Genomic DNA, 72,089 nt, shown 5'->3' on the forward strand with positions numbered 1-72,089 from the left:
TGTTGATTATAAGCCTAACTGACTAGCAGTATTCTAGCTTATGACATTTAAATGATGGTAGTAAAATCTAACCAAGAAATGCAAAAGAAGGTGTGAGATTTATGTCGACAATAAAGACCAACAAAATAACCTTTTAAATAAAAAAATAGTTCAAAGTTAGAAAACTGCATTTCTATAGGCATATCCTTAAACGATAACATGCTGTTATTGATATAAAGAGCTAAATATCAGCTATGACTAGCAAAAAGTTGTTGTTTGTTGTGCATTTATCGTACTTGTTTGCTTTTTAATGGCTAAAAAGGGGGAGGGGAAGTGTGTTTCTGGATAAAAATTGCTCATATTCTAATTTATTTAATTTATTTTGCAATTTCAAAAGTAAAAACATATCTCTACACAAATTTGAGGACATTTATTGTAAAGATATTTTGACAAAGGACAAATACGTTCTTAAAAAGCGTAGCAGTAAGAAGAAAATGATTTTTTAAAAGTAAAGTAACTAAGTAACTGTAATGTAGCAATCTAATTTAGTTTACCAATGAATTGATTGAGTTCTCCATTTTAGGGAATCTTTACTTCTTCTCTGAGATGGTTGTTAACTGTTTTACTTTTAAATTTAGGGCTTTTTGTGACTTTAGGCTTTTTTCTGTCCCATACCCTCCTCGTACACTTATTAATACTGATAAAATCAAAACCTATCTTAGAAAAATTCTAAGCCTTCGAAGGATAAACTAGCTACTTGGATTTAGAATGACTTTATTATTTTAAAATTTATGTAATGAAGCTGCTCGTAAAAAAAAAATTGTTACAATTGGATTTAGTGCTGTTAATACATCAACAAAATATTCTATAATTTTGATGTTATTTTTAATAGATGTTATTATTCGACATAAACTATAGTAATTGAATGTCAACATAATCCTTTCAGTTTAACAGGGTAGTAGAATGATTTTTTACTAATATTAATTAGTCAAAATTAATTAAATACAAAAAAAGGATGATAACATTAACATCCATAAAAGCAAAGCTCTGAAACGGTAGAATAAACGAACATTAATGCCTTTAGATTGTCAGAACTGAATAATTAAATAGAATATGAATGTATAAAAGTGGAAACAAAATTGTAGGTAAATTTGTTGAAAAACTGCTTAATACATGATAATGTTTAAGGACATACCTAAATTTTAGTACTTGATTATAGAGATGCATCGCTTATAACATTCTACTTTGTTGTTATAGGAATCAGATCAATTGGATTATTATATCACATAAAAGAATTTGTATTCAAAAAGTTAATAATCAAGATGTTTAAAATGAACGTACGGACATTCAGGTAACGATAATAGCTAAAAGGCCTAAATTAACGAAAAAAGCTATTAGTTTCGGACGTATGAACGGACGGACGTTCGGACAGATAGACAAAATTATAGAAAAGCTTCGATTAAAAAAAATAATCTTTGATTTTAAAAATTAGAAAGATGCTAATTAATAAATTATTATTTCTTTTAATTTCAGAAAAGGTACATTTTAATTTTGGAATTAAAATCAGCTAATTAAAATTTTAAGACTTTTATGTAATATATAATTATGGATTATATTACTATTGTTTTTTTTTTAAGTAGCGCAGCTACTTCATAAGTAGTTTATGTCCGTACGTTATACGACGATGACTTTTTCTGTGAATTAATGGATTTTGATTTTTTCAAATGGCGACCTAAAACATTACATCATATAATGGAGTTCCTAAAACTGTTTTTATTCATACTGTGTAATAATTTACTGCATTTTTCCTTTTTTTTTTATCTTTGCTACTTATGAACATAATGTCTTCATTCTTTTTTAAATTTCAATTATCATTAAAAACAATTGATTTTGTTTTAATTGAACAAATTAATTGAAAATGTGAAATAGATTCACAGAACAAGGATGCCAATATTCATAAAAGCGAATTTAAATTTTTTTTCTCACTTAATTGTGCATAAAACAATTTAACTTTGTCTTAATGATGTTATCGTATCAACATAGAACTATTCATATTGGAGGTATGAAGGAGATTAAGCTATCTAGTAGTAATGTTGAACATTATGTCAACGTAAATATTTTGTTGTAGCAATTACAACATTATAACTGTTATATATGACATTTAGTCGACATAAAATATAAAACAGGGATCTTAAGTGATAAGACAATGAACGATAAATTGAAATAACAAAATTACAGATTGGTGGAATTCAATTTATATACCTTAGCCACCAATCAAGTTCCAAAGTTTTTAAGTTTATAAAACTTTGGGTACTAGTTTAATTAACAGTTTAATGTGTCCTCCCTTTTTTTGTAAGTATGTCTTTGACGGAGGTTTAACAGACAATCATTGTAGAAAATTCTTGCTGTTAAAAAATTAAAATATTGAATTTCAAAACTCGTGCTAATTAACTTCACATGTTTACATTCGAGAATTAATTTTATTATTGGAAATCTAATCCTAATTAACAATTAAGCGGTGTTTATTGATAATTAACTAATTAATTAATTTATTAATTGGCCTGGTGTGTAAGAGTTAAGGATGGGGAAGGTGTGTGTGTGTGTGTGTAGGTGTGAGACTTACAGAGTTTACATGTGTGTGTGTGTGTGTGTGCGGATAGATTGGATTGAGCGGTTCCGTACCTTCTTCTTCCTTAATTCTTGCCGTCACCCTCCCGACCCTGCATCCCCTTCCTACGGAGAGACGGGGGGAATAACCTCCTTCCCTCCCTTCCTCTTCCCAATTTGCTTAATTACTGCCTCCTTACAGAGAGAGACACCCTCGCCATCCCCCAGTGTTACCCATCCCCCTTTTGACATCCATCAGGCCGCTGTGGGGTGTGTGTGTGTGTGAGTTGAGCAAAGTAAAGTCTCTCTTCTCCTCACTTAGTTAGTTGTGTGGAAACCATCCTACAAAATTAATCTAGGTCCGTCACGGATATTTTAATTTTTAATTATCTTAAATTCCGCAAAAAGTTAGGGCATTTAAATGATGATACACATTAGAAATAAACACCTAATTAGATAATAAAAAAGTGATTAAAATCATTAATAATTAATATCTATTAAAATCATTGTTACGAAAGTTTAATGTGAAAATGATAATGTGGTCTTATGCTCAATTCTTTACTTAATTCCATTTTCTGGATTACTCAGCCACAAGTTACTGAAAACTCTGCATTAAAATAAGGTTATGCAGTAGAGAATAAATATTATAATAAACAATTTTATTGCACTTAAAACACTTTTTATATGTAAATAAACAATTTTCTAAAAATTAAAATATCCATTTTTACAGATATAATAAAATTGGGCTTTATATAAACCCATTGATTCCACAGCATCTAAGAAAATAAATTGTGAAAAAAAGTTATTGTAAAATAAACATATGAAAACAGTAAACAATTTATAAAAAATCATACTACAAAAAAATGTGAAAAAATTGATAGAATATAGTTATAAAAACATATTTGAAAAAAAGTGACTAATTTCTGGTTTAATAATTGTGCATAAATTGGTTGAAAAAAAGGTAAGTTTTATTACTTCAAATTATGGATATTATTTTTATGACTTATTAAAACATTATTGCATATACTTAATGGTTTTTATCTTAAATAGAGTTCAATTTGATTTAAATACGTTAAAAAGATTTAAAAGTCAATCCTTTAAACTCTTAAAAACTCAAATAACCTTACCTTTAATGGTTATGTATATTTTTACTTCAGGGGTTTAGTAAAAAAATATCGATAATTTTCATTAAAAATCTATAATTACTAATCCTGAAAAGTCTAGAGGTACTTCTAAATTATTGCTAAAATAACATGAAAATTATATTTTGTTTTATTAAAAATTATTATGCTTATTAATTAGTATAAAAATTAGATTCATGAAAAAGATTAATTAAGGTTTTAAGAAAAACTTTAAGACATAGAAAAAAACTACTTTTTAGCACTATTACGAAATTTTAGCAATGATTAAAAGCAATTATCTCTTTTAATTAAATTTGAAAAGGTTATATCATTGAAAATGTATTTAATTTAAAATTTAAGTCTATGATTAAGTTTTGTCTCAAAGTATTTTTTTGCAAATCCTATGAATGGTACATTTTGTGTGTGTGTGTGTGTCTGTGTGATTTGTGTGGGTGTGTGAGTTTGTGTGTAAGCTTTTATTTTAGCCATGAATGGCTTTTTTTTCATTTCAATGAATTAGGCAACAAATGTTTTTTTTTATATTCTGCGATCATGCAAAATTGTTAGCAGATTTTTTTTCATTGCAATTAAATTGAGATTATCAAACGGTTTATGCAGAAAAAAAGTTTTAAATCATTTGAGGTTTATTTTAGCATTTAAAATTAATTTAAACGTATGTTTCTTATTCTTTAATCATTTTATCATTAAAGTTATTAAATTGAATAAAATTTTAAACCTAATATAAAGATGACAACATAAATTGACGGAAAAGGACTTTTTGGGACAAATAATGTAATGTATTCTGTTAATACTTTTAATGCTTGAGATTTTAAAACTGTCAATAAACAAGATAGTAGCATACAACAGACTACTAAAGTAGAAGCTGCTCTAATAAAAAGCACGAACATATGAATGAAAAAAGTGAAAATATTTTTGAGAAATAATGTTAAACTTTCCTCTATAAATTTCCAATTATTTAAATTTTCAAATTCTTAATCAATAATTTTACATGTAAGAATTTTTAAAATTCTTTTGTTTAAATAAAAGAAGGTTAATTTGAATTACGGATTTGAATTTAATTATCAAATTAGATATTTTAATTAGAATTAGAAATTAATTTTTTTAGATTTAAGAATCTTCATTAGGGAAAATGAAAATTAGTTTTTTTATATAAAGGATAAAAGTTAATCCTTTTTCAATATTTCATTATTAATGACGATTTATTAAAGATTAATTTCTTGAAATACACTATTAGTATATGCAAAACTATTATTTTTCCTTATTGAATTCCTTTCTAGAAGTCTTTATTGAACTGAAATTAATGAAAATAAAGCGATTTATTTTAACTAAAAGCACATAAACTTATATTGATATGCCTATTTTCAGTTAGGTATACCTATCTACAGTATAGGTTCATCTGTCTTTATGATTCTTCAGTATCTTAACTTTCTAAAATTATATCTCTTTGCTGAGTAAAAGAAAAAGTTAGAATTAAAAAAACAATAATTACAATTACCTTTAATTAAATCTGAGAAAAAAAGCATTTAAAGAGAAAACAAACAGTTTTTCCGCACATTAATTCCCGTTAAAAATCCCCCCTCCCCCCTTCCTATTCAGCAAGAAATAAGAAAAAACTCCCTTTTCCCGCTCTCATCACTAATTAGTGCGGGGTGTGTGTGTGTGTAAACTAATGATGGTCAGTGTGTGTGTGTGTGTGTGTGTGTGGAGAATCACGAAACCTCTCTCCGCAAAGATGCCTCTAGCCTTATTAGTAACAAGACAAGCTTTTACACTCATTTCGCCGCCCAATTAGATTCTGGTTTCATAATCTGCCCAGGGAGGGACAGGAAAATGATGCTAAATATAATCTGCACCATTTTCTTTACCCAAATAATGATTAAAAGGCAAAGTTTGACGTATAAGAATTCATGGGGAAGATTAATTTTTTACCCATTGTCCTATCCCTGTATTATTTAGTTTTTTTCTTCTGAGTTTTGTTTTTAAATGTCTTTAATTATGCATTAAATAAGATAAAATAAAGTATTTTCAGCAATTTAAAACAAATTTAAAACATTTTGTTTGTAAATTTGGTGAAATTAGATGGACAGCCATTTAATTTAAGCTTTGCAGAGGAAATTTAAATGTTGAGCTAATGAGGAGATATACTTGTTTATTCTATTCGGTCCATTTATTCCATATTAATCCCAAGATTTTAGTGGTTCTTACAGTTATATTGTACGTTAGTATGACAGTATAATTTAAAGTATCACAGCATACTCTATAAATAGGTTATTTGTTAGATAGAAAAATGTACTATATAAAAAATTTTTCATTTACTTTTTATCTATCCAATTAATAAGTCCATTATGCTGTTAGATTGATATTGCTGCGCTACCTTATACTTATTCCTCTTTGAAACCATCCTTTTCAAGAAGCAAATAATTCTTTAATTCTCTGGGAAAGATTATTGACATATTTCTCTAGATTTTAAGTAGGAAAGATTAATAAAAAGTCAAGTCTTTAATCCTTACGACACCCCTTTAAAGTAGCTGAAAAATTTCACATTTTTGGAAAAATTAAATAATTATCTTTTTTGTTGATTTTGAATTTCAATTAGAATTTGATTTGTTATGAAAGATAGTAAAGTTTGATAAAAGCCTTATTGCAATAGCCTAATACAAAGGCATGAAACAACCCCCCTACCCCCCAAAAAACACAATCTCTTCCTACTATCCAACACACCCTTATTTTTGCTTTAAAAAATACAATGAAAGATTAGGTAGCCCCCTTGTACAAAACATGCCTTTCCCCATTTTTTTTTTTTTTAACAATTTACTCATTTCTGAAAATGACCTTCCTTAAACTAAGTCCCCACCCCCCAAAAACCATTCAAAAAATCTTTTTTTTTTCATTCTCTCACCCCTCCTCTATAAACCCCCTCCTGCTACATACCAACCTTTTAAAACCTACCCCCACCCCCAAGTGTATGGGAACAATAGGGCTTAGAATAACAAAGATATTTCAAAATCTTTTATTCTATGTGATTTATCTTTGATGGGCTGGATATTAATTATTGAGGCAAGATATTTTATACATTTAATATCAGGAAGGGGAGAGGGCAATAGTAGTTAAATACTTACCACCTAATATTGATGGCGAATTAAGGCAAAATTAAAAGAAAAAGTATTGGTAGTTTTTAATGAAATCTAAAATATCAGAAAATTATTATTATGTATGTTGAGGTATTTTCTATTTTAAAACAGATATCTTTCGATTTTCTTTGTGACAAAGAATTTTAATTTCTAAATTTGATCATTTTTTAAAAGATATTTTTTTATATCTACCTAAACCAAAAAAATAATATTTTCCCCCTAAAAAAAATTACTAATACAATAGCAGTAAATAAATATATGATATTAATCTTGTTTTTGTGTAAATATAACAAGATTAGCAGAGAAAAATATTAACAATTTTTGGTCAAACCTATTGGTATTAAAAAGATAGATAGATATTTATTTATTATAGATATTCATATATGTGTATGTGTATGGTATATTTAAGTATTAGGGAGGTTTAAGCTTACACCATATTGTGTATTATTATCAACTATATGGACAAAAATTATTCAAACTTAAAAAATTTATGCGAAAAAAAAACCAAACAAAAATTTTCACCTTTTATTCGTAAATATGATTTTATTCAATTCTTGTGTTAAGTTTCTTTCTATTAATTATTTTTCATATTTTTAATTCCTGCTCTAAATTGTGAATTATCCAGGGTAGAAGTTAATTCAGCATTATTAAATATATAATTTTCAAAATACAGCATAAAAAATATTGATCTCATAATTTTTTAATCTTCCTAATTCATGTTTTTCAAATCAATAACCCCGTGTTAAGCATCAAATTGAAAGCTTTAATGATTTCATAGATAAAATGAAAAGTATGGATGTATTATTACAAAAATTAAATAGTAGGTACGCTTCTAAAATAATCCATTGTCAATATCATGTGTGCTAGCCATCAAAAAATACTTTGTAAGGTTGCTAAGGTTATTTTATAGTGGTATAACATCACAAGAATAAGCATTTTTGTAGAAATAGTATTGTTATGTTAGGTACTTTTTTTGAATCAACCTTTAATAAGATACCAAAAATTATTCCAATAGATCGGAGGGGGGAAATATTAATAGTTAAGAAGGAAGGAAGAATGGGGCTACATCAAAGGAGGGTCAAATGGATAAATTAAGGGGGGGGGGGATATGTAATCAGTGATCAGAGTATGGATTTTATGATTTATCTAATTACTGTCCGTGGAGAATGGGATTTTCATTTGATTACGGATGAAAAATCATTTCTACGACAGAATATTTTATATGAGCAATACATCTAGAGGGAGTTAGGGGGGTTTAATTTAAAGGGGGTGTTATGGCCAAATGGCCATTAAACAGGGGGGAATTTGCCCTTTTGCAATCCTCCCCTCGTTTCATATCCCTCATTGAATCTCGACTGCTGAATTTTGATCAGATTTTCCTAAATATATCAAAATAAATCTTAAATTAAATTGGCTAGCTGTAAAATAACATAAATTGCTATTTCAAATTTTATACATTAATTTTATAATCAGATTTTTTCGTTGACTTTTAAATCAATCTTTTTTGTAGCGCGTCTACTCCTACTAAATTATACTCGACATATTTGCAAAGAAAATTTGCCGTGTCTTTACTGTTCGCTTGAATTTATTTCTTCAAATAACTCATAAAAAAGATTTTAAAATTAGCTTAAAAAGCTGTACTTAATAAAAGCCTAATGAGCATTGATATAATGTACATTTTCGTGTAGTATAGCACCTTCTCAAAATCCCAAAAGCATCTTTTAAAGTTTTATACATAAGAATATGATCAAAAATAGTCTTAATCTTTACCGTGATATCAAGATAGAAAAAAATGAAGACCCTTGCCCCATTATAATGAAGGTTTTCACGGAGTATAAATGTAAAATCTAAATGGTTCTAAATTTATGTGGCGTTGGGCAAAGGGCGATGTAGTTAAACAGGAGAAAGATGTGTGTGTGGGTATGAGAGAGAGTGAGAAAGAATGAGTTCAGCGCTCATTAAGCACTCAAAGTTACATGAAAACCAGCCAAGGCGCGCGAGTGTGCTCGTTCGTTTGTGTGTGTGTGAAGCTTTATTTACATCTAATCTTCTTTTATCATTTAAAGGATGCAAAATTTATATTATATATATATTTATATAATATACGTTTGCATCTAATCTAAAACTGTTCAATGACACATTAAGCAACCTACTCAAAAAGTGTATTCATAAATTCTTGGCTTGCCTGCCTAATTAGAGGCCATTACAATCTGTTAATGACTATAGATGAGGTTGTGAGGTTATGTGGGGGGGACGTTAGAGGGGGGCAGTTGCCCAACCCCGAGGTCAAAATCTTGGCAATAAACAGCAATTAATGGGGAGTCACCACCCTCCCATTCCCTTTTGCATAACTCAGCCTGGGCTAAATGAGAGAATTGTACAATAGAAATGTGTATATAAGGGAAAATCCTCGGAATAATTTGATACATAAATGTTTATATGTATACTTCAATATGATTCATCTACCTTTATATAAAGTCTATTTTATTAAGTTTATTCAAGAAAATGGTTTATTTTCACATAAAAAAATTGAACCTTCGCCCAAAGACTCTCTAATGTTTGAATTCGACTCTAAACACAAAAGAACCTATAGAAAATATTCCTTAAAAGGCCAAACTAAGAGATTTAGCATTTTCCGAGATCTAATGCTTCAAACAATAATATTATGTCTTGTCTAATACAATAAAGGGTATGGGAATAGAAAAAAAAACTGTTGGGGGAAATTTGTGGTAAAACTCTGGAAATAAAAGATTAAATAATTACACTTTTTTACTAAACATTTTCTTGTATGAGGGGGGAAAATTGTTGTTTCTTTCAATGTTGTATGTTATGTGAGGTAAAAAGTTAAGTTTTTGTGTTCAACTTATTTAGTGTTTATAAACATAATGTTAAACAAAATGTATTACTTTTCCTGTTAGGCTTTTCTGTTGTTAATATATCAACATAACAGTATAACCTAAAACATCTTGGTTTAACAGGGTAGTAAAGATACTAAAACATGTAGTTTAATAACCAAAAATGGATATCTTTATGAGAATCAAAATGTAATGATTTAATTTTAGATTTAATATTTTGTTCAGCGTTGTTGTTATATTTGTTTCTGGGTTCTAAAAATAAATTAAAATTGCTTTAAATGAGATTTTATTCTTTTATTTAAATAAAAAGTAAATGATAAATGGGAACGAAAACAAAAGTAAATATTTCCGTTTTGTTCTCAATTTTTTTGACCAGTCCCCTCCCACAAATTTTATACGCCTCTTAGAAACCACCCCCTCCCCCCTAAATCTTATTTAAACATCCGATTGACCTCCCCTAGAGAAAAAATTATTCTCATGGTTTAGAACAAATGGACAACCCCCCCTTAACAACATACACAAACCAACACCTATTTACTTTAAAACAAGGACAATTATGTCTTTAAGAAGCATAGCGAAAACTAAACTCAAAAATTAAATTTTACACTTTTAAACAATTAAAGAAACATGAAGACAAAAACAGATTCCAAGGAGCCAAATACATCCAAGTTTTGAAGTTTTGAAAGTGTTTTTTTCACAAAAGGACGTATAGATGTGGAGACAAACACTAGTTATATATTAGCTTTGCTTCCAAAAATATGTATTTCCCCCTGTAAATTTTCCATCTAAATGCTTTTGTCCCATGAGATATGTAATAGAGCAGGCCGGAGGGTTGGGGGGAGGGGGGTCAAATATTAATTTTGCCACCCAGAACAATTTCCAAGGGGGGGGGGGGGGTGGAGACTAATAATTGTTACATTTGATGCTATTTGTAGTTTCATTCAATAATATATTGTTCAGATAGGGAAAAACATTAATTTTTGTTTGCTTTGTTCTACCAATTCTATATGGTTTTATAGCATTTTAAAAGTGGCTTACAATCCTATATTACCAAAATAAAAGCAATTTTATTTCAATTAAAATCAAAATTTTGTCATAAATTAGTATTACAACTAGTAAGCCATATCTACATGATAATAGGATATAAGAATACATATTCCCATCGCTGACAATTATTTAGATCTCACAATAAAGCATCTATATAATAATATAAATAATATTATCGACATTGTTATGTTCAATTAAACATTACGTTCTCACACTTATTACTACATATTCATTCATGTATGTGAGTGCTTGCTTTAATTATTACTAGTTGCCTCGCCCCTAGATTCTAGAGGAGGGAGAAGGGGGTCAGGAAAATAGCCTAAAACCTCTCAAAGACATTTATTAAGCTTGCCTGAAAAGTACAAATCATTCGGACTACCAGTTTCCAAGATCTTTAGCATCAGACAATTAAACTTTACTGATTTATATTATAGGATTGAAGCTCGATTAATATACATAACTAGTAGATTAGTATACTTAATTTTAGCTGATATTAAATTAATAAGGCAGCAATAAAAAACAATTTATCCCTTTAAAATTTTTGCCATAGAACTTTACCTGCCATTGTTCTCTCCCTCCCTTTGCTTCTTTTCTTTTATTCTTTTCATATTGTCCAAGTGTAAATGTAAGCAGGGGAAAAGGAATCATTATTCAAATTATTCAAATTTATTTTTTTCTTATTATCCTATAGTGAAAAAGCATAAAAAATATCAGAAAATTTTTGGAAATGTGTTTCATAATTTTTTTATTTTATTTTAAAAATGTGTTATTTCAGTTATTATCCATTCTTTTTATCCCTTAAATAAGACAATGTGGTAAAATAAGACGGGACAAACAAAAGAAACGTCCAATTTCTTTGAGAATTTCTCCTAGCAAAGCAAATTTGAATAACTACTTCTTGCCACATTTTTCATTCAATCTTTTAAATCTTTTTTTTAACATTAAGCATTTTTTTCAAAAAGAATTTGCAATTACAAAAAAAAGTATTTTGTTTTAATATAATTTTGGCTTATCTAACCATTTTTTATATTTAAAATGAATAATTGTATGCCCTGAATCATTTTGATTGCATTATGCATTGAGCTAGGATATGCCATACCTTTCAGTTCACCAGGGATAAGGGATAGGATTTTTAAGTAAAAATTAAGATTTTTCAAAGATTTTTGAAAATTTTACAGAAATTAGTTATGGAAAAATTTCATTGTTTTCTGTTTTAAAACCCCCTTTGCTCCCTGAGGGTAGATAAGGCCCCCATCTAAAATTCCTATTGCAATAACCACCCCCTCCCCTTAACCATTATAACCCAACTCTATCCCTCTAAACCCAGCAGCCCAAACTTTTGTTTCCATTTCAATAATGAGAAAAGTTGAAAATAAATAATAATGTTGGGAAGAGTAGGAATCATAAAGAAGTTTCTGAGATACCTTTCAGCACAAGAATTACAGTAACAATACAGTCTAGTCTTGCCTGATATTTTACTGTAATGTTGTTGTAGTAATAATGTTAGAACCAGCCTATAATGAAAAACTTGGGTAATGAATGAAAATTTATGGGTGTCAGAAAACTTTGTGTAATTACAATTAAAAAAGTAAGCTTTTATTTTTGTTTCAGCCAACCCACCCCACCCCATTTTTTCTGTTCTTTTGTTATATTTTTCTTACAGTGAAACTGGGGTAAATGCAATTTGAAAGGAAATTAAAAAAAAACTTTTGCAACCTAGGTAGCTCAATTTCAAAATAATACTTAGCAAAAAAACACAAAAAAATTAAATATTTTATCAATTGAAAATTATTATTTGTCATAATTTGAAACCGCATATAATATCCAAAAACGCCCAGAGGGGCGCAAAAAATACATAAGTAATAATTTCTTTTTCTAATTCACATTAAAAATTTCTAAATTACCGATTTCTCTCCTTTTTTTCTTTCTTTCCTTCTCGCGTCGTTTTTAATGTAAATTATTGTTAAGCACTTTAATGTTATGTTAGAAAGATCAGGAGATGGGGGGGGGGGGAGGTCTGATCTGTGGGGGGCAAAACTCCCCCCCCCCCTCCCCATAGCAATTTTCCTACGCCCTTTGCAAAGTGTTTGCAATAAAATTTAATTAATTTAATTTCTCCCATATGAAACGGTAGAACTGCACTGAGCGAAATATATATGTGTGTGTCTTTGTGTGAGTGTGTGTGTGAGTTTCTGTGTATTGTGCCTAGGACTATAGAGGCTATATGCCCTATATCAAATTCTGTGTGTGTGTGTGGGTACATTTGCAGCAAAATATAAAATTTTTCATCAAGCCTAGAGAATTAGAAAGATTGCAATTTATTCCACTCACACACAGATTCATGTGTGTGTGTGTGTGTGTGTGTACTCAAAAAATTGATGTCAAAATTACACTAAAAGCATTGTCAAAAAGTCTCTTTTTCTACCAACAAATCCAAGACTTAATTTTGGGATAAAGTTAGTGTTGTTACTTTAATCAATCCAACCTAAAATAAGAATCTTACTTGAATACTTAACTAATATGTGCATACATTAAAACAAAAAATAACAATATTCCTAGTTACCACTAAAACCTATATCTACAACATACTAATATTCTAATAATGTCATTATGACTGTTGCCTTATGTTCATTTATTACCAAAAAATTGCCAAATAATTTGCTATGCTGTTTCATTAGAACATAGTGGGAAAGGTTGATAGAATAAAGGACTGAGCTACTTTTTGCACAAATTCTTCAGTGTATAGGATTGAATACCAAAGTCAATGAAAAGCCTACAAGGAATAAAGGGATAGGACAATGATAATTAATGGTGCTTCCTATTAGTTTTCAAGTGTTAATTTCTGTCTTGCATTGTTTTTAAATATTGAGATTAATAAGGGTTGTTGATTAATTTATCATTGTCCTTTCCCTCCCTGAAAAGCCCCTTACTTTTCTGATATGTAAATATAAAGTTACTGTATGGCTATCATCAAAATACTTTACTGAAAACATCAGTGAGGTAAATATGAAGAAAAAAGTAGTAAATTAAGCTTAAAAATACAGGAGTATTATTTTGTCTTAACAATGATTATTTTAATTCTTAACAAACGAATCAAAATAGTAAAATAGTTTGTGTTGATTTTAAATGAACAGTTTTTTGTCCAATGTTCATGTTAGCATAAAAACCAATTGTGCCTTTTCTTTCACCTTTTTATAGTAGCGCAGTAACTCTATAATTAATGTTTAATTTTCCTAATTTTTCAGAAATGGAGATGAGATTAAATGAAACTAGCTGAAAACCTGCCCTCTGTGGAGAGGCAAGGGAATGGAGGTATCTTCTCCTCCTGCAGCTAGCCACACACCCTCCTCCAGCTGCCCGGAGCCTCCAGCGGCCTCAAGGAGTTCACCTGACAGGTTCCTACAGGATAAACACAACAATAATTCTGATAATTTTTCTAAACACTTTTCCAACATGACTTCTGATATTGAACAATTTCAGGTAAAAATGGTTACTTATTTTTGTAGCGCAGCTAATCTATAAATTACATTTGTCTGTATGTCTGTTTATTAGATGACAAGCAAAAATATTACTGTAACTCTATTGCTCTTCAATAAATTTAAAATCTTAACAAACATAAATTGCTTTAAATTAAATAAGCCTTTTAGATATTCATTTTTTTGCATAAATTTTAATATATTTTTTTTTAATTTCAGGGTAAAATTGTCTACAACCCAGACGGTTCCGCCTACATCATCGAGGATGCCGAGTTCAGCGACGAAGAGGAGCTGGACCTGCCCACCCAGGAGGGCAGCATCGTCGAGAAGGCGGGTGGGGAGTCCACCGACGTCGACCAGTTTCCCACCATCGAAAACGCCGTCTACGTGAGCCGGACAAAAAGTCAATATCCCTCTTATGTGCGCGCACAGACCAGTGCGCCCGACCGGCCGACAGTGCACAGCTACCGCGTGTACAACTACAGACACAAATCTAGTGACAAATTGGCGGCCGACCTGCCGGATACCGGCGCCGGCGGCACCGAAAACGTACCAGTGAAACCTATTCTTATGTGTTTTATATGTAAACTCTCTTTTGGTAACACTAAGTCATTTAAGAATCATTGTATGGACGAACATAGTATAGAGTTTAATGATGAAGAGTTGGACAATTTAAAAACAGAAAATATTTCTGCTCTAGTGCAGCCTGTAGGCAAGGACAAATCCCCTCTCCTATCCTTCCTGCAGCCAGTTACAAAGAGTCAGAACTCCTTGCCTTTAGATCAAGTTCCTAGGATACAATCCCCGTCAAAGTCGCCGGGAGAGGGAGGCATCCGGGTGCGCAACGATCTTGCCGCCCAGATCATCCAGCAGTCTCAACAACAAGTCTCACCAGTCTCAAATGGCGGTCGTGACTGCGGCCGTGACACAGAATCTCCAGTCGAGGGCAGCATGTCGCCGTCCCCGAACTCCTTTAGCCAAATGATGTCAGTTGGCGGCAACTCACCCTTTGCCTCGTCACTCAAGGGCACAACAATCGGCGCCTGCCCGGAGCACATCCAGGGCAGGCCCACCGGCGTCGAGTGTGCCAAGTGTGATCTCATCCTGAACTCTAACAGGCTCGGCTCTGTCCAGCAGGCTTGGAATGCCAGCAACAACGCCTGCAAGACCCTCAAGTGTCCCAAATGCAACTGGCACTACAAATACCAGGAAACATTGGAGATCCACATGAAGGAGAAGCACCCGGACAGTGAGACCACCTGCATCTACTGCATCACCGGCCAGCAGCACCCGCGGTTGGCCCGCGGCGAGACCTACACCTGCGGCTACAAGCCCTACAGATGTGAGGTGTGCAACTACTCTACAACCACCAAGGGTAACCTGTCCATCCACATGCAGTCAGACAAGCACATCAACAACATGCAGGAGATACAGAACAACGGGGGCGAAGCACCCACCTCTCCCTCTCCGAGCCAGACCAGCAACAAGTACGCCACCCCCTGCAGCACACCAAAGCCGCAGGACCTGGACAAGGAGGCCAACAAGCCAAACTGGCGGTGCGACATTTGCAACTATGAAACCAACATTGCCCGTAATCTCAGAATACACATGACCAGTGAAAAACACATGAACAATATTATGAATCTCCAAGGGTTGCCGAATCTCGAGGGTGGCAACGGCCCCGCTGGGGCTAACCTGCCCATGCCCAACTTCCCCAACTTGCCAAATGTTTCTGCCGGCGGCCCCGCTGCAGGCCTACAACAACTGCTGGGCGGTATGCCGATGCTGCCAGGTGCTGGTTTACCCGGCAGTCCCATGAAAGAGGCTGCAATGGCTGACATGGCCTTCAACCAGGCACTGCTCATGCAGATGATGGGTGCTGGTGGTCAGGGCCTTCCAGGGCTTCCAGGCATTCCATTTCTACCCCCAGGTGGCGGCCCACCCGGTCCCCCAGGGTCTATGGGAGAGGGGGGACCTGATCAGATGGATATGGATCAGGCTGACCCTAATCCCCGCCTGCTCTATAATTGTGCTGTCTGCAGGGAATTCAGCTGTGATCATTTACAGGTAAATCAATAATAAACAAGAAGCTGCGTTTTTTTTCATTAAAATTTGTATACTTTATCCTTTTTTCTATTTCAAAAATAATATTTTTTTATTTAGGCCCTATCTGAGCATCTCTCAATAGACCGGACAAAACAACGCGAATCCGAGGTGTCCCTGCTCATTGGCGGCACCTACATCTGCAAGCTGTGCAGCTACAAGACCAACCTGAAGGCCAACTTCCAGCTGCACTGCAAGACGGACAAGCACCTGCAGAAGCTGCAGCTCGTGAACCACATTATGGAGGGCGGCCCCGCCAACGAGTGGAAGCTGAACTTCATGAATGTGTCTAACTCTGTGCAGCTGCGCTGTAACGCGTGTGACTTTTACACGGATAGTATTCATAAACTACAAATTCATACAGCTAACCAGGGACATGAAGTGTCACAAGCCATATTCAACCACCTTAGGTACGTTTTTCAGATCTTAAAGGACTAATAATCACTCACTTTTTGTACTTATATTCTTTGAATTATCTTTATCCCTGTTTGTTCATTATATTTTCAATAATGAATAATTACAAAGATATCATTTTCTTTTTAATCAAGAAATTAATTAATTATCATTATTTTACTTTATTTTCTAGAAGCCTTACCTCTCTAAATATAAAGCATGTCCATACGTCGCATAAGTAACAAATTTTCCTTATTTTTGCATATGTTTAAAATTTAAAATAACTGTACTTTACTGTTCTTTGTCTGAACATTTTTATCTTGTTATTGCTGCGCTACTTTTGGACATAATTATTATTGTTTAATCTATCTAATTTTTATCAACATTATAATATATTTCATGTAAGATGGAAAATTTTAACATTAATTAACTTCTGTAAAAAATGCAATTATATCCTTAATACTCAATTTAATAAAAAAAATGTATTACCTAAGCGCAAATCTTATGCTTTTTAGCAAATTAATGTTTTGTTATACATTTTGCTAATTGAAATCAATGTTTATGTGTGTTTTATAATTATTTTATTATCATAGGGCTTCGTTATTAAATATGTAATTGGAATTTTATGTATGTACATTTCACATAAAAAATGCCAGGGAGGGAGAGGATATTAGCCGGTAAATAAATCTCTCACTATTTTATGGTTTTCCAAAAAGTAAAATGATTAGTTTATCGTCAATTGTCATATCCCTACCTAAGTAATCAACTTATAATTATTTTTATTTAGAAAAATTGAAAGCGAAGAAAGCGTGGAGGAAGGAGAGAAATTATTATTCAGCTGCACACTGTGCCAGCACTCCACCCCTGGCAAGGGACTGCTGCTGCAGCACTGCAGGTCTGTCAAGCATCTGCAGATGGAGCAACTGCATCTCCTGCAACGGCGAGCAGAGGGCGCGGCCAGCCAGCCAGATATATCGGATATTTTTACAGTCAGCAAGACTGGTGCGGATGAGAAGTTAAAATCAGGTAAATTTCCTCCAATTTTTGCAAATCAGCATGCTGAAATTGTTATCAATAGAGAGAAAAAATGCACATTATTATATAATCCTTAAATTTATATATTAAATAGCGTATAGAAAAAAAAGATTTAATAAAAAATACAATTATTATCGATTTTACTCTTAAAAATGTCTTACAGTCGCCCCAAAAAAGATCAATAATGAATTAACAATAAGTTTGGGGGCCGTATATTTGAACCCAAAAGAGGGAGAGCATTTTTAGGGACCATTTTTTTTGATAGATTATACTTTTTTTGGTTGAACATGAGTTTGGCCAATGAAGCGTAGCATTATTAATCATAAATATATTCGTTAGCAATCTTTTGTATTTGTTTAAGACTTTTTAATGGAAAAATATTTAATCAGATTTTTCAAAATAATTCATTTAAATTTGAGGAAAATAGTTGAAAATGAATGTAAGCGATAATTAAAATTTTCATGTAAGCATAATTGAGAGTTTGTGTGTGTATTTTTGTCAGTTCACGTGGAAAAAGATGACAAAAAAAATTTTAAAGCTAGTCCAAACTTTTCCACCAATAATTTGATCTACATTTGTTTATCCTTCATTTGGAATGTATAAATTTATCGTTCATTGTCTTATCCCCTAGGATCCCTGGTATGTATGTGACTCAATACTTTAATTGAATAATTGGTGTAACATTGGAAAATTCATCAACTCTTGTCATAGCTACATGAAACTAACAATTCATGAAGAATTTAATTTCAATTACAAAGATCATTCCAAAAAGTACAGCTAATATAAAACACATTTTATAATGTTATAGCTACGCCATTTAAAGACATAACTGCCCTTGTTTTTTATTAGATTTTCTTGATTAAAACTGAAATGATTAACAATGTTTGTTTAAACTTTTTGATGAAATATTTGTTTACAAGGAAGTCTGAAAGGGGGGGGGGAGAAGAGGGGGATTTTTTTACTTTTTATTGCTCTGATCTGTTTTACAAAATTTCAAAGAAAATTAATGGAATAGGAAAAATCTTCCAATATAAATTGTAAAAATGCCCGAAAAAAAATAATACAAACATTTGGTGATATTTTATATTGAAACTGTATTTTAGAAAATTTTGTATTGTTAACATTTCAATTATTAAATAAAATAAAAATCTAGGCACACAAAAGGATTTTTTTGTGCTGTGTCACGCCCAGTGAAAACCAAATATCTGTTTTGGTGAACAGTTTTTTGCTGGTTTAGGGATCAGTTAGTAAGACAAAAAAGCCATTTCCTCCAATTTTGTTTTCAGTTTCCGAAGTTTAAAAGCACACACAGAGGGTAATAACAACCCCCTCCTCCCCTCAACCTTTCTCTTTAAACCGCCCTGCAAGCAATAACCCTAAAACTACCCTTCCCTAGAAGGACCACTCCCCTCTTTTTAAAAATTGCCTGCCTTGTTAAAAAACATACTTAACTAAGAAAAAAGTGTTTGATTTTTCCCCTGAACACGTTTTAATTCTACCCTATAAACCAATAAACTCATTACAAAAAAAGTCTTAAAAAGGTTATCGACCATATATATATTCTTTTCATAATTATCTAGAAAAATGATTTTTAAAATCTAAAATCGGTATGACATGCAGAAAAGGTCGGAAAAAGATTGGAAAATTTGGCAAAATTACATCAATAAAGGAAGGAGGCGAGGAAACAGACATATTTTATCAAAATTATTGATCACTGGTTTTTGTTATTATTTCAATAAAAACTTTGATTATATTTCATTATTAGACTAGCGTTACCCTTCAAAAAATATGTAACATCTGTCATTTTTAAAGTAAATTGGTTTTGATATTTTGTCCCAAAAGTGTCCCAATCCCGACGGATGTATGTTCGAGTCTTATTTGCCTTGAGTTTACTGTAATATTTATGAGCATTGCTTTTGCGTGCCGGGAAATCGGTCATTAATAAACAAGGACAATTTCTTTCAAACACCGCACAGCAACGGAAAAGCTAAAAAAACGTTTTAGCCTTGATTTTTCTGTTAGAAATCCAACTTCCCCTTTATTATTTAAATTAACATTGAATTGATTAAATGAAAAGAATGCCAATATTAAAATTTTATTAAAGTTCAACCGGAAATCTAAACAATAAATAAACCTTAAAATAGGAAATCTAAAAAACTGAAATAATAAAAAAATAGAAGAAGGTGGTCTGAATGAAGAAGGGGGGAAGGGGGGGTTGAAGGAGTGTAAACAATAGCAGAATTAAATTTGATAAAAGTAGATATAAATTGTTATTAGTATTTGGTTTGTAACAAAACCGTAAATTTTCAATTTTATATTTCTAATTTTCACCACGGCTTTAAATAATAAGGGGGGATGGAAGCGGGTAAAGGGGGGAAAAGACTTTGGTTTTGATGGGAATAAGAAAAAAAAGGGGAAATTTTGTCTGGATTTTGTAGTAATTAGACATTTTTTCCACTATTATAGCTGTTCTATAAAAATAATTAAAGTTGATGAAAGTGCAAAAATATAAACTTTTCTATGTCCAAACAATTTAAGTTTATTATAAACAAGGATGACAATTTACCCAAGCAACGCTGCAATAGCAATATAAAAAATAACAGTATAGCATTATACAGTAATATAGAATTTTTTTTGCTTGGCTAATAGTGTAAATTTATCGTCTTAAGATATTAGATATTTTATTTTATTTTAACAATTTAAAGCAACTTCAGAATGTGTAAGTAAACAAATAACGTTACATTCAAAGTTTGGTGATTTTTTAACAGACAGACGGTCAGATCCTAGTCATAAATTTACAACAAAAAAAAAATATAGAGTTGTCACGCATCCGACAATTATATTTTGTAATTTTCTAAAGTAGAAATTATTTGCTTTTACTTTGTGTTCAGTTTTTAACCCCATTTGGTAATTAAGCTTTTTGTTTGTTTCATAATTGTCTACAATACTTTTTATAACTTTTTATGTTATTATAAGTTTTCATATTAAAATATCATTTTTGTGTGTTACAATTACAACAAAAATAGGTTTAAATCATGGAGGGGATTGTCAATTAAAAAATATTTCAGCCGTTTAATTACAATAATTTATTTATCTAAAGTTGAAGAAACTTTATTAAAGTTAAAGAACGGAAAAGCCATTTGTTTTTTTTCTTTTAACAAACACAGAGACAGACAGACAAACTTTCCCCTGCCATAAATTAGTATATACTACTTTTGTTGGTTTTAATCAAATTCTCTAATGAAAATTGTCTCAGAGTAAAAATAAATCAGGGAAAGTGAAATGTAATATTAAAAAGAATTTTCAATTATAAAGAGTGGTGACTACTGGCACATTATTAAATTGAAATTTTGATTTGAGTCTATACTTCAAACAATACGTTATATTACTACTGGAAGTCAATATCTACAATATAACACTATTCTAATAATGTTTTGATAGTAATGTTTTGATATAAATCCAATTTGTTTTTGATAGTTTCAGTTCATTTTTATTAGCCTGGTAAGATAGGAGAAAAAAAAACAACTAAACTGCTATAAATCTATTTTCTTTTTATTGTCGATCGTTACATTTGGTTGGCTTTAGATTAAACAAGGATAACTATAGCCATAATTAGCACAGCAATGACAACACAACAATATATCCCAAAACCGTGAATTGTTTCACAGGCAATTTAGTAATTTGAGGCAGTATTTGTTTAATAAAAGTTATAATTTTATTGATTTAAAATCATAGTTTTAATTTTTACCGTGTTGGACGTACAGTCGAACATTCAAACTTATTCTAGTTATTAAGTAGCTTCGCTACAAAATAACATAGTTGCTTTTAAAGTCAACGATTCCTTATAATTACATTAATTTATTTCTTTAAATGTCTTAAAATGTAATGTTTGTAAATGTGAGAAAAAAAGACTTTAAACCCCGCTTTAATTATGGTATATTAGCTATTAAAAAAAGATAATAAAAATTAGTTTCTAGTTATTTGATTAATTTTTGTTAGTTTAGGGATAATGGCCCTTAATTGTTATGTCGAAATGTTAGGGGAATTACGTGTGAAACTTGGAAGCATTGGCTGACTAATTTAAGTGGTTTACTTGGACTATATGGCAATATATTAATGTGCGCTTTTAGCCCTACATTTACGTCTACATAAAGTCCAATATCAAGCAATGCAGTTAGAAAGCTATATCTACCATTTAAAGCTCTAGTAATAATAACAGAATGAATAATCGTTGTTGATATAATATCTATTCCAAAGATTAACACGTATGTAAATTCTTAGGCCGTAAATTTTGGCTTTTAAAAGGATTATGTTCTTTCATTAATGCATATAAACGTTTAAGAATGTTTGTTTGGATGTCTTTATGACCATTAGGATATCAACAATTGCCAGACCGATAGGCTTGAGCTTTTGAGGATGATTTTATTGACCCTCGGCATGTTTTATGCTATTTTATTTTATTTGCTGTATTTTAAGAAAATATTGCTTTGTATATCTATGGTGCTTTATTGACGTTATCTTTCAAATATCTTTAAAAATTTCTAGTGGGAGGTAAAATAGGCATATAGAACCATACAGAAAGGTGTCATTTATCCCACCCCCCCCCCACCCAACCCCCTGTGGTGCAATGGTTGTGGGGGGGATTAAATGGAAGGAAATGCCCCTCCCCCCTCCTAACTCTCACATGTCACATCACCTATTATTGTTAGTTGTGTCTCTCCCACCCAAAATCTGTGTGTGAGTGTGTGTTTGTGTGTGTATTCATCTTTAGTAAACTTTCACCCCAAATATTCTGATCCATCTTCTATTCTTAATATGTGTCGCCATTTAAAAACCAACAAAAATCCATATCAATTTTTTTTAAAACAATTTGATTTTAAACTAAAATCTTTATCTGTACTTTTTACTAATTATTTTCTAGAATTTTTAACCTAATCCAATATGTCTGGGAATGTTTTTGATATAAAAAGCAGTTTTTTATTTTTTTCTTAATTGACACTTTTTAAATAGATGATGCAAAAACGGCGAGTAAGTAGCAACTTTTTGGCCTATAGAAGGCATGTTAAAAATCTTTTAATTGAACGACTATACAATTTAGTTAGTCCCTCTTTCTTTCTCCTTTCCTTTTTTTACTCTTTTCTGTCTCTCTATTTAAAAGTTTATGCTTATCTAGTACCAGGATCTTTTAACCCTTATCTTTATAGCACTTTTTTCCCTAATTTAATTTGTTTAATGTGTGTATATAACATATATTATGTATGTACGTTAGAGGGTGTAAAAAAAAACATACACTTTTCTAAAAATATCATACTTTTTATTATGAGCTTAATTCCAAAAATAAAAAACGCAGTTCGAATAATAACGGTGATAACTCTTGAAATTAACTTTAAAATAATTTTTATGGATAATAATTACATTTTTGGTCTGCTTTGTTATTTTTAATTACTTTTACCTCATATTTTTGTTTAGAATGATTCCAAAAAGCATTAAACTTAAAACCTAAAAAATACTATTTCAATAAGTTTTCAAACCCTCTAATAAACATAGCCACTTGTAGATATAACACTTTCAAAGTACACTCTTTTTCATCTTTTTATTGAGAAAGTTAATATTTTCCATTATATTGCTTTACACATGATATTTTCTTAAAATTATATTTTAAAATTTATTTTGGGACTTTAAAATCTTTTCTTTGACTATGATGAATATACAGTAATTTTAGGGTTCTTTATGCATTTTTCAACAAAAAAATGTTCCTTAACTTTTGGGAGTTTCTCTTTAAGCAGTTTGTATTCAGTTAGCATGCTTGTTCTAAGGTGTAAGACAACAAATTCCAATGTCTTGTACGTTTTAAATGTTCATTCCACACCCCCTTTTCCCCCAACTTACCTTTCCCACCCCGGCTTCGCTGTAAAGGCTAATTAAACATAAATTATTGTTTGTACAATGAAGTCGGCCGCCTGCTATGAGGGATGGGGGGATTTCCCCCACTTCTCGTTCATTCAAAATTAACTCATTTAACAACCTCTATCCCCCCACCCCTTTTTTTTGCGAAGCAATTTAGGGCTTGCGCTAATTTGCTTCTAATTTATTGCTGTTTTTATTAATCTTTATTTAATAAAGAACTTCAAACATAAATAAACATATATCTTAAATGTTTAAAGCTTGAATTAGATTGAATATAGCTATTGTTAATATTATTTTTATTTGTTTATCTGCAAATTATGAAAATCATTAATAATGACCTTTCCCTTACTGCCCCTGGCCTAACCCCTTTGTGTCTGTTGTTTCTTGTTAGTCTTTGGTGTTGAAATTATATCGACACAAGTCTATAGATATGATTGACGTATGTATCATGAACAATTTGTCGATATTATGTCAGTCATTGCCACTTTTATTAATGATTCACTTGAAATTGAATATCAATACAATGCCTCTATGATTAACAGGAATACCCTACCCCCTGTTTTGTAGCGTCTGCATCCTTTTGATAATATTTATCATAGGAAACCAGCCAGGACCAGGGGCTGTAATTAAATATTTCGTGTGTTTAATTTTCAGACACTTAGCGCCTACTAATTAGCAACATTTCCTTTAATTCATTACTATAGCGCTATCACAATAAATTTACAGTCTAAAATCTGCTGTAATTCTTAAGAAATAATGTTTTTAGGATTTTATTTTGACTTTTTGCCTGTTTGTTTGTATAATGCATGCAAAGATAACTTGATGAAGTTAAAACTCTAAAAAAGCTTACATTAATAACACTTTAAAAAGGCAATAATCTTAGTGTAAATCATTTGAAAAATAGTTAAAATGTAATTTTATGGGAATAAATTTGTACAAAAAAAAGTTTTAAAAAATACATTAAATAAATAATTGTTGAACGGCCACCCAGGGTTATTTGTTTAAAAAAAATACAAAATCAGCAAGATTTGCTAAAATTTCGCGTCCTCCCATGACAGACAGACGGACAGACTGACAGACATTATCGCAAAAAAAGGTGTATGAAAAAGTTGATGTCGTACATATAATTACATAGTATTATCATAAAATTTACTCTAAATTTGGCTTGCTCTCTCCTTTTTTTCGCTTTCTTTCTCTCCCCTTTTCTTATTTTGACTTTCCCTGATAGACTTTAAAGCTTTTGTTAACATAAAATTTGACGGTTTATTATACAAATCAAAACTGACTTATTAAAACTAAAATTCTAGCTCTATTCTAGTAATGTAATTGCAATTATATTATTTGTCGATATAATAATAACATCTATGTTTGACATTGCTGCTAAAACTCAAAACATTTCTCGATGAAAAGTATAATTTTCTAAATAATTGCCAAACAACTTTTTATGCCCTTCCTTCCTATCACGCAGTTTTTCCAATAATAATTTTTATACCAAAATATTTGTTATAAACATTTTATTTTTCCTTCCACTTTTTAAGCCTAAAATATTCTCTAAAAAGGTAAAAGCATGAAGCATATTAAGTTAAAAGATGTAAGATTGATTTTACTTGAAAAAAAGTACATTTTTGACAGAAAAGTATTGTCTATGGTTCATTGCAAGCCATCATCATTTAGTTTAACAGGAATTTAAAGATACTAGATTTAATAAATAAAAGTTTAGATATCTCTCACATATGTATTTCTATCATATTTTGAAATACATCTCAAAACTAAAACGTTATTATTTAATGGAAACTTATATTTCTTACATACACCATTTAATTAAACATATTTATGCAAGTAAGCTCATAAACTTGAAAGGAAAATATGAGTTAAAACGGAGCCAGCAAAGTTACAGAAAATTTCAAGTCCAGATTTCTGCTTCATGATCTATTTCACTTGGACAATGAACATACAAAATAAAGATGGATGGACACACTCAGTTTTTTTTGTAGCAGCGCAGCTACTCTACACATTTAGGATAAATCTGTATGTCTTTTTATTAGCTTTCCTAAGAATGATTCTATGAAATTATAATTAACAAGTTAGAAAGTTCCTTTTTTCCTTTTGGCAATTGAGTTAGCTTGTTAGTGCTGCGCTACTTATTGAAGTTATTATCCTTGTTTTTTTAATATTAATAACTCTCGCCAGAAGTTTAAACATAGGTCATTTTTTGCATTTTTTAAAGCACAGAAAAAGTTGTAACAAAGAAAAGAAATTTTAAATTTGTTATGAATCTCATTTAATTAAAATTAAACATTTTTAGTGCTTTTTATTTTGCTATTATTTTGTCTAAACTATTTTCAAAAGAATTTAATTAAATCTTTTTTTCTTTTTTCTTTGAAAATATGAAATTAAGTGAAATTAACACAATCCTTTCAGTTTTCTTGCTAAATTTTTAGATTATCATCCTAGGTAAGGAATTGTCGCATTTTACAATTTTTTTGTCCTAGGTTTTTAAATTTGAAGGTACCTCTTACTTTTTGCTTATAAGAGGATTTAAAAAAAACATAAATTTGAATAAGTTATTTGGTCATATTCAGAGATTTATTGACATTTATGTTACAAGTATGTTAATAATGCTTGCTGCTGTATTAATAATCTTGTAATCTGTTGAAAAAAGCTGAGTTAGCATTTGATTATGATCAACTCTCTTACACTACAAATTCCTAAAACATTTGATTCAAAGAATTTTTCCTCAAAATTATAAAATCTTTCAAGCCCCAAGAATTCCACAAAAAATGTCTAGTTTTCTCCCTTTTTTTACTACTCTTTATTGTCCACCACTCTCTTGAATCCATTTATAGTATTGTTCAGCATTTAATAAATCTTATTTTGCTACCCCCCTCACTTACCCCCCCCCCCTCTCAAAAAAGTACGCCATGCCCCCAAAAAGTATGATTCCGAAATGTAACCTCTTTTTGACCCCCTTCCCTTTATACCTTTATTCATATATAATAAAGGTAATAAGTATAGAGGAGTAACAATGCTTTTTTATGTATTAAAGTAACAGTATGTTCATCTGTCTCTTTGTATGCCCAATAAGATCCCGTAAACAACTGGATTGATAGTTCAACATCTAAATAGAATGAACCCCCCCCCAAAAAAAAATCTTTTTAAAAAAGTAAAATGAAGCAAAAACTTACCTATTTGGCCCTTTAATTTAGCAACCTTTATTGTATGTAACATGCAGACACAGAATATAATAATGCAAGATTATTATCGCACGTGCAAATTCTTTACAAAGATCATTTAGAATCATTTTGCAAGGTTTGTGTGTGTGTGTGTATGTCTGTGTGTGGATGTTTGTCAGTGTGTACAACTGTCTGCCTGTTTGTATGAATTCAAATCAAAATTAAGGGGGTTAGCATTTGTACTTGGTAATTTGGAACAAAATTTCTTAAAAGTATGCTATACTTTGTATTAAAATCATTTTAGCTATTACATATGTACATGTTAGATTTAGTGCTGTTATTTTGTCAACATATGAATTTAGTCGCAATTTCATTGATTTAAAAGTATAGACATATGTCAGCCATTTTTGTGACAATAGACTTAATCTAAACCATTATAAATGTATGTCAATATAATGCTACCAGGCTTAACAGGGAGAGGAAACCGAAGCATATTATATTTCAAATTAAATTGACATTATTCGCATTTTCTTTTTTTAATCATGCCTGTAAAACTTATTACTTGTGGTTCACTTTTCAACTATATAATATTAATCAGTTCAGTACACTGCAGCATGTAAACAGGATGTTCAATAAAAAAGTACATTTGCAAATAATATTGTACACTGGTTAGTCTAAACAAAACTGAATTTTAAAAATTGCTTGTCAAAAATAACCCAACTTAGCATAAAAAATAGTATCTAAAGCGTTTTTTTTCTGACTGGCCAAAAAGTTGGATCAATTTTAATTTTGGGACACCTGGCATAAACAAAAATTAATTTATCTTTCATTATTATTATTATTTGTTAAGTTAATTTAAATAAATTTCAGAATTTTCAAATAATTGGCTAAAGTTTGCATTTTCCACTCGTTAATCAAAATTAGAAAATTTAGCATAAGGAGATCTTTATTTTTTTCTCGCTAATTTTTGAATAATTATTGGTAATGCATCGCGGCAATACTATAATAAATGATTGTCCGTTTCTTTAGCATTTAAGGTATTATTTGTTTTGTTTAGCTAATAAGTTAATGAACAAATTGTTGTACTTATTACCAATATTCCCTATTTGAAACAAAATATTAATGCTTGAAAACAAATATAATGAATAAAATATGCCGGCCATTAATCTAATTATAACCAACCTAATATTTAGGAAAATTTAAGATAGGGATAAGTAATAAAATTCTTGAGTTTTGTGCTGATATTTTATCAACATAATAGCCATTATTAGAATTGGGATCTTAAAGGATAAAACAATAGATGACGAATTAATCTACATCCACAATAACAACCACCTCTGTAGATTAAAATCATTGGTTGATTAGTTTGAGCACCGCGTGTTTAAACCTTCCAATAAAGATTTAGTATAAGTATCCAAAGTTTTAAGAAAATTGAGAATGTGTTTTTCAAACTTTGGGTACCAGGAATGAATGAATTAAATTTTTTTTGGAAAACATGTCACTCCTTGTGAGACTAGAGGTCCTAAATTAATATTCAATAATTCCTTTGTCGAACTGTGTTATTTAAATCAAATCCAAAGCTGATGTTCATTAACATTTAACTGTAAATTGTCCACAAGAACTAACAATCATTTCTCAATTAATAAGAATTAGTAAACTTAAATACAATTCCCTGTTAAGCTTGGAAACAATATGTTAACATTTATATGTTAAAGTTTTTATTGACAACTCAGCATTTATAAGAGGGGTAATTGGTGACTTTTTGAATTATATTATGGAATTTATAATATACATATTTATGACGACAATGATTATTATTCAACGCTATTCTCAAAATGACAACAACAGCACTTAAGTTTAGCTGGGTAAGGGAAAAATAATTGTATATATGAAGGCTAGAGGCTAAATATATTGTTTTCAAAATAAATACATTTATGTTATTAACTGCATTAGCGCTAATCAAACTTATTAAAATATCAATCACTAGCGGCTACGCCCCTAGAGGCCTCTAGTGGCACTTTAATTGTTTTTATTTATATTCAAAATATAGCTATTTAACGTTTGACGTTTATTTTTCGTTGAACTCTCTTTCTAAAATCGATAAATTTAAAAAAAATTAATTTCTCTAGGGAGGGTGGTGGTACCCTCCCCCAAAATAGTTATAAACCTTCCCGGGACATATTGGAATATACCCTGTTAAGGAGAACCCGATCAGTTCGACGGTTAGCGAGATCCTTCGGTACAGACAAACACACAGACACACAAACATCCTGTTACTTTATTATAAGGATTTCTACCTGTAAGAAATATTTTTAAAAAAATTAAAGCAAACAGTCTATCTTATTAGATTCAAATATATAAATTCAAATATTTTCTGATAATTTAGACAAAACTTGAAAAGCATAAATTTTTTTTTGATTACATATTAATGTACATATTAAAGGGCGTATTTTCCCTAAAAAATCCCCAATAATTGTATATTATATGTGGCCTAATATCTATAAAATGGAGAAAGTTACCCAAAATTTTGCCTATAATAATAATACAATACATATAATATACATATATATGAATAATAATATCCGTTTGGAAAAGAATATAGTTTGAGCTTTAAGAGCCCTAGCTCAGCCTTGCTTAGGAGCTGCAATTATAACCTGTAATCTTTATATGGGTGGGGGACCCTTCCCTCCCCCCTATATAAACTAGGGGCATGGTTTTAAGAGGGGTCTTTTGTCTAATAAAGGGGGCATATATTGTTATGTACTGTAAAAGGGAACGAAAGCAATTTTAGAGAAAGGTTTTTTGGGAAAATTAGAAAATAGAGAAATGGTAGAGAAAGGAGAGAGAGAAAAAGGAGAGGAGAGAGGTGTTATGAGTGTGTTGCCGTGCGCTGTGCGCGTTAAGCCGGTTACCCCTCTCCCCCTCCCTCCCTTTTTAATATGGTTATGTGCGCGCTTAGGTTATCCGCGCATATTTTAACAAGGAACAGGAAAATGGTTGAGAGGAGGGGGGTGGGGGGCATACCCACCCCTCTTCCAATATAGTCTGCAAATCTGAGATTTGAAGAAACTGTTTTCTCTTAACTCTCAGCTATTATCTGTATATTATTATGTGCCTAGGTATCAAGCAATTACAAGACAAGCAAGTAGGGGGGGGGGAGACATCTCCCCCCTTGTGTCAAATCATTAAGGGGGGTAAAGAATTATATAAAGAGGGGCAAATTAAATATAAGACATAAAGATTCTAAAAAGGGGGGGGGGGGGCTAAATTACACATAGAAAAAGGGGGCTAAAAGTCAACCCAATGCTTTTTAATATCATAACCCCCCCCCCCCCCCCCACCTAATTCCAAACCCCCCTCTTAATTCCTTTCTTTTTTGCCTTCATTGATAATTTAAAATTACTGCATGCGGGGGCCAACGAACCCCGTTACATTTAATAAGCAATTATAAACATTTCAACCTGCTACGTCTATTAAGCCATACGCTGTCTGTTTGTTTGTTTGTCTGTCTGTCTGTTTGTGACAGTTGTTTATTTGTCTGTTTTTTAAACACGGAAATTAGTTGTGAAATGAACAATTAAGTTAGAGAAAAAAATGTCTTGAAATTGCGTTTCACGAAACCTTAAAATTTTAATTTAAAAAAAGGTATTTGTTTTTAATTATATTAATATTATCAAAAAAAGGAATGTTTTTATACATATTTTCCCCCTTAAAAAACTTAATACCTTTTATTATAGAAAGACATAAAAAGTCTTTTCAAAGTTTTATTACATTACATGTAATTACCATGATTAAAAACAAATATAATTATAAAAATAGTTCCATTAAGGAAACCTATACACGACAATTAGAACCAGGGCTCGGCAGCCGGCCGTTTGTTTTTTGAGCGATTCTGCTGTGGATTAGGCAATTTTTTACAACAGCTAAATCTTTGATAAACTACTATTGTCCGATATATTAAAGATTTACTCGACTACATGATATTGAATTAGAAAAAAAATTGAGACTAAACGCAAGTGCCGAGCCCTGATTAAAACTGTTAGAAAGTCTAGAAAATTGTTAATGAAAAAGTTTGCATACTGTTATTATACAATTATTATAGAAATTACTAAAGTAATTTTTGTAGGACAATGTTATTTTTTAGCATATTTTATACTTTTATGAATATATGTACTTTAATAACATTATATCTGATGATTTAGATAATTTTTGTTAAATTAAAAATCGATAAATAAGGGTAATTTTTACATTAAATGCTAAGATTATAATAATAATTATTTTATATATGTTTCTCTTTTTTTCTCAATATTATTGGGGAAGGTGGTGGGGGGAGGTACTCCCCGCTATAAAACTTAGTAGTTTATGTTGACATATACATTAGTTTATGTCGGTTTTCATGCAAAAAGTTATCATAACTGATAACAACTTTTTGTCGAAATAACAGCAACTCACAGATTTATCAAGGAACAGTTTTTAATTGAGGCAAATTAATGAAGAATTGATTTTCGATGAGAACATGTTATAGCATAATTCCATAGTTCAACAGGGAAATAGGGGATAGGACAATGACTGAAAAAATAATCTTCCTTCTTTATCTTAAATATGCAACAATTAACTATGGGTATAAAATAAATATAAGGGGATAATAAGGGTTGTGGAGTATTCTTATTGCTATTGTCCTATCCCTCCCTGAAAGTAGGCAATTAATTATGGATAGAAATAATATAGAAAAAATCATTATGGAAAAATACTAAAAATACTTTTATTGAATTCAAGTAAAATGGTTTTATATTGGTTTTTAGTAGTAATTTTGGAACTTAATGACAACGAAATGTCAGAGAAAGGCTAAAATCCTTTTTAAGATGGTAAAAATGCATTTTTAAATCTTTAATAATTATTTACTATATCAATTGTTAAGTTTTATAAGTAAGTAACTATACACCGCTTAATATTGATGTGAATTCACTACTGCACATGTATAACATAATCAAATATTCATAACTTTTTATTATCACAACAGCACAAACTGCAAATTTCGCTTTACCCCATCATTGATTAAACATAAGGAGGGAGGGGACATTGAGCTGCTTTTTAAATTAGTCCCCAAAGTTTTACAATGACTTTTTCTAATTTGTTGTCTCAACAACTTTGGGAACTTTAGTGAATTTTGATTGGTTGGTTCATTAAATTCAGTGTACAAACTTAAAAATACGGTAGGCGTAATGTTGTGCATCATTATTGGGAATGTAAATCAATTTGATGGCCATTGTATTATCACTTTAGACCCCAGACAAAATATGTGGAATCGAATGCACACTCTTGATATTAGTTAATGTATTGTTTTTCAAATATTTTCTGAATGCCATATACTCATAGCATTTAGTAGCAGTTAACATGATATTTTAATGGAAAAAACATTAAAAAATAAAGAATTTTTATTCATAAAATTCATTTGATATGTAGTAGTTATATTTGTGCTTTGAAAGTGAGAATGCATGTTAAAAAAAACCTTTAATGTATGATAATAATTTAAGTATTATGTGAGTTTGATAACGTTTTTTTGGGATGGTTATCCCTCTTTAAAACAAGGTATTTTTTTAAGAAACTAATTATACCAAACTTTTGTAAATTTATAATACCTTTGATTAATTGAAGATGTATCATGATTAATTTTTCAACAGATTGCTAGTTTCTAGCCATGGTAACAAGATGTTTTTGAGTTTTAATTGGACAATTGCTTTACAAATTGATTTAAATGATGTAAATTAACTTATTTAGTTGAATATATGTACACATACACATATTAAGAACTAGCTTTTATATTACCCACATAAATACACACACACATACACACAGACTAATAAATACACTATAGAAAATGGGGGCCCCCCCAAAACAAATTAACTTAAATATATCCCAATCAAAATGAATTAAAATCAGTCTATTTTTTCCCCTTTTTTTCCTCTCTCCTCTGTCTATCTCTCTTTCTTTCCCAATTTATTTCAATTAACTTATATGTTTACCAATTAAACAGGGATAATTATATGCTTAAGTAGCGCAGCGATAACAAATGGGATTATTTGTAATCTTAATAATAATTAAGGCCTTTGTTCAAGCGGCCTGAAAATCGCAACATTTTAGTGTAAAACCCAATTAATGCCCCCCGACCCATGTTTCCTAACACCCAATCTCACAGCAGACAACTAATTTAAACTCAGCCATCCAATCAAAGAATTTGGACGGCATCCAAAATGAAATCGCAGCTCTGTATTGTTCAATCATTTTATCAATGCATAAGAAATAATTCAGAATCAGTGATAACACCCATTCCACGATTTTATTTATATTTTAATCAATCTAACTTGAACATATTGAATTGTTTTACTAATTTAAAACTTTTTCTTTATTACATAAAATTTGTCTAATAAAAGTTAAGCCTAACCTAAACGGGTTCAAAGTTTGATGTTAGATTTCAACATTAACAGTAAATGTTTTGTTATACATGGCCGTTTAACCCAAACCGACAGACAAACATCTCATATACTTAAATATATTTTTTAAGTCTCTAACCTTTCGTTTTTCTTAAGTTATTGTTAAGTTTTTTTTTCAACCTTTTTTTTCTGATGAACAAAAGCACAAACTGTCATTGTCTTGTCTTAATAATGTCATCTATTTTTTTACCTACTCTATAAGTTTACTTTATCTTTTTGTTTATTAACGGATTTTATTTTTTCAGAAGACAAGGACGAACGTAGCGAGAAGGAGGTGCACAACGTATCCCGGGACGAGAGCATGGACACGGACGATGACACAAACAACCCCCACCAGACAACCAACAACAACGATGACGAGGGCTCAGTGAGGTGTCCCCTGTGCCAGGAAGGCTTCCCTGACAAGGAGACACTGGAGGATCATGCTATGTCTATCCATAGTATTAATGGGGAAGGTCTGGCGCGCCTGATGATGCTTATGCAAGGGTCTCACTGGTTGAACAGCAATAAGAACTCTAAAGATGATGATGAAAACTCAGGTATTGTCAATAAATATTTTCAACTCTTTCCATGGCGGGATTTTTTACCTGAGGAAAAACTAAATTGCTGTGAATAAAATCGTGTTGTGTACAATGAAACACTAAATATCACTCCTGGATTTTTGAGCTTAGCTACTCTGTGTTTTATAATTTGTCTAATCTACGTATTGGAAAAGAAATCTAGAAAAAATATACAGAAAATGCTCATTTGCGAGAAAAAAAGCTATAACAAGATACTGAAATTCATTTCTGGCCCATAAAAATTGAAGAGATGTAAAATATTTGAGTTTTTATGTGTGTGTGAGTATGTGTGTGTGTGTAAGTGTGCAACTTATATGCAAATGTAACTTTCTATTTTCTATAGACATCATTTTTTCGCATATTTTTGGGGTTTAAGAAAATTTTAATTTACCAGTTCTGAAAAATTATGCCTAAATTTTGAAGCAAATTAAATATAATTAGCTAGAATTTTATTGTATCTGTGTTGAATTTTTTCAACAAAATTCCAAGTATTTTTCTATTTTATACTTCATTAGAATTAAATTTCTAAAAATAATTTCTTTTATCCCCTTCTTCATCTTAAACCATTCCTTTTTCTGTCTTAAAACCTTTTTTTCATGAATCATGTATAGTATAAAAAGGGGAGTAAAAATACTTGTATTTTGCAACGTAAAATTTTGTGAAATTTGATGATAATTGAAACTCAAATTGCAATAATTACATTTTTATCCCCCCCATGCAAGATTTAGGTTTGGTCAGATACTGCCCAACCAAAATTCCCCCTTCTCCCCACATCAATTATGTGCCCTCCTTGCCCTTTTTTGCCCACCCTCTTTTGCTCAAATTTAGCATGATTTTAAATCTAAAACATTTACCTATGTCTGATATTAAAGAGAGAGAAAGATGATAGATAGATAGAAGACAGCCAGATAGCTAGATACCAAGATAGCAAGAGGCTCATTTAGTGTTTAAATCCCATGTCTATGATTTAAGAAGGTCAATTTAGTAATTTTGAGGGTTTAAAATTGCTTGTAAATGATTTGGCCCTCTTTCCTCTCTCTTCTTCCATCTTGGTGCATTTAATTTGTACAGCGTTTATCCAAGGGTTGTAAGGAAACATTTCTTGAAGAAAAACATTCATTCACAAAAATTAATTTCAGATTTTTTTTTAAAACACTTTTTGGCACTTTAAAGCACAAAACAAGTTCTTAGCCCCCTTTTTAAAAAGAAGAATTTGAATGAAAACATTTCATTACAAAAAAAACATTCATGACAAGAAAAGGGAGGTCTTTTCCAAAAAAAACTTTTAATACAAAAACAGATGTTTTTAAATTTCTACACATTTTTGGAGATTTTTTCATTTATAAAACAAATTATACTCATAGCCTGTTTTACAGTTTAATTAAATACATTATGTCTTTTTTTCTGTAATGCATAACCCCATCCTTGTGTATGACACAATTCGTTGACCTAACCAACCATGGACGCTTTTACTATTGCAATAGTAATTTTAGACCCAGCGGGGACTCTCTTCTGCCTAGCTGCCTTTTTATGGCTTTTCTTTAAGTGGAATTTGATAGTCAAAAATGATAATGGGGGTTGGAATGTTGTTCGTCTATGACACATTATGTAAAAAATGTTGTAGTCTTGATTAAGAACATTTAGGAGCGCAGCTGTTCTATAATTAGGGTATGTTTCTTTTTTGTTCTAAAACATAAATTGCCCAAAATTTTGTCTTTTAATTTTTAATAATTAGCTTTCTGTATTAATTGATTTTTTCTAAGCTGTTGCTGCGCTACTTATTGATATAATTGTTTTTGTTGGCAAAAAAAGGACTTCATTTTGCATAGATAGAGTTAAAATAACTGAGAAAATTTTTTTAAGCAAATTAAAATCTGAAATTTGCTTTCAAATAAAAATACTATCATAATTTCATTTGACTTAGTAATGATTTTTCGACTGGTAATAAATTGATTCTCAGTTCATTTAGATTGTATGTATGCACTGTGAAGACTAATGTTTTTAAAATAGAGATATGGAAATGGAGAAAAGTGGGTAAAGGGAGGAAGGAAAGGGGTGTAGAAGAAGAAAAACGGGGGGCCACAAAAAGAGAGATTTAAAGTATTTATGTATGTATGCTGTCAGGGAGGCAGGGGACAATGATAATTGGACAAATTTACTGCCCATTTTTCCTCCTAAATTGTATTACCTACCATATAAAGACAGAATTATGTTTATTTTGTTTGGAGGAACATATCTTATTGTCTATTGTCACATCCCTGTATACCTGATATGTATGTATGTATGTAATGCTTGTTCACTCGCTGTGGTGAATTCTCTAATTGAAATGTCAGTTTTAATTGTAAAAACTTGTTTCCTTTTCAGAATGTGGCAGTGGCAAGCAGACAACCCACCAGCAAGACAGGAATGTGGGCGGAGAGAGAGCTAGGAGCCCCACCGCGCAGATGGACAAGTACACGGACCCCGCCAGGCCCTACAAGTGTGACGTGTGCCGCGAAAGCTTCACACAGAAAAGTATCCTGTTAGTGCACTACAACTCTGTCGGCCATTTGCGCAGTCTCAAGCGGAAAATGCAAGATTCGGCCGCCGGAGGCGGCGATAACAATGATAATCTTAACACCAGTGAAAGTGATTTGGATAAATCTCAATCATCTGATACAGCTGCCTCCCCCAAGAAGGAAGAGACTGCCAACCCTGCCTTGAATGATATCCAGAACGCGATGCAAGCCATGCTGGCCGCCAGGCTGCAGCTCTTGAATCCCATGCTCAGAGGTCAGATGCCGCCAGGCGGCATGAACCCCATGGCCATGATGGGCGGCCTACCCTTTGGTCCTGGCGGACCCGCTGGTATGGCTGGTCTTAACCCCTTGCATCAGCTGGCCATGGCACAGCAGATGGCTGGTGGCAGCCCCCGTATGCCTGACCCAGCCCAGCTGTTGTCACAGCTTGCAGCCTCCAGCGGCAAGGCTCCACTTACACCAGAAAAACAGCCGCAAGAATTGAAACTGTCCTTCCCCAACGCCAGCCCTGTCCCACCAATGAACCTAACCCCACAATCCCATCAAGCTGCTATGGATCAATATGGTGAGCAAAAGCGGGCTAGGACAAAAATCACCGAGGATCAGCTCAAGGTTCTGCGCTCACACTTTGACATCTCCAACTCTCCTTCTGATGAACAGATCACCATGATGGCCCAACAAACAGGCCTCCCACCCAAGGTGATCAAGCATTGGTTCAGAAACACCCTCTTCAAGGAGAGACAAAAGAACAAGGATTCTCCATACAATTTTAACAACCCACCTTCAACAGTTATTAACCTTGAAGAATATGAGAAAACAGGAGAGCCTAAAGTTCAAGCTCTTTACCCAGAAGTTGAGTTAAATGAGGAGCCTGATGAGAAAACAGCCAAGGATTTGAGCACCTCTGTTGACAGCAGGACAGACAAACATCACATTGAGGAGATTATTAGTGATGATGAGAGAGAGGATGGCAGAAAGACTGAAGACTTGATTATTTCTGGCAGCCATGGCATGCCTGGAACCTCAATCCCCAGCTCCTTGCCACCCAACCTCACTTTATCCTCCATTTTGTCCTCGCAGACCATGGCAGACTCCTTGTTGTCCAACTATCCGCCCCAGTTGTCCAACCCTTTCCGCCAGTCAACAGAGAACAATACCTTCAGTCAGATGCTCCATAACTTGGCGGCCAACAGCAGCTCCCTGAGCGAGCCGTCCTCACCTGGAAGCGGCCAGCGGCTGTCCCCTGGCCAGGACATGTCCAGCATCCATGGTAAACGTGCCAACAGAACCCGGTTTAGTGACTATCAAGTCAAAGTGCTCCAAGAGTTCTTTGAGAAGAACGCCTACCCTAAAGATGATGATCTTGAATACCTGTCTAAATTATTAGGTCTTACTCCAAGAGTAATTGTTGTTTGGTTTCAGAATGCCCGCCAGAAGGCCAGGAAAGCCTATGAAAACCAGCCATCAGCCGAGGTTGTGGCTGATGAACTGGAGGGCAGATTTACCCGCACCCCCAGCTTAAGTTACCAGTGTAAGAAATGCAACTTGGAATTCCAAAGATATTATGAACTCATTCGCCATCAGAAGCAGCACTGCTACAAGGAGGAGGATGCCAAGCGGTCAGCTCTGGCCCAGAAGGCAGCTGCTCATGCAGCCGCTACCCTTTCAACACAGGGGGGCACACAAATGCTGTCACACTCAGAGGACAGCAACTCTAGCTTCTCCGAGAGAAATATTACATCCCCAGTCTTCAATCAGAGCATGATGTCATGGAAGAGAAAGCCCTCTATGGATGAGATGCATGAGATTGAGGAACCCCGCAGTAAATTGCCTAAAACCACCAACCTTTTCCCACCTCTAGTGCCGCCTGCAGCCGGACAGCCAGTTCCTGGAAGCGGTGGCAACGACCTGGAGGCATCCATGAGAAAATTCTACGAGGACACAATGAAGAGATACATGGATGAGCTTTCAGTGCGGCCGGCCAGCCAACAAAATGACGGCCAGGCACTTGATCTGCGGTCTTCCTCTGCCGACCTTGATCACGGCAGCAACAGGTCTGAAAACGACAACGACAGTGATTCCTGGGATAAGTCAGGCGGTGAGGATTCTTCTTCTGAGCAGCCCCGTGGGGGTATGTATGTGGATGGGTCAGATTTTGACGGAGAGGCCGGTGAAAACTCTGGCATGTCAGGCGCCTATTTGGATGCCAACGGCCAGAGGGATGCCAACAACAAACGGTTCCGCACCCACATGTCCAACGTCCAGGTCAAGATGATGAAAAGTGTGTTTGAGGGCTACAAGACCCCAACCATGCCAGAATGTCTGGGCCTAGGCAACCAGATCGGTCTCCAGAAGCGTGTTGTCCAGGTATGGTTCCAGAACGCCAGAGCCAAGGAGAAGAAGGCCAAGCTATACCTGCAGCAGATCACCGGCCAGGAGCCTGAGATGCCGCCAGCTCCTCGTGGCTGCAGATGGTGCAACTTTGAGTATCCTGCCAATTATTCTGTGCAGGAACATATATTTTTACCCAAACATTTGGAAAATGTGCGCATTGCAATTGAGCAAGGCCTGTATGATCCAGAAAGTCCCGGTGCCACCCTGACCCAGCAAGCTGAGTCCCTACAAAACGGCGGAAACCCCTACCCTCCCCGCCCCGCGGGAACACCACCCCGTGTTGGCGGCGGCGGCCAGGATGGTGGAGCCAGCAACACAGACTCAAGTCCATCGCCGTCAAAACCTAACCTTGGACCCGGCCTGTCCATGATGATGGCGGCTGGCGGCCTTCATTCACCTGGTCGGCCAGATTTGCCGGACTCACGCATGCTTATGCCGCCCTTCTACGGCATGGGTCAGGGGTTGAACTCCTACCCTATTGGAGTGACTAATACAGTTCATAATGTCTAATAGAAAAAAATAACAAGAAAAAAAATGAGCCATAGAGCGCAGCTAGAGAACAATTTAGTTTGATTTAGTTAGACAAGTCAAGATTAGAAATTATGTATTACTGTTTCTTCAGTCCTTTTAATTATAATTATTATTAGTAGCGCAGCTACTCTATAATTATTATTATTATCATTATTATTATAATATAGACTTTAAATTGTCGAGTAATGTGCCACTTAATTGCTACTAAATGTGTTATCCGCCATTCATCATCGATATAATTTCATTCTTTATTATTATTATAGTTTCCAATTTTTATTATTTTAATATTTTTATTTTCTTCTCTATAATTGTAGACTAATAATAATTGAGTCGTCACGCATTTTTTGGGGCACCTTGCTCTGTCTTATTGGTCAGCGGTTTGTGGCGGCCGGACGGCAGCTGCCTGTAAGGAGGCCGCCAGTCGGCTGCCACAACCATTCCTGGAGGATTGCCATGTGCCAGGCTGTGTTCATAAATTGATATCCCATAGTTCCTCAAAAATAAAATAGATATTAATTACATTTTGAAAACTACATGTAGAAAATTTTAATTTTTGTAAATTAAAATTTGATAAATTTGACAAAATTTAGTTTGAAAGAAAAATTATTGTTTTTTGTGTGTATTTAATAAAAAAAGAGATAATTTTTAAGTTCTTTAACAATAATATTATAAAAAACTTGTGATTAAAACATTTTTTGATATATAGTGTCATTTTCTTGTTATTCATTAGCAAGAATATTCTTGTATTTATGGTAATAATTAGTCCGCCGAAAAGTTCCTATTAATTATAATTATTAATTATTATGCATTCTTAATACTAATAAATGTTATGATATACGTGAATTTTCATATTTTTCTTATTTCTAATGTAGGATAGTTATATCCATAAGTAGCGCAGCAATAAAAAGCCAACTATAGTGTAGATAAAAAGAACAGAAATTAATGGGTAAAATGCTCTGTATTCAAAAAAGGAGGGATTTGCCGAAAATGGCTCCATCAAGATTCAAGGTTCAATTCAATTAAGAGAACCTATGTGAAACTAGTTAAAACTCGAAATCTTAACGGACAAACAAAACTTATAAGACTATGAAATATGATAAAATATCATTTTGGAAGAAATTTTTGTATAATTGCCCTCAAAATCATCTGTGCAAACGTCTGGTTAAGATGTATTACACAGCCTTTTGTTGAAACTTACATTCACATTTTAGCGCTGAAAAAATCCGCTAATTAGTGTGTTAATTAGTAGCAGTGTGAATTTAGCAAAGCGTTCGATGTTAATTAACAAAAATTTGCAAAAAAGCCGCCGAGATAAATTTGCATTTAGTAACGAACTCAGATTACATGTAAATTTATTATGAAACGAGTAGTTTAATATATCTTTAACTGAAACAAGACATATAAAAGATAAACATTGTTTTTAAATTTGTTTATAAAGTAGTGCGGTTTGAAGCTAAAGATCACGGGTCCAAATGGTATATACATTTTAGGGAACCTTTCTTAATGTCTTGGTGTGGTTTCGAGCTATCTTCCTGACCTATCTGACCTCCTTTAAATTCTAGGGACAAAGCAACTTGTATTGTAAAGAGTAGTTTTCCCAATTTTTTTTTGTACATAGATAACAATAAACAAAAATTTATTTAGGTAAGCTTATAATGAATTAAAATAACACTAAGAAAAATACAAAACCAAAAGTAAATTATGTGTGTTAATGTACCAGAATGTGGGAATATTGAATGCACAGGTCATTTTTAAAGGATGTCCAATAGGGTGGGTCGATTTGGACATTTTTTTTCTGAGGCCAAAGCGGGGATCTGCAAATGATTTGTAAGAGTATAATACACCTCTGGATGATTTAAAATTTATCCTAAGTCTTAAAACCGCTGACGACCAGACATTCAATTGTATAGCTATTTGTAAATGGGAGTCAAATTTTTTTGAATCAGAACTATGGCTTCATGGTGCTCCAAGGAAAGGCATTGAGGAGTAGAATCAGGAACTTTTGACCGTTTCAAAAAATCTCGTTCCTAGCCTGAGAAAATCTAAAAAAAACCTCTACAAATTAGACAACTCTCAATAAGCCTTAAAATAATGTGGTTTTTTAGTGATTTCTAAGGCTAGGAACGAGATATTTTGAAACGGACAAAAGTTCCTGATTCAGCGCCTCAAGGCCTTTCCAGGGAGCACCATAGGTCTGATTCAAAATTTTTTTGAATGTCGTCTTTGCATATTAATAAGTAATGAAATATATTTTTTAGTGGTCGCGTTCTAAAACTCAATTCAAAAAAAAATTCGGTCAGAAATGTTTTTAAGGTTAATTTTATCTGTTGCATATCCCCTCTTTGTCTAATTCCGATATGAACCCGCCCTAATGTCCAAGCTTTTTAAGGGGGGTAAAATGAGGGGTTTTAAAGGATTGTGGGGGATTTTCTAATGTATTTTTTTTTTAAATATTGAAAGTGTAATTTAAGAGGTTCTAAAGTTTTAGGGCGGGAAAAAAACAACCATTTACCCCAACATCTTGAACGTCTATGCCCTTATTCTAAAGCAGCTGTGCTCTAGAAATTTACAAATTTTATAGAGTGATGACTAAAATAAAATCCTGACTATTGCTCGCCAAACCCTGAAAATTTTAGATTTAAGACAACATAATTGCTATCTTTACCAAATATTATTTACTTTTACATGTTCCAGCGTGTAAGCAAAAGACTCTTTCTTATAGTTAAGGTGATTTTAGATCAAATTTTGGAATTATAAAGATTACTGTTATAAAAGCATTCATAGTACAAACATACAATTTGATTTAAAAGATCATTTGTTGTCCATGTGTGAGAAATAACGAAGCTTTTTACTGAATTATTCATTTGCTGGTTTGATGGAATATCAACCACGCCACTTTCCACACCCCAATTTAAAAAGACTCAACTACCCCTCCCCACACAAACAAAAGCAGTTCAGGTATAGAACAACAAATAAAAAAATAAATAAACATATAATAGCGAATCTCGTTTATATTTTAAGATATCCTCCTGTTAGCTTTATGGAAGTGTAAAATTCAGTTGTCTAGATTTTATTAAATACAATTGCCAAAAAATTTCAGTTATAAGTAACCAAAATTGTACGCTTTAATAAATATTCGAATATTCTAGCTGTTATTAAAGATAGATGGCTATTTTTTTTATTCAATTAGCTTATTTGAGGGCACACTTTGTACGAGACACTGCCGATTTCCTACCTTCTTTTTTGCGAATTTTTACCGAGAAAGAGAAATAAATTCAGAAGAAGTCAATCCGAGACTATTTTTTCGGAATAATTCAGTAAACTTGTAAAAATGTTTTATATCCCAAATCAAGTTTTTGACGAAAAGCAATTGAAGACAAAATGCTAACATTATGTTTAGGTTTAAAGAGCTGCTTTAGTACTTAATGTAAACTTAAATAATTTTTTTTCTCCAGAATATTTATTCATGTTCTTTATTTTTTTTCAAAAAAGGCAAACACAATATACTGGTAAAGATTATAGGTTTAGATCAAGGGCGTGCAAATAGTTTTGGCTTGGGGGAGTTGACAGTGTTCAATATGCCTCCCCCCCAATTGATTTTTTTATATACATCGACACTGAACGACCTACAGGGAATTGGTGGGTAGTTATGACACTGAAATCCGTTACCCCCCCCCCCCATCCCATTCCACAAAAATCAGCTTTTTATCTAGCAGAGGGGGACTTAACACAAGTAAGGGATATATACACCTCACACCCCACCATGGGCACGCCTATGGTTTAGATCATATCTTCAAAATTATATGCTCCAGTTATTTTACACAATTCAACCTTTTATTGCCAAAAAGTTGGGCAAATAGGGATTTATTGACAATACCTACTATCCCCCCAAAAAATAATAAAAAACCCATTGGATCTTGAAAAATATATTTTTATGAAATCTTAGTATTTGCAAATCTGGTAATAAAACTAATTTTATGATCTTTTAGTAGATTAAACTTGATACAATTATGAAGACTTAGTTTTTAACAACAATGAAATTGCTGCTTGAAATTAACTAAAATATCAAAATTATTAAGAAACATTAAAAGCTTCCCCTTTTATTTTTTGGTTGGGAAAAGGGAGGGGGGGGGGGTCAAAGAGTTTTTATACTGTTTTTACAATTTTGCCCAGTTGATATTTTTATGGACCTGATTAAGGCCTTAAAACGTAAATGGGGAAAGTCGCCTAAAAAAAGACATGTGCTGTCATAAAACTGAGTGATTATCCATTTTCCCACTTCTCCTATCATCTCTCTCATTTTTATGACGTCACACTAAAAGACTTTTTATCTTAAAACGTTATATAATATGACATTATGACTACAGTTTTTTTTTAATATAGAAACATATCTTTCAATTTGAATTTACTATATTTTCATTGCTTTTATGGAAATTGTCATCTTTGTTTATCTAAGTTTACAAAAAAATTGTAAAGGTAGCTTTTAAATGTGCATTGTTTACCGTTTATTATTCAACAAATAAAAAGCAAGGATGACCACATCCATCATACACAGTGGCGTGCGAAGCACTTTGTCTAGGGGGGGGCATTTTGAAGATTTTGTAAAATTTTGCCCCCCCCTAAATCAAAGTGCCCCGGGGGGGCACTTTGCTTTAGGGGGGGGCATTTTGATTATATATACTAATTTTAAATAAGGGCGTTTTAAGGGGTGGGATTATTTGATTATGGCTTTCTAGTCCTTATCCCCTCTTCCCCATCCCTTCCCCCATCCCTATTTCCCATTTATATCCCCCATCTCTTCCCCCCCCATCTCTTCTCCCCCATCCCTTCTCCCCCATCCCTTCTCCCTACCCTGCAATGACCGAAGGGAAGGGAGCTAGAAAGCATCTTCGAAAAAAAAGTACAGAAGATAATTTAACCTTCCCTCCCCCCCCCCCACCACAAAACATTTTTTATGGGTGGAAGGGGATGTTATAAAATCTCAGCAGGAAGGATGAATCATTGAATAACCCCATTAAAAAAAAAAATTTTGTGGGGGGAGATAAAACTCTCATTTTGGAAATAATTTACCAAAAATTAACCTAATATGTAAAACTGATTTTAAATATTTCTTTATTGTATGAAAACAAGGATGACAACATCTTTAAGTAGCAAAGCACAAAAAATCATTAATAAAAATACAGACAAGTAGATTTAAAGAGCATCTGTTGAAATTAATATATATTTTAGATAGAAAGTCACAAATCCTTTTTCCTGTATGTTGTGTGATGACAGTCAAAGTAAATTACATACTGGATGCTTGAAACAGCGAGAATTTTTTTTTTTTTTAATCTTATAATCCACAAAAAAATTTATCGTACCATAAAAACCAAAGATATAAAGAACTATGTAAAAAATAAAAAAAATTACTTGTCCTTTCATCTACAGATATAAAAATCTCTTAGAAATATGGAAAACTTTGGGGTATAGTCTCTTTTGTGGCAACGTCTCTTAAGGGGCATAGCGTCGTATTTTCATAGTAGCTTTTAATAGGTTATTCTAGGTTAAGTTAGGTCAGGTGATTTCCTCGCAGGGTTAGGCAATTGGCCCCGCAGGAGCTATAAATAGGTGAAAAGCTACTGTGAAAATACGACGAAATTCACCTTAAGAGGCAATGTCACAAAAGGGACTATACCCAAAATTTAAAAGATACAAAAATAGCCAAAAACGTCCTGGAAAGCAGTCTGACCTCCATGAATTTTTAATAGTTAATTATACTCCATAATGATGGGAATGTTAACATTAAGTTTTAGCCTTCTATCTTTAATTGCAGTTGAAAAAATCACATTTCCCCGTTAGCATTACGTACTGACAGCCATAGTGAATTATAGAGAAGCTAAAAAGTTATATCAACATATCCTACCCTCTTTAAATGGCACTTTAAAACTCTGTAAATTTTTTATTAAGTGGTGTTTCCAATGATTTATAAGGGCGGTACGTGAAGCGCACCTAAAAATATTTACTCCCCCTTTGAACTAAAATCAATTAAAGACAACAAGAGTGGCGTATTTTATCAAGTTAGGAATATAGAGTGTAGTTAGTTTTAAGGGTTTTTAATAAAAATTGCCATAAAAAACATGTCTTTTTGTAAGGGTATGTACACAAAAAAAATGATAAACTTATCCTTAAAATAATATGACATCATATATAGTTATTCATTTAGACAGACATACAGTGTTGAGAAAAAGGCTTAGATAAATATCAACGCTGTTTCTTTTTTATATGGAATAACTTTTTGATTAAATATTTGTTGTTTACACATGTTTTTAAAGAAATAAAAACAAAATATACAATGTGAAAAAAGCAGAAACCATTTGGAAGGGCGCGAAGCGCAAATTTTTATCTTCAAATATGCAGGGAGGGAGGGGTTTTTGGGCTATTTATTACACTAGTCCCCAATATTTCATATAAAATTTTCCTATTCGTTAGCTCAACAACTTTGGGGACTTTTTGGAATTTTGATTGGTTGGTTAATTAAGTTGAGTTTCCATACATTCCATCCACTAATTGTAATCTATATAAGGAGTAATTTTGTGTATCATCATTGGGGATGTACAAAATTTCTTTGGTAAAAAGTTTATATTATACAAAATAAAATACTTCATATTACCTGGTTTGTTATGTCCAATGAAAAAAGTTTATTACCTAATTTCTACACTAATTAAAAAATTTGGTAAGGTTAAATGAATAGTAACTGTCTGTTTGGCTTTTTTTTGAGTATTTCTTGATCTTTTTTTTGGAAACTGGGATAGCTTTGCTTTTTGTAGGGTAGGGGGCAAAAAGGGGCATTTTTGTTGACCAGGGGGGGGCAAAATGGGGCATTTTTCAACATTTAGGGGGGGGCAGGGGGGGCGGTGGCTAGGGGGGGGCAGGGGGGGGCGTTTTGGTCGCTAGGGGGGGGCGATTGCCCCAAATGCCCCCTTCGGTTCGCACGCCACTGATCATACAAAAGTTTTATATATCAGTCGAAAGGACGTAAGGACATAAAGCAATATTGTGTCTTTGCAGCTACGCTCATATAAGCATCTAAGTTAGAACTACTTATAAAAAAAATGGGGAAGGAGTGGTCACCCTCATTTTCAGTTTCATTTAAGAAATATTGGGAGGGTGGTGGTTTATGTTTTTCTAGGGATTACTATCTTGGGAGGTTTTATCTACCCTTCCCTAAAATAAATATAAACAGTGCCTATAAAAATGACGTTATACGTCTGTGTATTGGCCTATCATTGGTCATTTGTATTGTATGACGTAATTTTAACAGCTTCTAAGACTTTTATCAAGATGCTACGCTATTTATAAATCCTAATATGTCAAGATAAAACTATCTTTTTCCTTTAAAAAACATACACCCAACTTAAATACCTTTTTGCATTTAGTCCAAATTATCTAGATTCTTGAAAGCTAAATGGAACACACTTCAAGAATGAATACTCTAAGAAGCAAAGCTTATCTATAATTATAATGTTTTTTCTCTGTCTGTCTGTTTGTAACGCTACGGGGGAAGTGTGATATTTAAGGTATAGGCTTCTTTTTTTTTATAAATATTAACATGATTAAAGAGCACTACTCTATGTTTCGTTTTATCCGACTGTTAGTCTATTATGCTAAGGGTAAATGCTGTTCTTGATGTATTCCTTTTATTTTTGAAAGCGAAGCTTTTCTATAATTAGGGTCGGTCCGTACGTCCGTCCGTCCGTCCGTCCGAGATAGATAGCTTTTATTCGTTAATTTAGGCATGTTAGAATTGTCCTATCGATTTCAAACTTTGCATGGTGATTCCTGTAGTAGTTAGGTACGATTTAAAAAGCGTAGCAACTCTATAATCATTACCAGAATGTCCGTACGTACATTTTAAACATGTTGATTTTTCTACTTTTTTATCAACAAATTTTTATGTGATCTAATTATCCGTTTGATCTGATTTTTAGTATATTGATTCCTGAGACAACAAAGAACAATTTTATAAGCGAAGCAACTCTATAATCAAGTCCTAAAAATGTAAGTATGTCCATAAACATTATCCTGTATCAAGCAGTTTTGCAAAAAATTTACTTACACTTTTGCTTCGACTCTTATACTTTTATATTCTGATTATACACTATACAAGTGTTAATGTCCGTTTGTCCTACCGTTTTAGTGCTTCGCTTTTATGGATGTTGTCATTCTTGTTTTTACAGATTCCATCGACTAATTAGCATCTTTTTTTAAAGCTATAATTATTTTTTTGCCAATGGTGCTTATGGATGCTGTAATACTTTAGATAAGCTAACATAAACATAATATCATCATAAAATTTATTATAAATGATATGTCACAGACAGACATACAATTCTACATGTATAAAGGCACTGCTTTAAAATCAGAGTATCTATGCCTAGTGGTTATAATTTTCTTAATCGTATGCATAGTGTTCCAGGGAATAAAGAGATAGAACAATGGTCGATAAATATGTCTTCCTTTAAACTCTAATTTGGGTTATCATAAATTAGTATATTTTGTAAAATATTTGGGGGGAAAGAAGTGAATGTAGATTAATTTTACTGTCATAATAATTCATTACTATGATACTAGCGTTAATTAATAGTTAAAGTAAAAAAACAAGTAGATGTTGGATATAATAACGACGTAAATATTAAGCAAAATTAGATTTTGTCAGCCATAAAAATTTTTAATATTGGCTATTGTCGACATTAACTAATTGTTAACTTGACGATATTTTGTTTAACAGGGTCATTTGATGTTCAGCATACATCATCTTTTATTTTATAGGATAATTCTTAAATAGCGTAAAGTTTCTTTTTCTTTAGATAAAATATCCTCTCTGTGTATTAGGGGGGGGGGGAGAATTCTGTAACAATTAGATCAATCTACAACCCATTCTTTCCCCCACAAAAATATTTCAGTAAATCAATGAGGGAATATTAATTTATCCTCCATTGTCTGATCCCTGTATCCCTGATATGAATATATATAATTTAAAATATTTGCCCCTAGGCGTCTAGTCCAAATATTTTATCCCATTTTTTTATGAATTTTATTTTCATTCTTGAGATTTTAATTATTTATTTGAATTAAATTATTTTATTTACATATTTTGATTATTTTTCATTTTTCGTCCACAAAAAAAATAACAAAACAAGGATGGCAAGATCCTTGAAACAAATATGCAATAATAATTACAATAGCAAATTAATAAGATATTATTTTTAAATCTGAACAAAATTACAATGTTTTTATTTTGTAAAATTGATAAAAGTACAATATTTCTAGGAAATTCATACATGTTAGGACATATTATAGTGCTGTTAACTAAATAAAATAATTGTCCCAGGAATTTGTCATATAATCAAAAATACTTCATTTAAATAAGGCACAATAATAGTTTTTCCAAATGTTACATATCCCTGAACCACGAAAGGGTATTGTATTATAAATTATGGCAAGACAGAATTAGATAAATACAGAAAGAGAGACGGATAAAAAGGAGAGAAAAGAAAGAAAGAGAGACATTATGAGAAGGACATGGTGTTTCCTGAACTGGACACAGTGTGAGGACAATATACTATCACTACACTGTGGAATTCAAGTGGAATTTCTAGAGATAGTGGGAGGGACTTGGTGTTTCCTAGACTGGACACAGTATGAAGACAATATACTATCACTACACTGTGGAATTCAAGTGGAATTTCTGGATGAGTGGGAAGGACATGGTGTTTCCTGAACTGGACACAGTATGAGGACAATATACTATCACAACACTGTGGAATTCAAGTGGAATTTCTAGAGTGAGTGGGAGGGACATGGTGCTTCCTAGACTGGACACAGTATGAGGACAATATACTATCACAACACTGTGGAATTCAAGTGGAATTTCTAAAGTGAGTGGGAGGGACATGGTGTTTCCTAGACTAGACACAGTATAAGGACAATATACTATCACAAGTTCACAACACTGTGGAATTCATGTGGAATTTCTAGAGAGGGTGGGAAGGACATGGTGTTTCCTAGACTAGACACAGTATGAGGACAATATACTATCACAACACTGTGGACTTCATGTGGAATTTCTAGAGAGGGTGGGAAGGACATGGTGTTTCCTAGACTGGACACAGTATGAGGACAATATACTATCACAACACTGTGGATTTTAAGTGGAATTTATTTCAAATATTGTTCCTATTCTTACTGACAATTAAACCCTTGAGGTCTTTTTTAATCGGGGCAAAGTTCCTCTCTCGTCCCTTACATAGCATAAAACTTGCTTAGGTCCAAGAGATTTCGTTACGGACGAACAGACACACCAGAAATATAGTAGAGCTATGCCTTATAAAATTTCATGTATATTTCAATAGTGAATTTTTTAATGGCAAAGAACTTATTTTGGGAATAGAAAAGAAGGGAGCAATTTACATTGGGGGTAAATTTTCTCTCAGAGGCTTCTACGGATACAGACAGACGGACGAACGGACGGAGTAGTTGGAATAAAGGGTGAAAAAATATACATTTGGGTGTGAGACACTTTATGAGCATAGTTTGAAAGAGAGAGAAAAATAAATAGGTTGATAGAAAATAGAGATAGATAGATAGAAAAAACGAGAGAGATAATAAGAAAGAGAGGTTTTAATGAAGGATGTGAGGAGGAGGGGTGGAGGACAGAAAGATTTGAGACGCTGAATCCTATCTTAGCATTTGTAATGACCATTTTTTATCCCTTCCGTAAACCCCCATTCCCAATTTATATCGCTCTTCCCCAGTTTTTTCATTATTTTCTAAAGGGAAACGAAAAAGTACTCTATAAAAGTTTTTGGATTCATCTAAATCTATTGATCTTTCAGGAAAGCTTTATATTTGCCCTGAGTGCTGAGTGATTGGTAACTTTGACTCTAAAATTAACAAGGACTATGAATTTAGCGGTCAATTCCGTCTTACTTCTAGAGTTCCTACGCTGCAAAGGTTTATTTAGTTGTCATCACTTTTTAAAATGAATCTTTTATAAAATATTTGGGTATAGTCCCTTTCGTGGCAACGCCTCTTAAAGGGCGATTCTTCGTATTTTCAAAACAGCTTTTGATAGGTGATTTTAGGTTATATTGGGTTAGGTAATTGCCCCGCGGGGTTAGACAATTGGCCCCGCAGGGTCAGAGCCCCCCGCTACTGTAAAATACGAAGAAAAGCCCCTTAAGAGGCGTTGCCATAAAAAGGACTATACAAATAGAGTAGATCAGTAATCCCTAGGTTTAATTTCTGTATTATAACAATTCCTGAAGTGCTAATTAAATTTCAGAAATCCTATCTCTGTCAATTATTTTGTTCCTACCTCTTTTTTCCCCCCTTTAAACCCTTTTGTTGTATATATTATATGTTCTATATATATTTTTAAAATTTTCCCTTCATCAGAGAAAAAGTATTATCTATCTGTCCCCCCCTCTCCCCCTCCTCCCATTTTAAATTACAAATTTCCTACTCCTACCCATTCCCTTTTGATGTCCAATCTCCCCCCCCCCTCAAAAGTTGCTGGACAGAATAAAATTTAGTTCTCTCAGAGATAAAGAACCAGAGAGGGCAAGCTTCCCCCTTTATCACAAATAACCTTCTGTTTAATATTCTTGCACTTAAACCATCTACACCCATGGGGCGGGGGATGGGGGGAGGGGGTATATCTAGACTACCCCCTTCATAAATATTGATTTGAAAGTTAGGATATGTGTAAGACACATATGTACAATTTTTATATATTCCACTTTTTAAACAGCAAAACTTTTCAATAATAATAATAAGTTTTAGTTCGTTGTTATCTTAAAAATTAAATTTTGTAAGTAAGCTGAAAAAAATACTTGAAAAGTAGAAAAAATGCTAGTTACAAAAACAGAGTTTTTTTAATCATCTAAATTATTTCCAGATTGAATATATTTAGGACCTCTGTAGTTTTTTTCGTTATGAGAGCTCTACTTATGGACATGATTATCCTTGTTTAATGTATGAAAGAACCAATGTCCATGATATAATACAGCTACATGGACAAGTATCACCAGTTTTATTGCAATGGGTATACAGATTTAGTAGAAAAACTATTTAATTGTTCCTCATATTGCTTTTAGAATTTATTATTAACTCCGACCCTAGTATCAAGTAGCAGATAAATATACTATAAAACCGTCCTAGGAGATATGTGTAGCTCATCCAAAATGGAGAAGTTAACGAGATCTTAACAGATAGACAATGGACATTAATTAATGTACATCCCCAATGATAATACACAAAATTAACCATTCTGTGGATTACAATTAGTGGTTGAAATGTTTGGACACTCAACTTTATTTACCAACTAATCAAAATTCACGAAAAGTCTCCAAAGTTTTAAGCTAAAGAATAAGAAAACGTTATTATAAAACCCTTAGGACTAGTATAATAAACAGCCAAATGTTCCTCCCTCCCTGAAATGACAAACTGAATTACAAACTTTAAAAGCATAGCTACTCTATAATTATGGATCTTAGTCTGTGTGCCTGTAATATATACACAACACATTGATGAGTAATTCACCTTAGAGGGACAATATATATCTTTTCAGGGACAAAAGAAAGGGCAAATAAACATTTATAACATGCTATTTAATGGTAATTAATTGGTAGAAAAGTTTACATAGTGCTAGTTTGTACATCCCAATCAAGATTAAATGATAGGTACCAAAGTTATAAGCAAATCAATAGAGCGGACGTGTTTATAAAACTGGTAGGGACCAGTATATTTTACCGTCCATGTGTATTATCTTTTAGAATCAAAATTTCGTGGATTTTTATCTATTCCTTTTTCTATAAATCTAAGATTTATAAAGGGGTAAACGAACGGAATATATGATTTATCCATAGAAAGATAGACAGATATTTTTATATGAAATAAAGTTTTATAATTTTACAAGATATTTTATAAGATATTACTGGTTTCGTCTGTAGAGAAAATCTGTATCAGAAAATATATATTATATAGCTAAAGAAAATAGCATAAAACCTTCTTAGTACCAGTACATATATTCTTAGAAAAGACAGAGCCCTATCTGTCTAGCGAGATCCTAAGATTCGCCCGGATTGACAGACAGACAGACTGACAAACATTGTTATACATTGTATTAAACTGTTATATTTTAAAATATGTTGATTAGTTTTGACTGAAATGTGCTATATCAAATGGTTAGGCAAAATTAATGTGATGAAAAGTAACAGTTTTTCGCCTTAACGGGCTCCACCTTTTTTACCCCACCCCCCTAAAAATTGAGACATGATTCCCCACCCCTTATAATATTAGATGTGCCTACGAATTAACCAAAAAATCATGAACAGACTATAGTTAGAATAGATAGACATAATAGCATGGATATTATAAAGCTGGTCTGTATATGATTATTCTATAAATCAACATGACTTTTTTCTCATTTTTTTTGTTATTAGGCGGATTTTAAAGAATTCAAAAAGAGAGTATTCGACTGTATATTATATACAAAGTTTCATATATATGTTATCTTATAATTGGCTCAAAAAAATTAGGCACTTTATTGAATTGTGATTGGTTGGTTTCTACAGGAGGGATAATATTGTTTATCATAATTGGGGAAGAACATCAATTTACATGCATTGTCATATACCTTAGAATCCTGGCATGGTTGTCTGGTGGGTGTTACTGCTGGGTATGGACACTGAAATATTGGTTTTAAGGGCATCTGACTAATAAATGAGTGGCTAGGTAGCTGTACTATGTTATTATTATACGGGTGGGAAGACTATTTAATTATACCCCTGCTTCAAAACTTTGACTTTTATAGAAATTTGGATAGGTAGATTGTATTGAAATATTGCTTTACAATTAAAATCTTCAACAAATATTACAAAGTTGTATGATTAGTAAGATCTCCTGTATGGCCATACTGTCTGTTACATTTTTCAGAAAAGTTAAGTATCGTCACACTAGTCGCCGGAAGGAAAAAGCAGTTTTTTGAAAGGGGCTATCTGAGATTATTACAGATTCTGATATATACATATATAGACTGATGAAAAATGCAAAAAACGAAATCAAAAGCGTTCCTTCTTGGGAGAAAATCCGGGAAAAAGATTTTAGCTATTTTTAACCTATAATTCACATTGGCAAGCCTGCAAAAAATATACAGACATTTAAAACATGTCATTGCTCAGCACATAGAAAAGGTAGAAAAATGCTATGCATACCATTGGAAAGCTTATAACCTCTATTTTTCATATTGGTATATTACGTTTTTGTACTATTATTAGTTTTTGAGCTATCCTCTGAAATATGCACAAGTTTTGAAAATGCAGTTTTTTCCTTGAATTTTAAGTTTGATACTTGTTACACAAACCTTTTAAAAATTATATTGCTTAGCACCTAGAGTTATATAATTATTCTATATAGATACCCTTGTATATTTTAGGTACATTGGGTACTTTAAATTTTTGCTTAATTACAAGTTGTCTTTGAAATGTGTATAGTTTGTAGTAAGAACCAAGTAGGGAGGGAGAAAATTTATACACTTATAGGCAATGAAATTCAGTATAAAATTTTGCCATGGATGTTTTTGGGCTTGTTGTTATAGCCATTAAACTGATTCTTTTTGTAAAATCTCTTATATGATTAAATATACCAGTAAATTTAATGTTTGGTATTTTCCTTCAAGGGGTTAGTGGGGTAAAACTGCACCCAAAACTACTAAAACTTTAAGTTCTGGGCTTATTTTTAGAGATATCAAGCTGATTTTATTAAAGTATACTTTTGTGCATAATTGAGCTAAGTAGCCACTTTTTATTTCATTTTGGCACTTTCCTCCTTTGGGCTAGTGGGGTAAAACACTTTCCAAAACACTAAAATTTAATCCTTTAAGGCATGAGCTTATTTATAGAGATTTTAAGCTGATTTTTTAATGTAAACTTTTTCACATAATTGAGCTAGCAACTAAAGATTTCATTTTAACACTTTCTTTCTAGGTGGTAGTGGGGTGAAAGACCCCCCAATAATTAAGTTATAAGATCCAAGGGGGGGGGGGGCCCGGGGGGGGGGGGTTACATTATTTTTATAAATTTGGTACAAAATTTTGCTCTAGATGTTTGGACTTGTTGTTATAGTTATCAACCTGATTATTTTTGTAAAATCGCTTATATCCTATTATATAAAGTAGTAAGCTATTTTTGTCTGTAGCAAAGGATCTCTGTAACCGCTGGTCAGATATGGTCCTTCTATACTGTGTAGCTTCTCATAGGTTCTGGGAAGGTTTCTAACTATTTTGAGGGAGGGTACAATCACCCTCCCAAGAGAAATCACCCTAAAAAAATGAACTCTTCCCATTTTTAAAAACTTTTCTTTTAATAAGTACAATTGATAGTAGAGGGGTCACCTTTACCACAAGGACCTCTAGAGTCCTCTAGGGCCTAACCGCTTGTGATTAAATATACCAGAAAGTCTTAAGTTTTGGCACTTTCCTTCGAGGGGATAGTGGGGGTAAAACTGACCCCAAAACTACTAAAACTTTAAGTTCTGTGCTTTTTAAAAAAAATATTGGGCTGATTTTGATGTGAAAACTTTTTTCAAATAACTGAACTAAATAATCATTAGATTTTAATTAGGCACTTTCTTTCAAGGACTATATCATTTTTTTTAATTATGTGAAATATGTTTTCATCAAAGTTCAACATGATATCTTTGAAAATAAGCTCAGAACTCATAATTTTTGTATTTTGATGTGTTTTACCCCACTAGACTCAAGAAGGAAAGTGCCATAAGGAAATCTGTAATAGCTACTAATTCAATTAGTAAAATATGTTTATATTAAAAGAATTAGTTTGATATCTTCAAAAATAATCTCATAGCTTATAATTTTAGTGTTTTAGAGGCTTTTTTACCCCACAAGCCCCTAGAAGGAAAGTGCCAAAATTCAATTTTTAAAGTTTTACAGGTAGATCTATTCATATAAGAAAATATAAAAAAAGAATCATTTAATAACTATAACAACAAGTCCAAACAGCCAGGGCAAAATCTGGTACTCACTTATGATTTTAATTTTTTTAGGGAGTGTTTTACCCCACTAGCCCCAAGAAGGAAAGTGCCAAAATGAAAAAAAAACTTCAATTAAAAAAATCTTTAAACATAGGCTCATAACTACTCTAAGGAGGAAAGTACCAAATGAAATCTTCAGTGACTACCTAGCTTAAATATGTAAAAAGTTTACATTAAAAAATCAGCTTGATATCTCTAAAACTAAGCTCAGACTTTAGATTTTAGTGTTTTTGAAGCTGTTTTACCCTTCTAGTCTCTAGCAAAGTGCCAAAATTCAATTTTCAAAGATTTGCTGGCAGATTATATCATACTAGCGGCTTTGCCCCTAGCCTCTAGGTGCTTTGCCCCAAGAGGTGATAAAAAAAAATTATGGCGAAAATCGTAAAGGACCAAGGAAATCTCAACAAAAAAAAAAAAAAAAAAAAAAAAATGGGGGGGGGATTTTTTGTTTTTTTTGGGGGGGGGGGTTGGGAGTGTCCCACCACCCAAGAAAATAGCTTAAACCACCACAGGACCAATAGGTAGATACCCTGAAGAGTAGAATCCGATCGGTTCAGTGGTTACAGAGAACTTAAGGGACAGACAGACAGACGGACAGACAGACATCGTTCTACTTTGTATTATAGATAAGAGATTTTACAAAAAGAATCAGGTTAATGACAACAAACCCAAAATTATCCAAGGCAAAATTTTATACTGAATTGCATTGCCTATAAGTGTATAACCCCCCCCCCCCCCAAACTACAAACTATGCACATTTAAAAGACAATTTTTAATTAAGCTAAAATTGAAAGTACCCAAAGTACCTAAAATATACAAATATCTATAATACAAAGTAGCTTGATGTCTGTCCATCTGTCTGTCTGTCTGTCTGTCCCTTAAGATCTTGGTAACCACTAAACTGATCGGATTCTACTCTTCAGGGTATATACCTATTGGTCCTGTGGTGGTCTTAAGCTTTTTTCTTGGGGGGTGGGACAACTCCAACCCCCCAAGAAATGAAAATCCTCCCCCCCTAAAAAAAAATTATTCCTTGTGCTGCTCATAAATTATTTTTTTAAAATTACCTCATAGGCCAAAGTCCCTAGAGGCTAGGGGGGAAGCCGCTAGTATCTATACAAAATAATTATATAACTTTAGGTGCTAAGCAATAAGATTTAAGGTTTGTGTAACAAGTATCAAACTTAAAATTCAAGAAAAAACTGCATTTTTAAAATTTGTTTATACTTCAGAGGATAGCTCAAAAAATAATAATAGTACAAAAACGTAATATACCAATATGAAAAATAGAGGTTATAAGCTTTCCAATGGTATGCATAGCATTTTTCTACCACTTCTAGGTGCTGAGCAATGACATGTTTAAAATGTCTGTATATTTTTTGCAGGATTGCCAATGTGAATTTTAGGTTAAAAATAGCTAAAATCTTTTTCCCGGATTTTCTCCCAAGAAGGAACGCTTTTGATTTCGTTTTTTGCATTTTTCATCAGTCTATATATGTATATATCAGAATCTGTAATAATCTCAGATAGCCCCTTTCAAAAAACTGCTTTTTCCTTCCGGCGACTAGTGGTCAAGGGCAGGTGTTTGGCTATTTAGAGGCTATTTCGTCAACAACCCTTAAATTTTAAACATAATCTATAATGTCTAAGCTTTATTTAGAAATGTTTTTTGAAAAACAAATAAATTAACGAAAATCTGATATTAAAATTTAAAATTTTCTTAATCTACCCATACATTTTTTAAATTTCATTTCTTTTAACTAATTTATTTATCGTTTTATGTGTGACTTGACTTCCCTTTACCTTATTTTGCTGAATATTCTTATATGACTAAAAAAATTTTCATTAAAATTCTAGCACCTTTAATTTTTTTATTTATTCAAATTAGTTTATGAATGCCAGAAATGTCCCATTTGATTGAAACTTTAAATAATCTTAAGTTATTAGCTCTGGTTTTCAAACATTTTAACTAATTTTTTTTATTATTAACATGATATGGACACCATTTGCTTAGTTTGTTTCTGTTTGTTTCGATAAACAATTAATTAGCACCTTTGCCGATTAGGGCAGCCCGAACATTTTCCACGTTCCCCTTTTAACTATTATATGACTTCTAATACCTCTGGAAGTTGCCCCACTAACATTTATGGGCGAAAGGGCAACAAAATAGCTTAAAACAATCAAAAGAATTAAACTTAAAAATAGCCTAAACCTATATTGGGACCTGTGTGAATCTTCTCTAAAATAGTTAAGTGGTATTTAGTATCAATTTCAAAATTTTCGGGAAAAAAAATTTGAGCTGCCCAAGTATCAAATTCAAAATTTAAAAAAAATGGGGGGGATTTTTTTTTGTTTGAGGGGGGGATTAGGGATAACCCACCCCCCAAGAAAATAGCTTAAAACCACCTCAGGACCAATAGGTATATACCCTGACGAGTAGAATCCGATCGGTTCTGCGGTTACCGAGATCTTAAGGGACAGACGGACGGACGGACAGACAGACAGACGGACGGAAGGACAGACATCAAGCTACTTTGTATTATAGATAACAGACAAACAAAAAACCCTTATTACTTTATAAATTGGATAAAGCTTAATTTAAATTGTCATTATTAGATCAGCATTAGGTTTTTAGTGTTAATGGTAAGAAAAAAATGAAAACTACATTAATATTTACCGCAATAACAAAATACTAATAATTTTTGAAAAAATAATATAGGTTTTGTCAATAGAAATATTTTTTTGATAATGTTGCTTGTTTAATCTTTAACAATTTATGCTTTAAATTAATAAAATCCGCCAATAAACAGAGAAATTACACAAAACTTTGAAAAAAATCGTGAAAAAAATCGTGAAAAAAATGCGGGCTGCCCTAATGGTTACCGGATGGCCATGTTATAATGGATCACCTGAACCAATATTTGACTTTCAGTCACAAAAATGCGCGAACGAATCAACCAATTTTGTAGTAGCGAAGCTAAATAATAATTAAAGGGTTTCCGTACGTCCGGTCCTCACATCGCTGTGTCTGAGTAAGTGAAGAAAGAGGCATTCATTAATTGATTAAAGAATAATTTGCCATCAATTTGCAATACCTTTAATGTTCAATAATGTTTGTTCATTGACCGATTTTAACCTTTCATAATTAATTTTTCTATTGCCCCAAGTTTCTTAGTCAAATAAATAATATCAGAAAATATACAGCTTTATTGAAGGTAAATCACTAAAAAACAAGTTCACAACCTCCATACGGCATACGGACGGAAAGACCGACCATTGATATAGAAAAGCTTTGCTTTTACCAGGAGCTAAAATTATCATTGGGGTAAGAAACAAGTTTTAAAAAACGGTTTCTAACATAATGTGAGATATGTCTTTTTAGTTAATAGTTTTTCCATGAAATAATATTTTATTTTTTTCTAAAATATGTAGATAAAAGATCTTTGTGATAGACTTATTTACATTGAACAGTTTTCTGAAAAACGGATAAAAATTTATTTTTTTTGTGGTTATTTAGGTTGTGTTATTTTAGGTAAATGTTAATTATTGCTCCGCAAGGGGCTAGAAATAGGAGAAAAGCTACTGTGAAAATACGACGAAATGCGCTACTTCGTTTTCTATCCACCATTTGTTACAACTGCGGCTAGTTGGTTATTCCTACATAATTATAGACATAATTGTCCTTGGTTTAAAGCACGCAATAATTGTTTTATAAGGCTTATTTTCCCTAAATCTGTCTTTTATTTAGAATGCATGTTCTTATCCTGCTTTGAATTTAATAAATGAAAGATGGACTAAAATTGAAAAGACAATACCTCGTGAGAGAAGATAAAGGTGATGAATTATTTCAAATTTTATAACAATATCCCACAAGTTGATAGGCAGTAAACTTTAACCACCCCCCCCCCCAAACCCCCCCATCTAATATTGTTTTGAAATAACTATTGATCTGTAAAATGCTTATGGCTGCACACCTTTTTCTAGTGTCTATTTATTCGAAGGGGTAGGTAATGACAGATAAATACAGCTAGAACCACCCAAAGACTAAAACTTAAAAAAGAGATAGCCTAATACCATCTCGGGAACTATGTGGAGCATCGCTGAAATAGAGAACCTAATCGGTTCAGTAACTTTTAAATCTTACCCAGGTTCTACGAAATACCAGAAAAAAAAATCGTTTTACCAGAAAAGTGGTAAAGCTGGTCAACCTGGTAAAATATACCAGTTTCGTGGTAAATTTTACCAGCAAAAATTTTAGCCAAAAAATTAGTCAAATTTTACCATTTTTTTTGTAAAATTTGACGAAACAAAAAAACCCGTTTTTTGTGTTTTAAATTAAAAACAGCTCTTCATAATCAGTTGTAGTACTTTAAAATAATGACTTCTATACAATGAAGCCTAAATTTAAATTTTTTTTTTTTTTTAATTTTACCACTTTTGGAAGTTTTACCAAAAATGTGGTCAATTTTACAACTCTATTTTTTAGGTTAAGTCCGAATTTTCGAACTTAGACAAAAAAACGCAATTTGGTAAATTTTTACCAAAAAGTTAGTAAAATTTGACAAGGTATTTTTTTAGGCTAAGTCCAGATTTTTGGACTCTGACAAAAAAAATGAACTTGGTAAAATTTGACCAACTTTTTGGTAAAAATTGACAAGGTAAATTTTTAGGCTAAGTCCAGATTTTTGGACTTTGCCAAAAAAAAAAACTTGGTAAAATTTGACCAACTTTTTGGTAAAAATTTTTACTTTTTATTGAATTTTTTCGCATAAAAGAAGCTAACTTTTTTTTAAAACCTTGAAAATTATTTCATCATTTCTTTTAAAACATCCTCCCGCATCATCAAAAATATATCAAATTTAATATTTACTTATTTGAGCTAGCTTCATACGAATTAAAATTAAAAGAAAAAAAATCCAGGGTGTGTTTAGGCAGATGTGCCGTGTGCATTTGAATTTATCGATTTTTCATCTTTAATATAAATATAAGCTTTCGTATATTCCCCTGAATGTTTCTAAAAGAAAGACAGAGATTTCGAATTATAGAGTAATTTCGCTACAAAACTTATATTTTTAAGTTTTGAAATTTATGGCACCTCTGTGCATGCGCACTATTGATAAGCTTATGATTATTTGAATATAGAGTGCCAAAAATAATTATTAGTTTTGATTCAATTTAATCAAATATTTTGAATCAAGAAGTAAATTACTACTCAATTTTCTCTAAATATTTAAATTTGTAGAATTTACAAGGAAGATTTTTTTTAAGCAAGATGTTTAAAAATGTGGCAAAATTGTGGAACAACAATGTTTCATGATTTCTATATTTATGTTGTCTTTGCCAACCGGAAATACCACCGAGATGGGTTTTTAAAAGATGAATGCCACATTTTTTCGGCGTTTTTTAGACATTGATTTCGATTGAACGTTGACGATAGAATTTCAAACAGAGTATATAACATAAAAATACTGAATTTTAAATTATTTTTTTAGCAATTTTTCTAATGTCTAACACAGCTCTAAAAAGATGCATTAATTAATATGCAGCAAAAATGGATTGAAGATAATCTTTTTTTTTCTATGAAGGCCGTACCATCAAAAGCGAAATAATTAAATAAATCATTGTATACTCTTTTAGATTTCGCGAATGTCGCGCTTGTTATTCATAGCGTAAAAAATGTCGAAAAAACGCGGCAATATCTTTTAAGAACCCGGCCGGAAATAGATTCATATATGTTCATATATGGTTAACAACTATATATATATTTAAATATTTTTTTTTAATATTGAATGCACTATATTTTTTTATATTCTATCGAATATATATTTTATATGTTATTACAAAACTATATTACATTTAATATTAACATTAAAAAAAAAACATCAATTTAAACTTTCGTAACCCTGTATTGGCTTCAGAAGTACAGTTCTACAGAAACCACGGTACACGCCTGAGCTAGCATCACCAGCATGGCTCTGCCTAGGCTTATAATTAGAAAGGCCAGGGTATTATTAGTGGTTGAAAAGTTTGTACATTATTATTACAGGTATTGTGTCTTTAAAGGGACTGTGAACGTAAATTTTTCTCATCTTAATATCAAATCTTAACATTATCTTATTCATAATATCTCACAGATAGAGCAAAACTCGCTTTTGTTTGCTTAAAAAACGGCTTTTTCCGACGATTTTTATAAGGTACAGGGAAAGGAAGAAATTTTCCGTATTATATAAAATGTCCATTAAATTGATTTTTTGGTATTATCCTCTTAGAAATTTTTTTTTCAATATTGAAAATTTGAGTACCCCCCCCCCCCCCCCCCCGACAGCGAACTATGAACTCTGGCGGCAGCGCTCGGCTCCCTAGCCTGCCTAGCTGCAGCGCTCTGCCCCCTTGCCTGCCTAGCCGCAGCGCTCGGCCCACTTGCCTGCCTAGCCGCAGCGCTCGGCTCCCTAGCCTAAAACCTAACCTAACCTAAAATAGTTGTTCGTCGGTAGTCGGGGGGGGGGGGGTGTGGGGGTACAAAATTGAAAAAAATTGAAAAAAAAATTTCTAAGAGGATAACGCCGATTTTTTCTCCCATTATAGCTAAAATTAAACTTTTTCACATGGTACAGAAAGACATCCTGTTAATTTTATTTAAGAAATAGATATTCCTAATCTAACAATAATTTTATTTTGGTCAGGTTTATGGTAATGAATGTAAAAATGGACGGGCGAACATGGGAGCAGTTACTCTTTATCTTGCTGCAGATAACTCAACTCACCCTCACAGAAACACCACCAAGACGCAGGCACATAGATAATTATTATAGAGAAGTTACGATTTTCTTTAAGTATTTAAGAACAAATTCACTAGCATTTTGCTTGTAAAGAAGAAGTAATGAAATTAGTTTGTTTAGTCAGCACACTAAATCTAAAATAAAGAAAAATTGATATTAATGTAGTTTTGACCTAAACAAAGAGTTTCCAGTATGGCTTTGAAACCGATAAATATCCCCTGGATTAAAAATGGTTCTGGGCCATACTGAAAAATTACGTATTACAGACAATTTTCTATGAACAATAGTCTAGAAATTATATTATCAATACCAGCTTTGTTAGGCCAGTCCTTTGGCCCCTCGGGGCTAACAAAATTGCTATTGATCTGAAAATTTCTCATTTTACCAGTCGCGGAAAGCTGTCTATAATACGACGCGATAAATAAAATCAGAGACAAAAATACCATTTTTAGATAAAAAGTATACTTTATACCTACCTACACACTTAAATAAAAATAGCCTATTTATATTTAATTTGTTCTTGGATCTTTAGTTAATAGTTATCTATGCTTATCAGGGAGGACACCCTTGGAGGAAGGTTGACCCAGGCCATCTTCCAGACCCTCATTGTCACATGGATCAAGGCTAATCTCTATGTTGTTGTGTCCTGTGAACTTTGGGATCAGTTTCTAGAGGTAATGTTAGCTATACTATAATTAAGATAACCTGCAGAAATAGATATTTTATTACTTGGATGTTACACTAGATTTTTATTTTCTCTAATAAAGTAAAACTCCCAGTGGGCTAAAATGACGATAACCCTAATTCGCCCCCTTTACTCCATTCCGTCCCGTCCTACTGGATAAACAAACTGACCATTGAATGAGTTTCATGTTAGCAACCTAAATTGACTTCAATTTTTCCACTGTCATCAATATCCACGTATATTCTATATCCATTCCATAATGTTTTATTTGTTCTACAGTACAGGAATCAGATCTATTTGCCAATCGTCCTAAAGACAACCAATGGTTGATTGTACGTCAAGCTTTTAATTTTAAGAGGGATAAAATGAGGGATTTCAAAGGTTTGAGGTTGGTAATCTAATATATTTTTTTTTTAATTTTGAAGGGAAACAAATAAGGGGTTTTACGGGTTGAGTGGAGTTAACACCCTTTAAGCCCCACCCTTTAAAATCTGTATCAAGAATTAAAAATGAAGTTTGGGGACGAATTTTTGCTTCATTAATTTAGATGAATTATTTTTCCACCAACTTTTCTACTTGTCAAAATAAGTTCGTTTGTTTTAGGTTTTGAGTGGACTAACTTTATGGGAAGAATTAATCTGGGAGTGGTTTAAGACTATGGAAACCCTTACCAGAGTGTTAGCTAGACAGGTATATTATTTTTTTAATGTTTTTTCCATTAAAGTTTATAAAAATAATCGATATATTATTACTGGGATGTTGTACCACATTTTCATTTACTCTGATAAGGAGATGCTCACAGCTGGCTAAAATAAAGATACCCCCCTTCTTTAAACCCAATCCTTACCCTACTACTGGTTGAACAAACTGACCAATAAACGAATTTCATGTTAGCAAGCTAAAATAACGACAATTTTTTCCCCCTGTCGTAATATCCACGTATATTCTACATTCATTAGAGTAGGTGGTATTATCCTTTTAGAAATGTAGCGCTCGGCTCCCTAGCCTGCCTAGCCGCAGCGCTCGGCCCCCTTGCCTGCCTAGCGGCTGCGGATATTGCTAGCGGCTGCGGCCCTAGCATTTAGGGGCTCTGTATTAAAAAGGATAGATAGGGGACAGAAATATAGTCTAAAACCATTCCGTGTCATATGAGAAGCTTTCCTACCTATAAAGGAGAACTCAATCGGTTTAGTAGTTATCGAAATCTTAAGCTAAAGACAAAGAACCTTTTTACTTTAAACAATTTAGTATATAAACAAAATATATTAGTGTAATTTCCAAATTTGCTAACTTTAAATGCCTACCATCTCTTTTATTGCTTTATTAAAGATTTTCTAAAATTACAATAACTTTCCTACCTAGATATGCTCTTTTTTATTAGTTCTTCCCTTTTCTACCAATCAAAAAATTTTAAAAACCTTTTTTTTAATGAATTTTAACTTTTTAAGTAAATTATTTTTATTTTTTCAGGTATGAGAGGAGAGATGGCTACGGACCCCCCTCACATTACTTCACAAGGGAGGCACACCCCAGGGGCGACTACTCCCCTCCACAACAACGTTACAGAGGCCCCCCACCGCCAATGAGGGATATGTCGCCACGAGGACCCCCCCGCGGACCTCCTCCCCCCCACCACAGAGAATATTCCCCGTCACCCAGGAGGGGACCTCCCGGTAGGGGCCCACCACCCAGGGATTACTCACCTGAACCAAGAGGTCGGCCACCCCCAAGGTAAAATCAAATTTATATCAGGGATGTAAAGGGATAAGTCAATGGCCGATAAACTGATGAACATCAACATCGATGATACATAAAATTAGTGGTTAAAAAACGTTTGAACACTCAACTTATTGAAACAATAAATCAAAATTTAATTAACTCCCCAAAGTAGTTACCTAAGCCAATGAATAAGAAAACGTTATAATAAAACTTTTGGGACTGATGAAATTAACAGTTCATTGTCTCCTCTCAATAATTACATAAAGTACCTAGTTTTTTTACCTAATTTGATTTTTAATAGGTATTTTTTAGAATTTTGATGATATATGTTATTTTTAATAGATAACGACATAACATTTACTTATTATAAACTAATCTGAATATTCAAGGTACATGTCACCACCCCCATCCAAAGGGCCACCAGGTGACTATTCTCCAGGACGCAGGGGACCTCCACCCTCCCCGGGTAGACGTGGACCAGGGACCAAGGCTATTCAGGAATGGGTTATTAAATGATTTAAGACGAAGTAAAATATTGTTTAAGTTTAAAAAAAGATTGTACTAAAATAATTTACGTTTCTGTAGACACAACGGGAAACATGGTTCTTATGGGATAGGACAAAAGACGAAGTATTGAAATTAAATCAAGATTTACCTAATAAAAATTAGGTACTCAAAGTTTTTGAGTTGACGAATAAGTAAACTTGTTTCTGAAACTTTGGATACCATTATGATATTTACACCATATTTTACCCTCCCTGCCTGGGGTTTAGGTCTAAATTTATCTAATATTAGTACTTGTTTGGGACAGGGATCTAAAGGGACAAGACAATGGCGGATAAATTGATGTACATCAGCAATGATGATACACAAAATTACCCCTTCTGTGGAGTATAATTAGTTGTTGAAAGCTTTAGACACTTAACTTGATTAATCAACCATTCAAAATTCAATAAAAGTCCCTAGAGTTGTTAAAGCAACGAAGAAGAAAATAAAGCTTTGGGGACTAGTGTAATAAACAGTCCACTTCCTTCCTTCATTTAATCCTCCATAACTTAGGACCCCGCGTTCCACGACTCCATACGCCACGTGAAGCATATAATCAGTAATGCCGAGTAGTATGGACACAGCATGTTCTTGTTAGCCAGGGATGTTGTTACTGCTTATGTTTTCCAGGTAAGCTTTCCCTTTATTTTTTCTCGTTCTGCGTTTTCAAAGATGTTTAGTTAGATAAGTTTGCTGATTTTTTTGCCACGTGTCAAGATGCCTGTAGGAAATGAATGAGGGGGGAGAGGGGGAGTCGAACCTACACACTTTTATTTTTGCTTTCAAAAGAAAAAATTTAGGTGTGAGAGTAAGGGGGGGGGGGAAGTTCTGACACATTTGCGTAAACAGCGAGTATAGGCTTTATCTTTGGGACGGACGGACGGACGGACGGACGGACGGACGGACAGACATCGTTCTACTTTGTATTATAGATTAGATATTTAGTAGGGAGGGATGGGACATTGGGCTGTAAATTACACTAGCCCCCAAAGTTTTCAAATAACATTTTCTTATTCTTTGGCCTAACAACCTTGGGTACTTTTATTGATTTTTTATTGGTTGGTTCATTAAGTTGAGTGTCCTAACATTTCAATCACTTATTGTAATCTACAGAAGGGGTAACGATGTGTATCATCATTAGAGATGAACATCAATTTATCAGCCATTGTCTTATCCCTTTATATCCCTGTAATTATCTAATTAACTAATGAGCAATTTTATTCCAGGTTGAATATCAGTGATACGAGGTCGAATGGGGCCGGTGCCCAGCAAATCCAGGAGGTTGCGCAACAGTTTTCGCGGCCAGAGCAGTAGAATCAAGAAAAATATGTTTAAGTGTTGTTTCAATCAATAAAGATAAAAATGAAAACAATTTTTTTTTATTTTTGCGATTTATACCTACAAGCGATGTTTTTCTATAATTAAGGTCGTTTTTTACCACTTTCTTGTGATTTTTACCACCCGTTTTTACCACAATTTTTGGTAAATTTTTACCATATTTACCCTATTTCTGGTAAAATTTTACCAATTTAGGGCAAAAATATTACCAGGTGTTGAACAGTTTTACCACTTTTTCGGTAAAATCTTACAGAAATTTGCGGTAAGATTTTACCAAAAAAGTGGTAAAAATTGGTCAAAATCTGGTATAAATTTGCGTCCTAAAATGGTAATATTTTACCGGAAATCTGGTAAAATTTTACCGATAATTGTGGTAAAAATCGCTGGTAAAAAGCGTTAGAGAGTACCACAAAAAGTGTTTTTACCACGGTTACGGTAAAATTTTACCACCTTTTAAATCGTATAGGCTGGTAAAATTTTACCATAAAAGTGGTAAAACCTAGGTGTTTTTATGGTATTAATTAGAACCTGGGTAAGGTTCACACAAAATTTTAATCCATAATAAAAAGTAGCTTAGGTTCTGTCCGTCTGTACGTCCGTCCGTCTGTCTGTCCCTTAAGATCTCGGTAACCACTATGCCGATTAGATTCTACTCTTTAGGGAATATATCTACTGGTTCTGTTGTAGTTTTAAGCTATTTTCTTGGGGGTGGGACACAGTTAATTTACAATGGTTCCAGCTTTTTTAAAATTACGTCTTGGAGCACAGCCCCTAAAGGCTAGGGGCGAAACCGCTAGTTTCATTATAAAGTAGCATACAGTTAAAAAGAAAGCTTTTCTTCGTGTAGTATGTTTCCGGCTGTTTGCTATTGGTTTTTTACTAAAAGTTTATTATCATAATTTGTCAATTATTTAGAAAGGTGGCCTGAAGAGAGGACAAATTTACGTACTTGAGTTACTGGGAAATTTCCATTTGATTTTATCTATAAACACTTTAGACTTTATGGTCTTCTAGACAGTGAGCATGACAAATATTAGGAAATATCAAGCAGTTTCAGAGATCTTTTGTGATGTTATAATATAAAGCTGTACTGCTTAATGATGTTCAGCTGAAATCTTTCTAAAATATGTAAACATTATTTTGTTCATTAAAAATAATATTTATGTAGAAAATTTTTCTGTGTTTATGCTTGTCTGTCTTTGAATGTCATACGATAAAGTTAAGAACAAATGCATTCTTTAATATAACCTTAATGGCATAATTTAAATTAACACATCTGTAGATCAAAATTATTGGGTAAAAAGTTTTGACACAACCAATTAAAATTAATAAAAGTACCCAAGTTTTTGAGCCAACGCTTAAGATAACGTCGTTGAAAACTTTGGGTACTTGCATTTCAGAGATCCTTTGCAGTCTAAAGTTGTTGTACAATTATCAACAAAAATGGAATCTCCTATTTTTCCAACCTTACTCAAATAGTTCTTTGTCTTTGCATTTAATAATCTAAACATAAATCAATCTAATGTTGGTTTTTAGTCATGCCTAACTATAGAAATATCTAAACATGTATGTATATCTGTTTTTGGATATCTAGCATTAGATATCTGTCTGTCTGAATAGCCAGGTATCTAGATATCTAATGTTGGTTTTGGTCATGCCTAACTATGCACCTATCTAAAAATGTATATCTATCTGTTTTTGGATATCTAGAATTAGATATCTATCTGTCTGAATATAAAATACTATGATATCAAGTAGTATGATTTTTTGTCTGACGCTTAAGATCTCAAAAATTGTAGGTCCTGATAGGTTCTACTTTTTAGGGAACCTTTACAAATGTCTTTGGCCTTAGGCTTTTTTCCTTACCTCCCCCGACCACCTCTACAGGCATGGTCGAAATAACTAGTACTTTTATAAAGTATAAAGTTTCACCAACCACAAAACCGATTTAGTTCACGTTTTCAAAAAAGCTTTAGGCAGTTTCTGAGATAGTTTTTTGCTATTTTAATAAACTTCCACCCCTTTAGATCTACATGCTTGTATAAAAAAATAATTTTAGAAAAGCAGTCCAGTTTAAAAAGAAAATTAGGAAAATACTTAAATGTTCTACAATCAATCTTTGTTGAAACTTTTTATGTTTTTCAGGCACTTGAGAATGAATTTAAGAGTTGTCTGTTTGTTTTGAGTTAGTTAAGAGTTGCCCCCTCTTTTATTAAATTTAACAGGTGCTACAAAATAATAAAATATAATATTAAGAATTGTTACTTTAGTGACCTATTTTGTGAAATTTTGTCACATAACTTATGTATCACAATCCACAGAACGTGGTAGTAATAGTTTGAAAACCCTGAGACTTAAAAATTTTTGTGGATACCTAAAACAAGTTTAATAGATAATTATGTCCAATTGAACAGACATATGTCTAAAAAAAATACATATTTAGCGTCACCCCACCTCTTTATTGTGAAATGTGGTGTGTCACAGTCAAATATTTCTATAAAAATTCTATTATTTGTATCACACTACCCTCTCAAATGTGAAATACGGTGTGTCACAATCCAACATTTCTATAAAAATTGCATAATTTGTATCACCCCACCTCTCTATTGTGAAATATGGTGTGTCACAGTCACATATTTCTGTAAAAAGAGAAACTTTTCAAAACTAGATCTTATCAAAACCTTTGTAGTTTTGGGACACAGTAATTTTTCAAATAATTATAACACAAACACTACATTTCCATTTTTAAGGCAAAACAAGAATGTTTTTGTTTTACAATAACATAGCCAAGATATTAAAAAATACATCATAATTTCAAATTATAAAAAGTGATAAAAACATAAAAAAAATTATTCTATTAGGTTACTATTAGAATAGCGTTATGATGGAAAATATACATTGTAGAAGCAATTCTTAAATTTACGAGATGTGTAAAATTTATGCCCATTGGATAAAAGTCACCTATAACCACTTTTAAAATGTCAAATAGTCAACTTTAAGGCTTCTATTTCATAAGGAACTATTAGTTTCAATTTATGATAAGTTATAGACAGACACACATACTCTATATAGAGTAGCTTTGCTTCTAAAACTAAGAGAGAGAAAGAATAATAAGGAGGGAGTTATTTTTTTTGAAAATCATGAGATATAATCATTTTTCTGTCATTTTTCAGGGGTTTTGACAAATTTACTCTTCCCTCACAATAGTTCAGGGAAGGAAGGGACAATGGATAATAAGTTTATCTTTATCTTTAACTCCTTTTCCATACCTATGTTTACCAGCTAACAAAGGATTAATGATGATAGGTTGGGTTATTATTTTATCATCCATTGTCATATCCCTGGAAGAATAAGGTTGAAAAATTGGAAACAAGTGACCTATGGAAATTACAAAGCACCGAACTATTCTTTTTAGAAATATTCGTTTTTAAGGGGTTTGAATCAAAACCAGCCTAGAAAGTAAGCTCAGACTGGGTTTGTGAAACTATATTGAAATTATATTAAGGGTCAATTAGTCAAAAACATCCAAAAGAGGACTGCTGTAAAAAAAAGGTCTTCAAGAGAACCCCTCAACACGTTAACAAACTTCTCCTTACACCCCCAGTAGGAATTATTATAATTTTTTGGGTACCTTGACAACCCTTTAAATTTTTCAAGAATCTTAAGGGATAAGTCAATGGGCGATAACTTTATGTTCATCCCCAATGATAATAAACAAAATTATCCCTTCTGTAGATCAATATCATTCAGTTGTAAAGTGTGAACACTGCTTAGTTTGAAACGAACCAATCAAAATTCAATTAAAGTTTTTTAGTCAACCAATAATATATCTTGCTTATGAAACTTTGGGAACGAGTTTAATTTACAGTCCAATGTCCACTCACCTAAAAGAACCTGGCATGTTTTATATAATAATCAACATACTTGCCTAAACTTTCTTTACCAATTTAGAATAATATAAGAACAAACATAATATAATCTTACATTTTAAACATAAAAATAAATATGTAACCCACACAAACAATAAAATATTTCTTCAAACTTAATTTGAATTTTCAGAAAAAACAAAATTAAGTTGTGTTGACAAAAAAAAGAAAATTCTAGAGGAAGAAAATAAATTAATTTTCTTTTTAGCAGAAAAGCCAACTATTAGATCAAAGTATCCGTTCGTCTGTCTGTTATTAATGTTATGTGAAAACTTAATTTTTCATATGCTTTTTTATTTGGAAGTCTTATATTTTTGGCTGATTCTTCTGACTTATGAGATATATTTCTGAAACTTATGTGATTACAACTCGTGACAAGGGATTTTATTCTAAAACTTAATATGCCCCAGTGTATGTTTATAAATTTAGTTTTTTATTCCTTTGTATTGTTACTTATGGATGTTGTCATCCTCGTTTTGGTTTACTCAGTAACACATTCTTTACAAAATTTAGGTTGGGTTCTAAAAAGAAATTGTCATTTTAGTATAACACCAGAATAGTTTTTGAAAGACCTAAGTGTTTGAAGCACAAGTACTTTGTAGATAGTCTTGTAATCCGTTAATCCTAAGTAAATCTAAAAATACTTATGAATATATAAATTAATATTGTACAGTCTCTAAAAATCCTACAGTGTTAAAATGGTCTAACAAATCTAAAGTAAATAATCTCTGAGTTTTTATTGTTTCTAAGAAGTCTACATTCTTTGGGCAGTCTGCAGTCTCTAAACAAACTACAGTATCTTAATAGCCTACAGTATCTACACTGTCTAAAGTCTCTACACAGTGTATAGTCTCTACACAGTCTACAGACTCTACACAGTCTACAGTCTCTACACAGTCTACAGACTCTACACAGTCTCTACACAGTCTACTGTAAACAAGCAGCCTTCTGTCTCTAGGCAGTTTACAGTCTCTTATGAATGTACATTTTCTAAGCAGTCTACAGTCCCTGTGCAGTCTAAAGTCTCTAAGCACTCTTTTCTCTATCTTTTATATTACAGTTTGGACATAATTATCCTTGTTTATATTGTAGTGTGATACCATGCTACTTAAAATCTCGGGAAATGTTGTTTAGCTAATGATCATTTTTGCTAATTCATCTCTTTCCCCGTTCTTTTACATTCAACTTCAATATGGTACACATTGGGACAAAACAATCATCCTATTGATTTGAAACTTGATAACATTAACAGCAACCCTATAACAATCTGTGATTCAAAGTAGAACTATGTCTATCTGTCTGTCTGAAACTTAAGATCTCAGTAACCACTGAACCGATTGGGCTCTACTATTTTGTGAATAAACCTACTGGTCCTGTGATGGTCTTAAACTATTTTTTGGGGGGTGGGACACCTCCACCCCCCCCCACCCCAAAAAAAGAAAAGAAAAATGATGATATCATAAATATCATCAAATTTGGATATGTTAAAAGCCCAAAAATGAAACTGGATAAAAATGCCCATTTTTTATTAATTTTAACCCATTGTGTTTGAAGGTGACAAATTAGGCTTTTCTTTAAAAAGAAACATTGTTTCTACATATTCATTAAACAATTAACTTAAATTTACTTTTTCCATACATTTTTCATTTAAACCTTTACCA

At 32.5% G+C, this 72,089-nt stretch overlaps 2 protein-coding genes across 4 annotated transcripts; both read left to right on the forward strand.

Moving 5' to 3' along the window:
* The first annotated feature begins 2,852 nt into the window (after positions 1–2,852).
* LOC145322349 (zinc finger protein 2-like) lies at positions 2,853–40,186 on the forward strand. The gene is made up of 8 exons (XM_080164325.1): positions 2,853–2,945; positions 3,317–3,547; positions 14,007–14,241; positions 14,457–16,304; positions 16,401–16,750; positions 17,521–17,759; positions 33,585–33,878; positions 36,264–40,186. Exons 3-8 carry the CDS (start codon positions 14,068–14,070, stop codon positions 39,320–39,322), a joined length of 5,964 nt encoding a protein of 1,987 aa, XP_080020451.1. The 5' UTR covers positions 2,853–2,945; positions 3,317–3,547; positions 14,007–14,067; the 3' UTR covers positions 39,323–40,186.
* Positions 40,187–61,358: 21,172 nt separating this feature from the next.
* Positions 61,359–66,533, forward strand: LOC145322350 (ral GTPase-activating protein subunit alpha-1-like). 3 transcript variants are annotated; one of them, XM_080164328.1, is made up of 6 exons: positions 61,359–61,377; positions 62,771–62,888; positions 63,503–64,630; positions 65,008–65,114; positions 65,676–65,794; positions 66,391–66,533. In XM_080164328.1, exons 3-5 carry the CDS (start codon positions 64,482–64,484, stop codon positions 65,735–65,737), a joined length of 318 nt encoding a protein of 105 aa, XP_080020454.1. In that variant the 5' UTR covers positions 61,359–61,377; positions 62,771–62,888; positions 63,503–64,481; the 3' UTR covers positions 65,738–65,794; positions 66,391–66,533. The 3 variants fall into 3 exon arrangements, with proteins under 3 accessions (XP_080020454.1, XP_080020452.1, XP_080020453.1); XM_080164327.1 differs by lacking the exon at positions 61,359–61,377 and adding an exon at positions 61,959–62,226; XM_080164326.1 differs by lacking the exons at positions 61,359–61,377; positions 65,008–65,114; positions 65,676–65,794; positions 66,391–66,533 and adding an exon at positions 61,930–62,226 and having other exon boundaries at positions 63,503–64,505.
* The last annotated feature ends 5,556 nt before the right edge of the window (positions 66,534–72,089 follow it).

Source organism: Acartia tonsa, chromosome 6, assembly GCF_053477335.1.
Source record: "Acartia tonsa isolate MP-2025a chromosome 6, ASM5347733v1, whole genome shotgun sequence".
Classification (NCBI taxonomy): Eukaryota; Metazoa; Arthropoda; class Copepoda; order Calanoida; family Acartiidae; genus Acartia; species Acartia tonsa.

What these genes read in the sequence shown, in the direction of transcription:
- LOC145322349 (XM_080164325.1), top strand. Translation starts at nt 14,068, where the DNA reads ATGGAGGTATCTTCTCCTCCTGCAGCTAGCCACACACCCTCCTCCAGC. An exon ending in CTGATATTGAACAATTTCAG is followed by an intron (nt 14,242 to 14,456) that starts GTAAAAATGGTT and finishes TTTTAATTTCAG; the next exon opens with GGTAAAATTGTCTACAACCC. An exon ending in AGATGATGATGAAAACTCAG is followed by an intron (nt 33,879 to 36,263) that starts GTATTGTCAATA and finishes TTTCCTTTTCAG; the next exon opens with AATGTGGCAGTGGCAAGCAG.
- LOC145322350 (XM_080164326.1), top strand. Translation starts at nt 62,123, where the DNA reads ATGGTAATGAATGTAAAAATGGACGGGCGAACATGGGAGCAGTTACTC. An exon ending in GAAACACCACCAAGACGCAG is followed by an intron (nt 62,227 to 62,770) that starts GCACATAGATAA and finishes TATGCTTATCAG; the next exon opens with GGAGGACACCCTTGGAGGAA. An exon ending in TTTGGGATCAGTTTCTAGAG is followed by an intron (nt 62,889 to 63,502) that starts GTAATGTTAGCT and finishes CGTTTGTTTTAG; the next exon opens with GTTTTGAGTGGACTAACTTT.